We start from the raw sequence: 70,271 nt of genomic DNA, 5'->3' as shown, positions 1-70,271 counted from the left end.
ACTATCATAGCATAGCATTTACTACTACAATGGCAGACATGGCAAGGGTGTCCTATACTACTAGGAAATCATAGCTAGCATAGGTACAATAATATTCCTATCAATGCAACTAATAAAAACTAGCGCATAATAAAATAATGGGATAATGGTCAAAGTGAACTTGCCTTGATAGCAGTTGGTATTCAAACACTCTTCGCAATCACACAGTTCGCTCTCCGAGAAAACTATACGAAACAAACATACACATACATAAACACACAATTCACATCACGACAAAAGACGGTATGCTATGATGCAATGCAAAAATGTGACATGATTTGGTTTAGTTTATTTGGGTGATCAACCAGATCATAAATCTGGTCCAAAGTATTAGCAATTAAAATTATTGCATTAGGTTTAAAAACATAATGCAAAAACATCCTGACACTATGTGTCCAAGAAAGCTAACTTCTGACAACCAAAAGTCGCACTTGGTGAATTTGGCGTACAGCTTCTGCGCTCTCAGCTTCTCCAAAATCATGCGTAGATGCTGCTCATGCTCTTCTTTGCTCTTGGAATACACCAAGATATCAACGATGAATATCACGACAAACTTGTCCAAGAATTCCATGAACACCTTGTTCATCATGTTCATGAAGTATGCAGGTGCATTGGTCAAACCAAATGGCATCACGGTGTACTAATACAATCCATACCTAGTGGTGAAAGCTGTTTTGGGAATATCAGCTTCTCGGATCTTCAGCTGAAAATATCCTGATCTCAGATCGATCTTTGAGAACACTTGAGCTCCCTTCAATTGATCGAAAAGATCATTGATTATGGGCAAAGGATATTTATTCTTTATCGTCACCTCATTTAGTGAACGATAGTCGATGCACATCCGTTGGCTCTTGTCCTTCTTTTCTACAAACAGGACGGGTGCTCGGCAAGCTATTTCTTTAATTCCTTTAACTCATCCACAGCCATCTTATATGGTCTCTTGGCTATAGGTCCACTTCCTGGCATTAACTCCACATCTCAGTCTGGTGGCATGCCTGATAACTCCTCCGGAAAAACATCCGAGTATTCCTTCACTATGGCTACATCCTCCATGCTAACCCCCTTAAGAGAATTGACCTTAGGTCTCTTAAGTTCCATAGTAGACATGAAGCGGATTCGCTTCTTCTCAGGGGTTGTGAGTGTAATTGTTCTCTTGGCACAGTCTACAAGTCCTTCATATAAGGTCATCCAGTCCATTTCCCAGAATTATGTCTAGACCTCGGGAATCCAACACAATAAGGTCGGAGGGAAAAGTGTGTTTCCCAATCTCTTGGGGTAACTGGCAGCATCCTTGAGTCGCTTCCATTTGTCCTCCAGGTGAACTTACTCTCATAGGGTTTCTTAGGGTGTTTGTAGGTATCTTATTCTCATTCACGAACATTCTTGATATGAATGAATGTGATGCACCCGTGTCAAAGAGTACGAGTGCTTGGAAAGAATTCACGCGGAATGTTCCAATTACAATCCCCGGCTCTGTGATTTCTTCCACACTGACCTGGTTCACAGGACGTTCCTGGAATGGGGTGGGCTTGACTCCATTCCCTTCGAACCTCTCCGGGCAATCATTCAAGTAGTGCTCCATCTTGTGGCACTTGAAACATTCCACTTGACTCAGATCAAACTGGGTGAAGCCGTCATTTTGATTCTGCTCGTTGTTGTTTCCACTGCCCTAACCAATGATGTTCCCTTTGCCATGGTCATTGCCTTCGTGCTGGTGTCGGTGTTCATTCCCATGATAGTGCTCATGGTGGCCATTCCCTCCATGGATATGGTGGTGGTGGTGGCTTCTATGTTTGATCCTTGATGAACTACCACTACCCTCATAAGAGGTTCGCGGCTTCTGGTGTGGTCCAATGTTAATGCTTCCATGGCGATGTCTTCTCTTGTGGCCCTCAATCTGGTTTATCTTGTCTTCCAAGATAAAGGCCTTGTCTACCAAGGATTGATAGGTAGGGGTGTAAGAAACTGCCAGCTGAACGGAAAGCTCGTCGTTCAGTCCATCCAAAAACTTCGGCGCTTGGCATCGGTATTGACCTCATCAGGTGCATAGCGAGACAGCTTGTTGAATTCCTCAATATATTCCATCACGGTGCGGGTTCTTTGCTTCAGTTTGTGGAACTCCTTCTTCCTCAGGCTTAGCACTCCCACGGAGATATGGGCGATGCGGAAAGCATACTGAAACATCTTCCAAGTGACATCCTCAATCGGGTTGGTGATCAGGTAGTTCTCCCACCATACTGCGGATGGTCCCTCCAACAAGTGTGCTGCAAACCTCACTTTCTCAGCATTTGTGCAGCCCACAGTCACTAAGTTCTTGTTCACTGAACACAGCCAGTCATCTGCTACCATGGGTTCAGTGGAGCTGGTGAAAGTAGGTGGATGCAACTTCAGAAACCTCGTAAGCATATCTACTTGAGGTGGTGGGTTGGGGTGTTGGTTATTCTGGTCAATGTTCTGGTGGTTGGTCATCTGCTGGGTTATCAACCGGAAAAATTGAGTCTGGGCTGCCAGCAGAGTCTGCACATTAACTGAACTGTTGTTCCCTTCCTCATGGTTGTCACTGTTGTTGGTGGTGTGTGATCTGTTGTTGTTGGGGGTACGTCTTGGAGGCATCTGTTTAGAACAGCATAGATGAGAAATAGATAGATGGGGGTCTAAAAGAACCTTAACCCAATAGCAAGTAAGGCATAACAATCACCAACCAGGTAAGGTCCAAAAAGCAATGACACAGTTCAAGCATCCAAGCCCAAGAAAAGAAGTTTCAAAAGCAAACGAACAAAGTTTTTGTTATCCAAAATAATTTACTATTATTATTTGTGGCCATCAATAAATCCAAAAGTGACAGCTCACAAATTACGTCTACCGTGATTAAGTATGCTGGTTTCGATGTTTGAAAACCTTCAAAACTGGATGAGAGAGTGAAAGAACGGGACAAGGATAGAATATGAGAGTTTTCAAAAATAATTTTAGCTTGGTAAATAGGTACCTAATAAGGTAATTCCAAGCTAAGGGTCACGAATCTATAGGCAACACGATGCTCTGATACCATCTGAAGCGACCGCCCCCGTACAGGGTTCGATCTCTGTGCTTAATGTGCTAGTCCCTGGATCGACTCGCTAGCACACACAGTTTCAAGATGTAATATCAAGATACAAAGGTCAAAAGTATATTACATCGTATTGATCCAGGATTAAATATTACCTTACATATTGCATAACCTCATGGGTTAGCTCAAGAGAAAATAAAATCTTGCAGCGGAAGGCAGAAGATACAGGAGTCCCATAACAACTCCAGAGTTGAAACATGTTGGAATGTAAACTCGCAACCCTAACAATTCGTACCTCACTTTTCACCTGGTTCACCTACAACATTTAAACATTGCAGCCACTAGGGGGTCAATACATTGAATGTATTGGCAAGTTAACCAAGGGTTATAGCAGACCTAACAAGTATATGCATTATTTGGCAAGGTAGGGGTTTTGGCTATTTGCATAAAAGCATCAATATTTCATCCTATCATTTTCAGCAAATAGTTTTATCACTATCGGACACGGGGTAGAAACACCCATGCTCCTATTAACCTAGAGCACATTGAGTAGATACATCAATTGCTCCTATCCTGTTCAAACCATTCATTTTATTTAAAAAATTGGAATGAGTGAGACTTTCCTTACAGCCCCCAAATCTAGTCGGTCATAATTGTCCGTAACCGGGGACACGGCTAAGTACTTAGTTTGACACTCTCGAGAGGTGGTACACTTTACCCACAAGAAACCGACGTGTTAATCCCTTGCTGTCCTCAGGGTAGAGTAGCAACGGCATCGATTACAAGAATTTTCATACCATAATCACCCAGACCACCTGAGGGACCTACGTTCCCACCTACACGGCTACATCTGCACAATCCCTCAGATCCAGGATCATATGTCTTACTCCATCAAGCCAGAGCCCATATTAGCATGTGGTTGTACTGGAAGCTACTAAACAGGAAAACTAGTCCAGTCTCTGGTTACCACCGGTGGCATCCCACATTTGTGACGCAGGCGCTCCCATAGAAATGGCGAGACGACTCATAGAAATGGACCTATAGAAATGGACCTGACGTCGCATACATCTCAAATACTCAAAGCAGCCCACCCAGGACGGTTCATTGAATTACCTGATTTTCCATACACTAGGAAAACCATACTTTAATTCAATAACATCACATTGTAATAATACCACCCACGTATACTATCATAGCATAGCATTTACTACTACGATGGCAATTGGTGGTGAGGACATGGCAAAGGTATCCTATACTACTAGGAAATCATAGCTCGCATAGGTACAATAATATTCCTATTAATGCAACTAATAAAAACTAGTGCATAATAAACTAATAGGATAATGGTCAAAGTGAACTTGCCTTGATAGCAGTTGGTATTCAAACAATCTTCGCAATTGCACAATTCGCTCTCCGAGAAAACTATACGAAACAAACATACACATACATAAACACACAATTCACATCACGACAAAAGAAGGTATGCTATGATGCAATGCAACAATGTGACATGATTTGGTTTCTTTTATTTGGGTGATCAACCAGATCATAAATCTGGTCCAAAGTATAAGCAATTAAAATTATTGCATTAGGTTTAAAAACATAATGCAAAAACTAGGGATTAAACCCTAATACAAGATTTTATTGGCATCAGCCAATTAATTTAATTCTAAATATTTATTTTTCTGTCCCAATGGACAGAGAATAATAAAACAAATTTTTGAGCACTGGTTTCCTTTAAAAAGGATCTCTAATTCAAACAGTGTAAAAAGATTGTACAGGTCAAGAGCTTTCCAGAAAGGTAAAATTTGTCAAATTTGGCCAAAGGGTTTAAAAGTTATAAGCATTTGAAGTTTTAGGGGCTTTTCTGCAAAACTGCCATTTAATTAAACCGGGATTTATGTTTTTCATTTTATTAGAGGACATGTGGTGTGTTTCCATTGGTGCGTACCGGTTCGGGGTTTTAATTAAAAGCGAACCGTCGGATCTACCTTAAAGGAGATCCGACGGTCGGGATCGCGTACCGGTTCGAGGATTAGACGAATTGTGGCCGACGAATGAGATCGGACGGACGAGGGGCATCGGGCATACCTCCGGCGGCCTAGGGTTCCGGCGAGGTCAGCGGCAGCGTCGGGGGGCGGCGGCAGCGGTGTTCCAGTGAGGCTGGAGGCTCGGGGAAGGGCGCGGGCGACGCGGCTTGGGCTGGCGAAGACGATGGCGACGGTGGCGTCCCTCGGGGTCGTCGGAGTCGTCGCCTAGGACGACTGCGGGCGGTGGAGCTTCGGGACCGGGTCGTCGGTGAGCTGCGGTGCACAAAAAACAAAATAACCGCGTGACGGTGTGCGCGAGAATGAGGGGAAGCGAAAAGTAGAGGGGGCGAGGACGATGCCGTACTGGTTTGTCGGCGGCGTCAAAAACAGGCGGCGGCGGCAGGTTCTCTCTGGCAAGCGATTCCGGCAGCGTGGGCGCGTGAGAGAGAGGGCAAGCAAAGGGGAAAGAGAGAGGAGGGCTGCGGCTTTATAAGGACGCGCAAGGCAAGCGGCGGGAGGCACGGGATGGGATGGGCCGGCGTCGCCGGCGTGATGCGCGCGCGCAGCAGTCACGCGCGTGACGCGTGGGGCTTCCCCTGCGGGGAAGACGACCCCGACAGGTGGGGCCCACCCGTCGGTGGCTCGTGCGGGCACGCACGCTACGGCCAGCTCGGTCCGGTTCGGACACGGGCGAAGCTGGGCCGGTTCGGCCCATTTGGCTGGGCCGGTCCAGTTTCCCTTTTTTTTCTTTTCTTTTTTTTCCTTTTCCTGATTTCTTTGATATCTTTTGATTTTGAACTCCAAATTGATCCAAATAAATCCCAGAAAATTTGTTAAATCATATTATAATATGATTCAACTTTTGGGACTAATTTCCCTTCCAAATAAAATATGTAAAAATACATTTGTCCTATAAATGCCTTTAGGGCTTTATAGCTAATTAAATAAAATAGTTTTTCAACTCCAAATAAAATATTAAAAATTATGGGATAGCTCATATATGCAATAAACCCCTTTTACAAATAAACCCTATGGGTTTTAAAGTCAAAACTCAAATGGGTGAAAAATCTAAGGTTTAAAATGAAATAAAACCTTTTTAAAGCCTTTTTGGAATTCAAATTTGATTCAAATATGCAATTGTGGCATGATGCTCATGAATGCAATGCATATGAAAGAGTTTGAATTTTTGGGATGTTACAGCTCCGAGCACACCGCCAAGTGGGAAGAGCACTTGACCTTTGAGACCACCCCTCCAGCTTCTAGTGGCGATGAAGATGAAGAAGCAGAAGATGAGGACAGTAGCGACGAGTGAACCCCACTCTCCGTGCTTTGTTTGCTCCTTGGGATGTTCTTCCCTTTTTGGTGTTTTTGATGCCAAAGGGGGAGAGTAGTTAAGAGATTAGGAGTAGTTGTATGGATTTGCATTGTTTTATCGCACTTTTTCATTCGTACTTGAACTATTTGTGAGTTGGTAAGACTTGATGTGTGTGTAATACCCTTCGTGGTATTTGTGTGAGACATGTTGAACTTTATATGCATGGTTTGTTTTAGCTAGTCACTAATTTGCTTTGCAATGAGTGATTGTGGCTTGCTTTATTCTATATGACTATCACTATGCATTACAACTATATGACTATATCATGTCTTACTAATCTTGTGTGGAGATGTTGTTTATTTGAGCCCTTATAGAATTGCTCCATCACAAGATCTCATTGCAAAGGTATATTGTCAATTTGTGGATTTATCTAACTCATGTTGCTTCTTGGAAGCTTTGTTATGAATTGTGATAGATAAACTCTATGTGTGATTCATCATTACTCTTGTGCCTGAAGGAGGTATGACCTTTATCATACTTGAATGAATCATTCATAACTTTGTGAAGTATTTTTTTTTAAACGGATTGTGAAGTATTAATTGGAATATCCTTGATACTTTGCAATTGAGTATTCACATATAAAATCTAGGGGGAGCGTTGATCCTAGATTATATGTGCACTTTGCATTCCAAAAGCAAAAGCAAAATAGTGCATATAGTTAGAGGGAGCCTGCCTATATTTTTTTTGCTTGTGTTAAGCTTATTGCATATCTTTACAAAACTTTATTGTTATATATTGTTTGCAAATCGTTGTGTTGTCATCAAGCACCAAAAAGGGGGAGATGGAAAGGGCATTTCGATCCCTAATGAGTTTTGGTGTTAACGACAAGATGACATGTGGACTAATCGTATGCTAAGTGTTTTCAGAAGTTATATAAAATCAAGCGAAGCGGTTCGTTGCCCTCAAAAAGGAAAGAAGCATTGAAGGATTTACGACTTTTTATTTTATTAAGTCATACGAAAATCCGTACTATAAAGAGGGAGTCTATTTGGGAAGTTTTGGGTGAATCAATTTCACGTACACACAACCACCAGATTGCCTTCAAACCCATCGCTGAAGATTAGCTAAAACCCATTCTTGAGCAAAAGGGGTTCTGCCTGTTTTCTTCCAGGGCGGCAGTACCGGCCTGCCTAGGCCGGTAGTACCGGTGATGGTAGTACCACCCCGGTACCGCACCAGTGCTTGTGGGGTAGCAAAATGCTACTGGACCACTACGGTACTGAGACGGTACAGGTGCAGTACTACCACCGACAGTAGTACCGCCCCGGTACCGCACCAGTGCTAGTGGGGTAACAACATGATACTGGACCACTACGGTACTGATACGTTACCGGTGCAGTACTACCGCCCGCGGTAGTACCGCCTGGTCTGGCGGTAGTACCGCCCTGTGCTGAAATTGCACATAACGGGCAGATTTTGGGGACTACTATAAAGGGGGTCTTCGTCCCCAACGGCTCTAACCCTGACACTTCCCATTGTTCTTCACCTCCATAAGATTCAAATCTAGAGATCTCTCTCCCTAGTAAATCTCCCTAGCCAATACTTTGAGAAAGGGTTAAGCGCTCGATCTAGCGTTTCACCAGATCAAAAGTTGATTTCCCTCATTTTCCTTGGTGGATTTTGTTACTCTTGGGATTTTGGGATCCCTAGCCGGAAGGTGTCTCTTCAAGGCCTCCAATCTTATGAGGACGTGCTTGAGGATTCTGAAAGGAGCCTCCAATCAAGTTGTGGATTTGTGCCCTTCTCCTTGTTTGTAAAGGTTTGGCGTTTGCCTTCAAGGAAGCCATTAGTGGAGCTCACCTCACCTTTGTAGTGTTGTGAGAGGCGAATAGAATGAGCCTTTGTGACGCCTCTACTTTTGTGGTAGAGCACTCCTCCAAACGGAGACGTATACCTCCCCAAAAGGTGGAACTCCGGAGTAAATCTTCGTCTCCCATATGGTACAATTCTTGCCCCTTTACTTACTTGTTTTACTTCATTGTTTATCCTTTGCTTCAACTAGTGCTTCGGCTATTGCACTTCATACTAGGGTTGCATTCACTTTAGAAAACCTAGTGAACCTTAGGATTAAGTGCTTTGTATCTTTCAACAAACAAAAAGAAAAGGTTAAAATTTGTTGGTCGCATATTCAACCCCCCCCCCCCCCCGGCCCTCTAGCCGACCATACCGATCTTTCATATCTAATGATTCAGAGTTCGAAATACGATGAAAACCAATAATGACCATGATAAGCTTTCATCAAGATACAAAGATCCTTTAATAAATCCACATAATGAAATAGAATTTGTTGAGTTTCCAAACTCCAAACAACATCATAAAATGCAAATGGATTGAAATAGAAATACTATGAAACTGAATAAATCTCTAAACCATGACGTATAATTTGGATAGTGATCTTAATCCAGTCTTTTATTTAAAATTTAGTCATGGCGACAAAAATTCAAACAAGTCATGAAAAATTTAAATTCTTCAGCAAATTCAACCAAATCTCAACAATAAAGCTTTTCAAAAACAAAAAATTTAATTAAGATAATTATTTTTATTTAACATTCCAAAATGGGAAATTTTGGGATGTTACAATATAACCCCTTCCGGCCCTGCGAGCCAATCCTTTCCTGCTCCGAACTTTGGCCACTTCCCGGCTTGGCTTCGGGGCGCGCATCAGGCACGCCTTTACTGCCTTCTTTGATGGCAGGGGTCTTGTGCCGCTGCCCACGGCCGGTGCCACATGGCACCCAGGGGGCCACGGGCACAACAAAGGGGCGGCCGGAGCCACGTGCGCCTAGGCGACATTCCCTTCCGTAGCACCGCAGCTTCAGGCCTGGGAGACCACCAGGTCTTTGTCATGTTTCTTTCTGATCATCATCGTGCCCCGGGGACCTATCCCTGCCTTCGGGGAAGCGCCAGATTTCCCGCCACGGTGACAATGAGGAGGGTGCTCCTGGTAATTGATAGCTGGCTTCCCCTCGCCGCACTGTGGCGGGGAACTCGAGGGTCCCCCGTGGTTTCCTTGAGTGTTGTGTCTCCTTTTCATGGAGGGAGTCGCCGGGGGCACCTCGGCGTCATCACGCCACTGTCTCAGTTGGTGGCCGTGCTGCTGCCAAGGTGCCTCTGGAGAACCCATCGCCTTTGTCTGTGCTTTTCATGCAGCCGAGAAAGGCTTTATATAGCCTCGGCGTGGCACCGTGATTTGGCCCCTTCCCGGCCTTGGGGCGCATATCATGATTGTGCATTCATTTCCCCCATCTCAGAGCCCGGGATTTGTGCCACCGCCCAAGCACCAATGCCAAGTGACACCCTGGGGCCACGGGACCCGAACTGAAGTAGTACGGCACTACGAGGTAACCTATTATGCGCAGGCCAGAGCCGGCATGCGCGATGGACTCGAGGGGCCGCGGATTAATGGCAATTTAGACTAGTCTGCATGCGCATTGGTATTTGAGATAAGTCTAAAACAACAAATAAAATGGAAAGGAGGGAGTATAAAAATGGGGCCGTACGTCAATTTTAAAGAAATTACAAGGATATACCACCGAATAAAAAAATCGCCCAATGGAACGAGGCTTCCGATCTGATACGATCCTCCACTGCCGCCTCTGCATCGGACCAGCTCTTCCCACCGCCGCCAGCCCTGGCCGGACCTCCCGCCGGAGCTTCTGGGCCTCGTGCTCGCGTGCCTCCCGTCCCACGCCGACCGCGTCCGCCTCCCCACCGTCTGCCGTGCCCCCCACGCGGCAGCACCCGCAGCAGCAGCTGCTGGCCAGCGCCATCACAACCGCCGGAGTTGGGGCCATGGAAGCAATAGCCGCTCGACTCCGCATCCACCGGCCACCGCCGGGCGCACCCGGCCATCCCCTCCTCTGCACTTCCACCCCCGCTTCGCCTTCTCCTATTCGACAAGCGACGGTCCGCCCCTACTCTGCCCCTGTGCAGACCCCTGTGCAGCGATGGCTCGTCCGGAGGAGCTGCTCCTCGTGGTCTTGCTCGTCATATCCTTCTCCTCTACAATTGTTCGTTCCTTCGGCAACGTTGCCGCTTCTTCTCCTTCCCTTCCGGCTGCAGCTTCAATGTCGCCAAACACTGGGCTGCAAGCACTGTTTGCACTGAGTTATCCATGGTTGAAGCCTTGAAGGTGTTCAAAGGGACTGGATTTTTTCCAGAGTAAAATGCAGTAACAGTCCTTGTACTTGGGTGCGCAGCTCGCTTTAGTCCCTAAACTCAGGATTTGCATCTTTTGATTCCTAAATTTGGTTTAAGAGTTCACTTTCATCCTTAGTCACGGACGCGTGAGAATTCAACCCTGCCGGCGTGGACAAATATAGGTTTACTTGGACTGAAGACCTTTGGCAATTGAGCAGAGGGATAAGCCACCGCATCATCCAAATCATGATCAGATACTATGATCATGGTCTACATACAGTACTAAGTACCTATGTCCTTTCTTCACCATGTCCATCGTCTCAATTGTATGGTCTTGCAAAATAAACCGAAGTCCATCTCACATTGTTTTTCCAGGCAAACACCAGTACATTTTAACTCTACTAGCAGCCTCATAACCAATCTCTTCAACCAAAGCTTCTATCCACACAAGAGACCATGTGTCTGTTTCACAATAATCAAACCAAACACTCGTGCCACCCACATATCCTTGATTAACCCCACCGCGGACGAAAAAACCGCCATGCCAGATCTCAACCGAGAAAAAGTCGCTGTCTTCACCTATAGAAACATTCAAAATTGACTACTATAAGCAACACCCAAAACCCCAATTTCGCTCACAAAATCTAAACCCCCAAAATCGAGTCTCCATTAGTCAATACCAACAAAGATGCACTCACCGTTGAGGGGTGGCGGGTTGCCTTTGGGTCGCCGGGTTGGCGCCATCGCTCCGGGCGTCGCGAATCGATCTCCGGCAACCGATCGTCGACGATCAAGCCAGCAACCGACGTCGCCTCCCTTCTCCCTTTTACTCCCGTCTCTCTCTATTCTTCTCCGCGTCGGGGGTTTCTAGGTGAAGGATGGGATGGGAGGGGGCAACTGAAAAACACGACCAAGTCTGAGTAAAAAAGTAAGGAGGGGGGTTAATGCAAAATAGTCGGCAAGACGGGCATCTCTTTGTCCACGCTGTCAAGGTTGACCGTCCGACGTGGCGTTGAATTTGCACGCGTCCGTGATTAAGGATGAAAGTGAGCGCTTAAGCCAAGTTTAGGAATTAAAAGATGCAAATCCTGAGCTTAGAGACTAAAGCGAGCTGCGCGCCCAAGTACAAGGACCGTTACTGCATTTTACTCTTTTTCCCTCGCTGAATCGTGCTGATGCTGTACAGCGTGTGAAGATCCTCCTGATTCTCTGGAGAGCCTGGTATGTTCGCAACGAGATTGCCCATAACAAGCCTCCTCCTGCTATTCTAGCGTCCACGAGGTTCCTTGAGAGCTATGCAGATTGCGGAATCTCTCATCACTATCAAGCAATTCCCATTGTCAGATTTAAGCAAAGGGAAGCAGCCGACTGTCCTGTGCTTTCCTCGCCTGGTGCCCAGCCGGTTGACGCCGCAGCCGGTGGCCATTCATCCTCTTGAAGCAGGATGAATCAAGTTGAATACTGATGGGAGCTTCGTGGCCGCGACAGGTGAGGCCGGAGCTAGCAGGTCTTTGCGTGATGAAGCACAAACTACACTGTTCAGTGCACTTCGCTACTTGCCTGATTGCTTTGATGCGTTAGAGGCTGAGCTGGCGACATGCATGGTACGCTTGGCTCTTGCTCTCAAGAGGTCAACCTTGCCAATCCACCTAGAAACTGACAGTGCCGAGCTCTTGGCGGTGGTTAATGGTGTGGGTCGAGATCGCTCTCATTATAGCTCTTTGGTCAAGGAGGTGCAACGGATGAAGGATTCACAAAGGGCGATTAAATTTACTAAAATTTATAGATCACATAATACTGTTAGTCATGATTTGGCAGCTTCTGTTAGATCGAGTCAGCGTATGGCGTGTTGGCTAGGGTGTCATCCGCTTGAGGATGATACCAATGTATCATTTTTGTGATCACTGACATCGATCTCCTTTTCTCGCGGAAAAAAAAATCTGGATTGGAACGAGTTTAGGAAGAGATGGGAGCATGCATCGGGCAGAAGGAACTGAGAGACAGTTTGAAAGAGAGACGAATTGGCCGAGTAGATAGGCTGCTGACTAGCAAACGGCGTCGGCACCAGCACAAAAGAGGAACGATGACGATAATTCCCTACTCAACTACCATCAAAGTTCAATGACGTGATGAACCTTTCAAAGTGGTCGTTACGTCCATCATGCGCATGGGACCTAGTGATCACCTTTCAAAGTGGTCGTTACGGCCATCATGCGCATGGGACTTAGTGATCACCTTTCAAAGTGGTCGTTACGACCATCATGCGCGTGGGACGTGACAACGCACGAGCATTTCCACTAGTATTATCTAAATGATGTGTAACACATAAAAATCAGTCTTATTGCATATGTCCTTACAAGAGAAATAAGTTATCTTTGGATTCCACCGGTTTTTTCCTGTGCCAATTAATTGACCAGTGCAAACGTTTACTGGGCTCGCAAACAAGGCCTTAGGGTTTGATTAGCAAGAGTTCTCAATCTTGTTTCAACGTTGGTGGCATAGCAGCATACTTCCAGCGTAACTTTTTAACATAAAATGTTCAATGAAATGCAAGTTAACCACGGTAAGTACGCTTCTTAACATGCGAACTTCCATTACAACATGCAACTTAGCGACCGTCGTAGCTTACTGGTCTGAAGATGGTTTGTACTCTAGTCTTCATAATCTGAATAATCTCTACAAGGAGATTCTGATGGTGGCATCCATTGCAGCACCTTTAATTTCGCTGATTCAGCAGCAAGCATCTTTTCGTTCAACACATGAGCATCTCCATCCAATGTCATTAGCAGATTAGTTAAAGACTTTGCGGCCTCTTCAAAGAGATCCTTCGGAACTTCATCCTTCCTAGCAGACAAGACATCACTAAGGGTGCTCACAATATATGTTGCTTGACGTATCAAACGAGCACGGAAGTCTATACCATGCATTGTCCAGTCAAGTAAAGCACTTTTGACAGCCTTATCAACGCTTTGTTTACACATCACAATCTCACGCACTGGGAAGACCTTTAATGGTTTCACCAAATCATAGGCAGCTTCGTGCTGATCACCAAAATTTCTGCCGCCTACCTTAACCACATAGTCCTTATCAACCTCAAATGTCAATTCAAAATAAATTGATCCTTGACATGAGCGTTGATTATTGATCAATTCTACCACTCCTAAGAACACATTATGTTGAACGAGGACATGCTCTCCAAGATAAACATTGATTGGTAGGGACTCACCGTACCCACGCCATGCAGGAATCTTTACTGTTTTTTTAGTTGGAATTGTGCTGTGCCTTGGAATTACACGCACAAAAATTCCTTCTGACTCGATTCCAATAGAGAGTGGGATGATGTCTTCACTAATCTGTCGCTGATGTTCTACAATCAGACAAGCTTGTATTGCAGACCCAATAACCACAGCTTCCTCATGGTTCACCTTTGTGGCCTGATGCTTCCCAAAGACATCAAAAATAATTTTTTGTATCATGGGAACTCTTGTCATTCCCCCAGTCAATATAACTTCATCAATATCATTGCTACTAATGTTAGCCTCTGCTAGAAGTGTCTGGCACTTATCTCGAATTTGTTTTACCAAGTTAACACCCAAGTTCTCAAACTCTGCCCGAGAAATGGAAATGTTAGGATCACCAGGACATTTAGCGGATGAAATGATGAAAGGTAGTGAAACTGTGACTTCATGTTGGCTTGATAATGCCACTTTAGCTTGCTCCACTGCTTCAGCAAGTAACATCATACCATATTTATCTCCACAAACATCAACTGAATAAAATTTCCTGATCTGTGCCACAGAATAGTCCAGAAGTATATCGTCAAATTGATCCCCACCCACACAGGGGTTACCAAATTGAGTTTTGATCTGCTTATAAGCAAGTACACCAGAAAAGGCTTTAGCAATAGATATAAGCATAACCGGTATATATGGAAAACATAAGAATGTACCTCAATTTTTGTGCCAGACACACCAAGGATTGAGACATTGTATGATCCTGCACCCATGTCAAAAACAACAATGGTACCTTCTTTTATTGTTGTACTGGAAAGAGCAGCTGCTATTGGTTCATCGATTATTTGCAATATTTCTAACCCTGCTTTATGTCCTGCCAACATTATCTCCTTCCTTTGTTGCTGATTAAAGAAAATTGGTACACTTATCACCACTTTAAATTCATGATGAAATTGGTGCATCAGAATTATATCTTTCAGTCTTGCAAAAATAACACTGGCAATTTCAACAGGAGAAAATTTCATTCTGCAAATTTCGACCCAAGCCTCTCCTCTCTCCCCTTCTACAATGCTAAAATGGACTCGTTTTCTCATTTCTTGGACATTATGGTCATCAAATTGCTTCCCGGCCAATTTTTTAATATTGAAGACAACATCTGAAGGCTGTCTCGACAATCTGCGTTTCGCAAGTTCTCCAACCGCAACACATTTGCCAAGGCGGTCCAATTGTTGCAGAGCCCATCCATATCCATCAGAATCTTTCGGATCTATTGGAGTAACATATGATGGTATTGAACATCCAGTTTCACTAGGAACAACTTCTGGCACCTGAAAAGTGGGTAAAATAAAGGGATTATAACTTAATGGCAAAACCAAATATGACTTTTGTTAGCCGTTCAACAGCTTCTGGTTAAGACCTATTTGCTGCTCGTCAACAGCTTCTAGTGAAGACCTAGTTACACAAAATCTGATTTGGCCCGCTTGTATATTCAAAAAGGGAAAGCATACACATCAACCATCAATACACTTCATGGGATTTACGTAAAAACCTTCACATCACATGAGATGTTAAGACCTATTTGCTGCACTACGAACCTATGCAGCCTGTGTGGACTCCTACTGCGAAGCATTACCAGAGAAGATAGTGGAAGCAAAGAGGCAATGTTTGAATAACTACTCTGCCAGTCCTATTTATTTTGGTCCCACAGCTGTTAGATGGGAGTATTCTGTCAGTACAGAGAACTACACGTCAGTTCAGGAAGTAGCCTATCGAAGGAGTCCATGTAATATTTCTGCAAGCAATAATCTATCTTCCTTTCATGTGCTTCTCTTCTAATACACACAATCCACATGTTATTGGTCTAATAGTTTGCCAAAGTTAAACCTCGAAAAGTGTGAGTACCATTTTTTGAGAAAAGGAGGGAGTATGCTATCAGATATGAAATTGACCATCCAGATCCCGTAGGCAGGCAGAAGCTCTCTTCCTTGTACATTTTGCATCAAGCCCCACCCACAGTTAGAAATTTCAACAACACCGCACCGATCAGTCCTTGCAGTGAAGCCACCCCATGCCCACAATTCACAGTTTCTCCGGCTTTCTGTTCTCTAACCCTACCTGAGCTCTGCCACCGCCCTCCAACGGCTCTACGCCACAGCCCACGTCTATTTTGCTGCATGGCAGGGTCGCAGATCGGCGTCAAGAGGACATCATCGTCACAGAGAACTGCAGGGCATTTTCTACATATGAATATCTAGTTGCAGCCTGGAGCGCGGACGGAACGGAGTAGCTTCACACCATCGTCGAATGTTGCAGCTGCTCCCACAAGTAAAGATAATATTGTATGGTGCTCTTGTACGCATCCGTACCCCTAGTGAAGATAATATGTCTGTCCATGGCTCGTACGTTCATGCTGTGTAAATCGTGCTTGTTGTGTTCTACTACAAATTGGTACGGCAGTACAAACTATTATGTACAAGAACACGATAGCCAGATATCCATTTGTCAGGTTTCACTGAAACATGTATGAAACCACATATAAACTTCAATCGAACATTTGTGATATTTGTCTGTAGAAGATGCCACAAATCATTTGTCAAAAGTCTGTACATACCTTTGAGAGATTTCATTGAGTTTCGCAACTTGCTCACCGAAATTTTATCAGGATACAAAAAATTACAGAACCTGAAACTCTCTGAGCAAGATTATTCTCACTCTGCAATCCTCAAATGGATAGAGGCTGAGAAGAATGAGGTCAGGGTTTTCAAAAAAAATGAAAGGATGTGTGGAGGTAAATCCAAAAGGGTTCTTTTACAAAATGATCAGACCCAGTGGGATGCAGTTGGCCTATGTCAACCTAGGTGGTCGGTACACAATTGGATGCCAGCAATCTCGAAGTACATTATTACATGTCATGGTGTTAGTTCACAGTATATGCCCTTATTATCATGACATGCATTACGACAATCCGTTTACAGAGTTACGCTTAATGGCGAGTTGATGAATCCTTTCTACCCATCCCATGGGCTACGCCTAAGGATATCCTCTAGTTAAGCATATCAAGCTAACTTTATCTTTAAAAAGTTCTAGTATTTTTTTAAGTAGAACTTCAAATTGAGAACTAGTTAATAGCTAAGATTAATAACTAAGATCTCAAGGCGACCCTCTCACCAAATTTGTTTCTGTTCGACTGTTCGTTGCCAAGGGGTTGTCAACCTTGCTTCACCATCAGATTGAAAACGGGCGTTTGAGTGAGCTGGAAGTTAGCAGGAGAGGCCTAGGAATATCACATCTGCTTTTGGCCATTGATAATCTCCTCTTCTTCAAAAGAAATGCTAAGAAGGCAAAAGCTGTGAAGGAGGTGCTAACTCTAAATAAATTGAGCACCGGACAACTCATTACTACGGAAAAATGATCTGATCTACTGGGAAAGAAATGCAAGGCGTTGACCGTTGAGCGCTCAGCGGTGACCAGCACTCTGCGAGTCACTATACTAGGTTCGAAGAGAAGTATCTTGGAGTTCCTATCCCGGAGGGGAGTATGAAGAACGGAAAGTTCCAATCCATGAATGAAAAGGTGACTAAAAGGTTCTGACTGATCTGAAATATATTTATCAAGTGGTGGCGAAGTTCTCATAAAATCAATAGTCCGAGCGACACGTACCTATGCTATGAGTGTGTTTAAGTTCTCACCCAAAGAGGACTAGTGTTTTTTGTGTCGTAGTTCATAGAGACGCAGAGGAAAGTATGATTTGTTGGGACAACGCCAGAGCAATAAACAAGATGCGGGAAGGGGTTTGCCGAAGGCGAGTCCACCCCCAAGTTAGGGTCATTAGTTGGAAACTGGCTAATGAATCGCTGGGAGTTCAACACAATAAATGCAACGCTCGAAACAATTGATGCCTGAGACCGTCCCTAATTTGGAAACTGACTGCCTACTGCTACTGTTTGCACAGGAAGACAAACAGAAGAACCTCTCCCATCATCGACTTGATTACTGAAACCCATCGCCTTCTGCAGGGCCGGCCGATGTCCTAGCTGTCAAAAGTGCTTGCAAGATAGTAAAGTTGCCCTCATCTAGATCAACAAGAGTGAGATTTCTAAGAGTTTTGTTTAGCTCAGCTCTAGCTGTGTTAGGGAGCTGACAACAATGCCTTTGTAAGACAACATCTTTGTTTGAGTAACTAACATGACAGTCAGTCAATGATATTAGGACATCACTCCCCCAATACTCCCCCCACCGTGCCAATGACATTAGGTCTGTGCATGCATTCTACTTTCATTAAGGCCTCTTCTCAATATAAGGCTATAAGCCTCCTACTCCCTGTGAGCTTAGTAAATTGTTATCAATGTTGAGGACATGTGCAGCTTGAGCGAGCAACATAAGGTGGCTTGTAATCAATATGATTGCATAGTCGTGTTGTATGGATGGACAAATAGAAGGGTACGCTACCTGATAGGCCACCTTATCAACAATCCATATGGAACCTACATCGTCAAGTACACTGATGCACCGAAGAATGCATATGGGCTCGTATGCTAGTGATTGTCTAAAGGAGAATTGATACAATTGTAAAATATAATAAGGTTCAAGTTGTTTCAAGTTGTGTGCAACAATAGTGCTAAATACAAGGAATCAAGCAAGCATCTAATGTAGTGGATCCCAACATTCTATTACAGTCCAAATGCAACAGTGTTGGGACTTTATGTAGGAAGAGATGGGGAAGCTGAAGGACTTTAAGTTAGAGATTGCACATGTACGTATCACCTCACTCATGTATGTAGGCACAGGTGGAGAAGTTCTAGTGAGATTCCAATCCAATCACTTCGCAATACATTTTTCATACTCAAGAGTTTGTACAATCATAGAAGGCCTTGACGTGTTTGTACAACATTAACTGTGAGAGCGAGAGATAGCAACCTCGGAGGCTGAAGCGACCGCCCCCGTACAAGGGTTCGATCTCTGTGCTTTAGTGCTAGTCCCTGGATCGACTCACTAGCACACACAGTTTCAAGATGTAATATCATAAAACAAAGATCTCAATATTACAACGAATAATCTAGAATTTAAAGGTACTTACAACTCGCATAACCTCACGGGTTAGCTGGAAATAAAACAACTGTTTAGCAGCAGAAAACGAAAGATACAAGGGCACATCAACACCACGGTGAGAGCGTGTTGGAATGTAAGCCCGTAACCCAAACAAGCAGAACGTACATCTTACTCGTCGTCGGAGCTTCCTGCATCATTAAACGATGCAGCCACTAGGGTCAATACATTGAATGTATTGGCAAGATTCACTATGAGTTATATCAGAGCCTACCAAGTATATGCAGTATTTGGCAAGGTGGAGTTCAGGCTGTTTGCGTGGAAGCAGAACATAAATTACCCTACTACAAAGGAATGTTATAATAATGTTAACTATTGGACACGGGTAGACACACCCACGCTCCTATTAACCTACAGCACATTGAAGTGGATTCATCAAGTGCCCCTACCCTGTTCAACCATTCATTTTATTTAAGAAATTGGAACGAGTGAGACTTTCCTCACAGCTCCACATCTAATCGCTCAAAATGTCCGTTGCCGGGGACACAGCTAAGTACTTAGTTTTGACGCTATCGAGAGTTTGTACACATTCTCCACAAGAAACCGACGTGTTAATCCCTTGTTGTCCTCAGGGTAGAGTAGCAACGGCATCGATTACGAGATTTTCAGAGGTAATTCCCTAAACCACGAGAGAATCACGCTCCCCCTACACGGCTACCTCAGTACAATTCCTCGGGTCTAGGTTCATACAACTTACTTTTGTCTCGCCAGAGCCCATATAGCATTGTGGTTGTACTAGAAGCTTCTAAATAGGAAACTAGTCCAGTCTCGGTTACCCCAGGTGGCATTCCACATTTGCAACGTAGGCGCTCCCCGAATCCACGGGAGAGACGTCCATGGACGATCCATTCCTGAATCCACAGGAACTCGACCCATAGAAATGGACCTGACGCCGCTAATCCTCAAAATCTTCAAAGCAGCCCACCCAGGACGGTTCATTGAATTAATTGTTTTGCCTTACAACTAACAAAAACATTTCATATCGCCAAAGGCATAACAATATCATAATGTAGTTATTTCCCCCACGATACTACCATAGCCTAGCATTCAACTACAATCGATGGCAATTTTGGTAGCAAGGTAATGGCGAGGGTAAACTAGACTACCTGGGATTTATAGCTAGCATAGAAGTACGAGTAATAGTCCTGATGCATCTAATGAAACATCTAGTGCATAGTAAAAATATTTAGGAGAATGATCAAAGTGAACTTGCCTTGTCCAAGGTTGTGGTAGTTCTCGCACTCTTCGCAACAACAATGATTACCCTCCACACAATCTAAAATAAAAGAAACAGACACACAATAAACACAACGTTCAATACAAAAGCCATGCCATGATGCATATGCCATGATGATGCACACCAGGGTTACTTCTAACGTACAAAGTTTCGTTTCTGTTTTGAAAAGTTTTTTCAAAAGATTTGGACAGATTATACAACATCTAATTACTATGCATGATACAAGGCTAGGGTTTAAATTAAAAGATTGTGTGGTTTTTGCAACATAGAACAAGATTTAAACTTGTATGCCATTTTTATTCACAAAACAATTTCTTTTCTGGTCCTAATGGACAGAGAACAAGTTTAAATAATTTTATAGCAAGCTAACATGCTCAAAACTATTTTGAAACAATTCATTTGAAATTTAAACCATAAACCACAATTCTGTAAATAGCTTCTGTCTAAGTTGTTCAAAACTGAAGTTAAACAGTGCCAAAATAATCTACACGTTGTGACGATTCCAGAAAGGTGCGGATCACAATTTTTGGACAAACGGTTTGAAAGATATGAGGCTTTTAAGTTACAGGGGCTTTTCTGCAAAATTGCATTATCTAATTCGGCCGAATTAAAATAAAATAAAAAGGCCTCGCCACGTGACTAAATTGGATTGGCCCAATTCTAGGGTTCCGGCCGGCGCGACGGATGGCGCGGGCAGGCGGCGGCGGGCGGCGCGCGGTGGCGCAGGCGGGCGGCGCAAGCGGCTGCGCGGGCGAGTGGCTGGGGCGGCGCGCGCGGGCTGCGCGTGGGTGGCCGGAGACGGCGCGGGCAGCCGAGCGCAGGCGGCGGCGGCGGGGCAGGCACACGAGCGCGGGCTCGCGGGGCGTGGGGTGGCTTGGGGCGCGGCCGAGCGGCACGGGCGCGGGCGGCGCGCGGGTGGGCGGAGCGCGGGCGGCGGTCGGCGTTGGGGAAGACGGCGACGCGGCGACCAAACACGAATCTGAGCGCGTCACGGCGTTCGCGCTGGAGAGGGGAGAGAGGCTAGGGGGTTGGCGCGGGGAGAGCCTCACCGGAACGGCGAAGAAACGCGAAGAACGCGGCGACCAAACGCGAAGAACGGGGGTTCGGTCCGGTCCGGTTTGGTTGGACCGGTTCGGTCCGGTCCGGTCCGGTCCGGTTGGACCGGTTCGGTCCGTTTGACCGGTTTTCTTCGGTTTTCCTTTTCTTTTATCTATTTTCTGTTTTTGAACCTCAAAATTGATTCGAAGCTCCAAATCACTCCAAATAAAATGCAACAAAATTTGTAAAATCATATTTTCATATGATCTAACTTTTGGAACAAGAATTTCCTTAAAATAAAATATTTAAAAATACATTTGCCTATAAAATGGCTTTTAGGGTCCCTTAGGCTATCAAAACAAATTATTTTTCAAAATAATTTCAAAAGCCAATTTATGGGATAACTCTATATATGCATTAAATCCCTTTTTACCACAATACCCTCATGGGTTAAAATGCAAATACTCAAGAGCAAGATCAAAGCCCAAAATCAAATAAAAGCATTTTTGCAAAAGGGTTTTTTGGGCAAATTTTTAAGGTTTTGAAAGTGATCAAATGCAAAGGTGACATGTTGCTTATGATATGCAATGCATATGAAGAGTTTTGAAAATTGGGATGTTACAGAGGCAGTCCCATGGATGACACGATACTCCCGCTAGATTTTGAAATTCAATTGAAGATTGCCATAAGAGCATCGGCGCAACATTTTATAGTGCACTAGGTGAAGCAGAAGACCATCCACTATATCAGGTTGGTCTATACGAACCAGAGCAAAATTTATGACGAGAGGTGATCATCAATTAGCTGGGGAGCTAGAGGGTTGCTTCAATGATGCGGATGGAAGAATGATAAAACATAATTTGCTTCAAAACAACATTGATCGAAGAGTCTTTCTGTAATGGAAATGCAAGACAATGGACAAGAAAACCATGCAAGTATTTCATAAATTCAGCAAGTAAATTTCATCAAGTTAATCTACAAATCATTTGCCACTCCAATTGATTGGTGGAACACATAGTGGCCAAGCCATGGTCTACAAACATTTGCAAAGCACATTGTTGAAGTTTGTGCTTCATCATGCGCTTGTGAGAAAAGCTGGAGTACTATTTAACTGGTGAGCCAACATAAGTCTAGTTTTGCTTGTCCAGTTTTAATTTTAGAACTATTTGTACAACTTTGAATTGATTGCTTTTTATTTTTAGATCCATAAAAATAAAAAGGAATTAACTTTAACACAAAAGATTGAATGATTTAGACTTTATCGCATGCATTTAGAAGATGATAACAAAGTTCCAAAAGATGTTCGAGGAAGTGGGCTACAAAAGCTTTGGTCCATTTGCCATTGACAAAATTGATTTGGACAATGAATTGAGATTAGTCTATCAATCACACCACCTCAAGGTGTTTGGTAATGAAGCTTTTGGTGCATCAATTTCGCTTGGAGGTCACCCACCTAGGAGAGCACATAGTCATCAAGAGCAAGCAATCTACCATACGAGTGAAAGAAGATCTCTATTGCAATACTGAAGATGGGCAGCAAGAATAAGAGCAGATGAAGACTACATCATTCATGATGAAAACTCGACAAGTGAAGAGGGTGAAGATTAACCCAATAATATGTGAGAGGATGATGGAGGAGATGCGGATGCTTCTAACATCCATAAGTTTGCTGATGGTTAAGAGACCAAAGAGTGTATGCACCTAACGAAACAAGTCATGTGGCAAGAATATGACAAACAGTACTGGAACATAACATTTGGATAAAAGAATCGGATTCAGTTCCAATTGCACCACCCTCAAGCTGCTTCAACAACAGTACAAGCATATGCAAAATTGGTACTCAAGTACTATGCATGGCCCCTTTCAAATTCTTGAAAAGATTGGTCCATTGCATATCAACCGAAGGTGCCAACCATAGTTGCCAAGAACCAAGGTCGTTCGGGTCGAGAACGCGATCGTGGAATGCGGGTTGACACCTCTTCGGATAAGGTACAACAAGGGTATACTTCTTCAAGTCCCTAATGCGAGACGATGTGTCGTGAACCAGGGTCAACGGTATCAGTACAAGCTTTGTGTTGTTACTAGATCCAACCTTGAGTAACCAATTTTAGGTAACAAATAGGTGTAGAGAATGCCAAAAAAACCAAAAACAAAATGATCATTCGTTTACTGGGCAGCCCAGGCAGGCAGCCACGTCTTTGTAGCTAACCATAAATTAACCTATCGTCTTCCAATTATTTGTCCTAGACATCGCCACCTCTGGACATCGCCACCTCTATGCACCAATTACCACATGCATACAAAATGTTCTCCATGTTGTTCTTCACTAGAAGTTCCTTGGTACTCCTTTGTCAGCAACTCCAGCACTTCCTCCTATTACTCATGGCCAAGATATACCACTGTCAGCAAAAGATTGGCCAAGCTCGCTTGCGTCGCGACCAATAGGAACTTTCGGTGCATTGCATCATGATTAGTTAATATGGATGCTCCAGGGAATCAACGGAAGAACTTCAGCAACTCTCACAAAGTTCCAGGCTCATGGACAAGTAGTTTCACACCAAGGTAGAGTAATGTCGTGCACACTATTGGAGCAAAGATTATCATGGCAAATAGAAGGAAAGAAGACAAGTATGAAGCAACACTGCTTCTAGAGTCCTATTTGTTTTGGTCTATATCCATCAACTGCCAACTGGAGTAGTAATGTCGGTTTGGTCCTAGAGTCTGTACAGCCAAGTATTTGTGTCGGATCAGGAAATAGCCTAAAAAAGGGAATTTCATGTAATCTGTAAGCAAACAGTAAACTATCTATTCCCTAAATGTGTTTCTCTCCTCCACCATCTAATTTCTCTAACCTTTCCTCACTACCCCTCTACACTTAACCAAGGCACTATGGACAACCCTTGCGTCCAGGGATTAACACACCCTAGAACCTTCGTAGCCGATGGCAACTACAATAGTAGCACAAAAAGTACCTTTCGTCATTACCCGCATGTATTGTCAAAGTCATCTTTTGCAGACATAACGTTAAAAACTCAAATCTGGAGATATGAGATCAGGTTCATGTAAATCAAGGAGTAAATGTTTAACTGTTTGCATACCAAGGAATCTACGATTGCAACTCTTGAATTTTTGCATCCAAAGTCAATTCCGACTGTAGCAACCTTTGGTTGCACCGTGCTGAAGAAATCAAGAAAACTGTATTGATACACCATGTTAGTGAAAAATACGGAGGTTCAAGGGAGAATACAATGACATGTAGTACCTGAAAGTCATCCATCCCCTCGTGTGGTGCTGAAATAATGTAGGCAATATACAGGTTAATATCAATAAATACATCAAATAAAGAATGCATTTATATTCATAGGAAACAGGAGATTCTTGTAACAAAGAAACTATTCAATCCCATTCTTTTATAACACGGACCAAACTTGACGACAACAACAACAACAACTAAGCCTTTTGTCCCAAGCAAGTTGGGGTAGGCTAAGATAGGAAACCCAAACAGAAATTTGTGGAAAATAACAGTAAACACACAAAACAAATCAAGGTTCAGGCACATGGATTGCAGATTTTCATGCAGCCCTGTCAGAAGCCACACCTTGGACACATTCCAGTCTTTTAGGTCCCTTTTAACTGCCTCCACCCATGTTAACTTAGGTCGCCCTCTACCCCTCTTTGCATCATCAAAGCCCTTTAAAATCCCACTGTTTACTGGTGCTTCAGGTGGCCTCCGTTGGACATGTCCAAACCACCTTAGTCTGTTTTGTACAAGTTTTTCTTCAATTGGTGCCACCCCTACCCTATCACGAACGGACCAAACTTGAGAGATAAGAAAATAGTTTAGGTTGCTCTTTACAATGTGTATGCTATTTCCTTAGAGCTGAGATTGTCGCATGCGCTTGAGATGTGCAGTGACTCTTAGGGATGCCAAACGCTACTCCGTAATAGGGTAGTTATAAAGGTTGATTTCTTATTTGTCATGAAGCACGCTATCAGGCATGGTCAATCGAAATGAGATTTGCCCCTCTCCGCATGAGAGATCTCGAAGGACATTAAGTAATCGGATCAAGAAATGCATGGCCATGCTACTAAGGTTAAAGAGTTAACATAATAAAAGATTCTGAAACACGTGATCGAGAAAGAGCGGTTGAGTTTGAGCTTGACCAATATCGCGAGGCAAAGTGAGTAGCATGTATGTAAATTTGAGTAGTTTTGTCTGATACGATCTATATGTGCATTTGGGAGCTGGCATGAGCTGGTAGAGGCCGTACCAACTAATGAGCGAGTAGGAGTAACTCGGGTCATTTCTAAACATGCATGAACCTATAGGGTCGCACACTTAAGGGGCTAGAGCATAATTCGGATTCCTAATGGGCCTCTAATGTGAAATCCCATTGTGGGGACGTCAATAAAAGGAGAAGAGGGGGTTTGGGTTTAAGGGTCAAGCAAGTTCGTGTACCAGAACCTGGTTGTCACCTTTCACATGCCCAAAGTCACCCATTCCGATCTAGCAATATGGGCGAGTGATGTTTCTCCCCAGACATATGGATACCTTGGGGACGTTAGGACTGTGATGCTTGGGGCAACGAGAGGATAGTAAGGCTATGCGGCATCAATGCGTTGCATCGGCTCTGCTTCCATTACAGGGGTCTTTGCGTCTAGTGGTAATACCGTGATCTATTCCTACAGCAATCCCCTGTCACCGTAATGCCTTTTGCCAGATGGGATTATGAATTACCAGATAGCACATCCATACTAACTCTACAGCATCTATTGATAAACAGGCCTAAAAGGCAGTATTAGTTAGAAATTAGAGATAGATATAAAAAAAATTGTTACATGGGTTCATTTCTTGTACATATACAATTAACTCTTACAAAAGGTATACCATTGTCGTCCTAAGCACGCAAGAATGATGAATTAAGCCCTCTACAGCCCAATTGTTCTAATCATAGTGTGTTAACCTCCTAATGCTCCTCCCCTCCAGCTATATCTGTTGTCTTTCTCTAGTATAGTAATTACCACAATGTGAGCCAAAGGGACATTACATAGGTCGCTTTTTATGTTAGTGTGCTCATAGCAGTACTGACATAACAGCTCATTGTATGTGATGGGTTTCTCGCTATGATTGTGCACATGTCCCACCATAGCCTAGTATGTACTTTACCAGAAAAGTCCAACAACCAAGGCAACCAAAGAAACATGTGCTTGCAACTAATTAGAGGCTGTTTGGGCTCAACTGCATTCAGCTTAAGCTCAAAAAAACCTGAAATAAATGCTAGATAGGGAGCTTATTATGAAGCTTAGACAGGATCAAGCCTCACGCCCAGAGAAGTAAATGTGGATGTATCTATATACTAAAATATGTCTAGATACATGTAATAGAAAGTCACTTAATATGGGACGGAGGGAGTATAAGCTAATGGAGGTGGCTTAGAAAAACTCCAACAGCTTCCCCAAACAGATCCCCATAGTCATATTTGGGGATTTTGCCAAAAATAAACGTCTCTGGCAGATACTCCATCCCATCCCCTGCTTTAGATATGAGAAATGAAGTTTGAGGGAGCTGTTGGAGGTTCTGTTATAAGCATTAGTTTTCTAACAGCTATTGGGAGCTTAGCTTGTAAGAAGGCACAAAAATGTGATAGGATCCCTTTTACTAATAAGCCTCGCTTTATTCTACTCGCCCAACTCTTTTTGTCTTACACATTTCTAGTAGGATTTATTTTGACGGACAGATCATTTGTCTAATAGACAAACACCATCCTCTCAGAAAACAAATAAATCATGACCTTTGTTGCAGAAATTGAATAGCAAACAACTGGCAACAACTGTTGATGTCATGGAAATGCAAAAAAAATGCTGGAAACTACGATTGGATTAGATTAGGAACTAGGTGGGAAAGGTGACAGGTGAATTCTTATTGCTTCACTAATTAATCCTAAACGGTCATTTCTATAGTCATCGAACTAAGTAAAAAGAAATATCTAATATGCAATTGATATCTGCGTAGTTTAAAGGTAAAATTGTTTCCCAACAAGATCATGGTACCATATCCCTAACAAACAAAATAACAGGAATTACATTCCCTAATTGGGTCAAGCTATGGCCAGCTAGCTCTGTTGTCTGGTTTAGAAGATAACACTCATGCATAAGTTCGAATACTTTTTTGCAGTAACCAATAAAATACTCCCTCCGATTCTAAATTCTTGTTGTTGTTTTAGTGCAAATTTTTAACTAAAACAACGACAACAATTTAGGATCAGAGGTAGTACTTGACAATACATCAACAGAGTAAAACTTGCCACACTGAAGCGGAAACAGATTCCTTTTCAGTCCCAACTAAGGTGTACGGTCTTACACCAAACATACTTAGTCCAAAAATTGTGAGACTTACATGTCTGACATCTTCCAATGAGCTACTGTTAGATGATTTGCTTGGCTTTTATTAGGAAAAAGTTGGTGTTTGCCTCAGGGCTTACAAAAACGAAGTATAGATAGCATAAAGTAAAAGATACACCAAATTTGCTCAAAAGAAAAAATCGTATTTAGATCCATACCCGGAAGAGCACTTTTCTCAGTAACAAGCAAATAGGCATTGAGCTGGAGGGTAAACAGAATCTGAGAAACAGAAAATAGCATTAGTCTAATATAAAGTATAACTTTGCACGTATAAATTACAGCAAAAGAAGATAATTTTAGGAACGGAATTAATATCAAGCAAATATAGGCAGCAATGTACAGCCAATCCCTTTGCGGCTTTGTCTCTTCCGGCAGGACTGTAGTCTGGAGCGGCCTCCAGTCCCTATCCGGCGACGACCGAAAGCCGACACTAATCCCAGTACAAATACCGAAACGAGTTCTTGGAGGACCGACGGGGACCCGCAACCAGTGAAATCGGAGAAATTGAAGACAGTGAGGGAGAGGGGCGGAAAACCTTGCGGATTAGCTTAGGGCGGCGGCTTGACTCAGCCTTCCTGACGCCGGCGTCCTGGGAGTGGACGGTTGCAAGCAGGCGGCTGCAGCTCCTCGCCTAATAGCGTTCGATGCGGAGGTGGAAAGGGCGTGCGGCGGCGCAGCTTCCCTGCGGAGGAGGAATAGCGCCTGCGGAGTGGCGACAGGAACGGGCCGCCGGAGTCGTGGGACTTTAGGGTTTTGGTCGTTTTTCTTTTTTTTAAGAATTTTGGTCGTATATATTCTTCTTTTTTAAAAGACGTTAGAGTACTTGCCCCCTCAGAGTTTCCCGATCGATGCACCGTGCAATTGCTGGCCTCGGTCTGCCTGGCGCCAGGGCTGTCGTGTCCAATTCTCGTGCATTTTGTTACCTCCGTTCTTTCGAGTGCTGTCGCTGCGGATGGGCCGTTGCGCTCTGTTGGTCCGTCCTGTCGGTCAATGGGTTTTGTTGTTCCGCTTTGACATGTCTGATCTGAGTGCCGTCGTGATGGGGCACTTTCTGTGACGGAACCGGATTATGATTATCCTAAACTTAATTGTACAGCTGTCCATCTAAGGGCAATTGCACAACCAGCCCTCCAATAATACAATACTAGCAGATATGTCCGTGCGTTGCTACGGAACAACAAATAAATGTTTAGTTAAATTGACCAATGGTAGTTATATATTAAACAAGCGATTAGCATGAAACCGTGTGGTTTAGACATTTCGGTCATCGCAAACTGACCAAACATTTCAGTCATCGTAAACTCCCTCCACCTACTTTACGGCTATAAATTGACTTCGTCTTCCTTACTCGATATTGAAAAATATAGTGGAGTGTCCGTGTGTTGCTATGGATCGACAAAGTTCTTCAAAAAACATTGATGAAAATGTAATAATTTTCACGAATATGTCGATCTTTGTACATATACTCTCTCCATTCTAGAAAACAACGTCGATGGTCAGCGATTTTTGACTGCCTACAACTTGCCACGGGCAAACATAATACTGTCGAGTTCTATGAAATAAAGAGAATTTTCTTCAAAGGTTCTAAAAAATGCCCAATGCCTGTTTATTTCGTAGAACAGGCTACGACCAAAGACATCCCTGGTTTATGGTAAAAAAAAATGGACACCCCTTGTTTCCTAGTTATAGTAAAATAATCCTATCCTGGTACATCTTCTCGAATACTCTAGCACTGAGCCACCCAATTCATCTTCCTCCATTATTTCAGATCTCATCCCGTGATGTTCTCCAAACACCCAAAAAATTCCTCTCATCTCTGCCCATAGATCTGATGCCCTCGTATCTCCTCCCGTCCATTTTCGACCCGAACATTTCGCTGCTTCAGTTGCTGCTGCTGCTCAGCGGTTACCAGGGAGGCGTCAGCAGGTTCAAGATCGGTATGTGGCACAGGAGAAATCGATGGGGATGGCCTGCTACTCGTAGGAACGCTGGCCTCGTTCCGCGTGCTGTCAACTCTAAAGACGACACCGGCGATGGCAGCCCTTCCCTTGTCCTATTGCAGTTGCAGCCGCAGGGCCTCGACCCTGAACGCGCCTAACGACTTGGCGTTGCTCCTCCGAGGAGAAAAGAGGCCGGTGGCGTATCTATCACTTGCCTTTCTCTTGGCCTGGAGAGGACGCAAGTTCTGGAGAGAGGAGGGGGTGTGGTTTTGATCTGGGCGCCTCTCACTCTCCGACATGTTTGCCTCGATCCCTGGTGGAGATGGGCCGATGGAAAGATGGAGTTGCTGGGTTGAGCTGCAGGGGGGCAGCGGCGCTGGAGGGCAGCACGCACGGGGAGCAGAGGCGGGGCGAGCGAGGCAGAGGGGAGGGGAGGTCGACGGAGCGTGAGCAAGGGGAGGCAGCGCCAGCGAGGTGGAGGGGGACACGGAGAGGAAGAAGAGCGGAAGGGGACGAGAGTGGGAGGGATGGGATTCGAGGAAGCACACGGAGAGGGACGAGAGCGAGGGAGCGAAGAGGAAAGGGATACCAGGAAGTAGCGAGAAAAAAGAATAAAGAAAAGGGCGTGGCTATCGTTGGATTAAGATCTACTGGCTAAGTATCGATTGATTTCTAACTACAAAACGGACGACTTATCAATAGCAAAACCATAAAGAAAAATGATTTGGGTCACGGCGCGTACGGGCGTGGGACGCGCGGTGGCACACAGGTGTAATTTCTCCAACTTGACGTACCGCGACCGCGACGCCCGTACCATCGTCACCAACTCCAATTTAATAAATTGTTATAGATAAGTATTTCAGGACCGGGATATGCTCGCGTACTTTCCCAGGAACAAGCAAGTACGTACACATATCCAAACGATACCACATCACAAACATACATACAGAAGTAGTATTACAATCTTTAATGCAACAGAATTAAGGTTATTACAATACAAAGCTTCAATACATACCGAAGAGAACATCAGAAGTAGCAGTGGAATAAGATACAACTTGTCGTAAGATGGCTTGAATAAACTCAGCATGGCGCCTAAGTAAACACACCACACACATGGCTAAGGCCGACGTGGGTAGAACGTCTACTGATCCTCTTCGTCGTAGAACTCGTCAATTCAACTCTCCTGAACAACAATGGGGCAAGGGTGAGTACTTAGGGTACTCAGCAAGACTTATGCCTACAAGTTTTATTGTTCAAGTTCTTAATTAACATCACGTGTTAATACAAGGGATTTGAACAAGGTGAGTTTTGAGTCAAATAGGTGTACTTCTAGTCGAAGTACATCTACGGTAAGCACCTACAACAGTACAGTGGTCATCTCCCAGGTTCTACTACAATCATTGCTACAACAGGAATATAGGCTATCTCTAAGCATACACTGTTGCTAATCAAGTTTTATTTGTTTCTTGCGTTTTCAATTGTAATCATCACCGAACTGCTCAGGTATAACTCGGCTCCCGCAGGTAGACCTCCTGTCAACCCTACGTCCCGCTGTCATGCACAACAACATAGATTCACAAGTCACCTCACAAGTCCACTCATGCCATCTCAGATCCACATCATCATCAAGTCACCGATCCAACTTCAACTTTGACTAGTCTCGCAACACCCAGTTGCCAAGACTATTGACTGACACTCATTTGGTGAATACCTAAATAAGAGCATATAACCAAGCTTGACCATAACCGTGGTCACGGCTATTCGAATAGATTTAACCCTGCAGGGAGGTACAACTTTACCCTCACGACATAGTTCCCAGGGCGCCATCCGTGGCCACAGATTCGCCGCACACCAAAGTGAGTTTACCAGGGACTATGACAAGACTGTTTCGCCCAACTTGACCTAACATGGAAAGCCACTGGCGGATCCATAGGGTGGCTAGGGTGGTCCACCACCCTGGGCAATTCGGCCCATGTATAACTACACCCTATATTCTAAGCCCAAGGAAAAAAGAAAAAACAGGCCGCTGCCACCAGCCCACCAGCGGACTAGCCCATCTCCTCATTAGGTTCGGCCGGCTCAGTCTAATCTAATCGATCGTTCCGCTCAAAAAAAAATCTAATCGATCGATTAATAGAACACCACCGATTTTGCTGGAACACGAATAGACGGAAGTCACGGAACATGGCGGAAGTTACGGAATATTTGGGGTAAAAATTAGCTGGTTATAATATATATTTGGGGTAAAAAATAACTACTTATAATATATATTGGGGTAAAAAAAATGTACATTGGACCACCCTGGCTCACAAACCTAGATCTGCCACTGTGGAAAGCCACCCCTAAGAGCCTCACCCGAATCACACCCCCTAGGCACCTAGGTGGGATCCGGACCCGAAGGTTGCATGACCCAGCTCGCCAGCTATAGGCCATGCTAGTACCTGTCCTGCGGACTCCTCATCCAACTCCAAATCTCAGATCTCAAATCTCCATCTTCTGATCCAACCAAATAAACACCGCAACTAAACACGGCAACTGAAACGCATGTGGCTTCCATGCTAAGACAAGTCAGAGTACTAGGTCAGGATACCGCCCATACAGTACCATGAGGCTGTATGCTCATGGCTTGGATCAACGTCGCACAAATCTCGGTCCTTAACTGACCTAAACGGGATAAAGAACCAAATAACGGTACCCGCTCACGTCTGATTGATTTTAGTTGCAATTTGTTATGACCTAGACCCTCACACTGTCGACTCATCGCTAACCTGTTCTGGCGAGAACAGCCTTCCCCGTTGGGCCGCTCAACGATGCCTTTCGCACTAGAGACCCGGGTCACCCTGTTCCGGACAGAACCGTCTGCAATGCTCGCCCTTTGCTAACGATCTACCCCAGACTGATCAACTCAATCGCACTAGTGGCACGCTACCGACCCCACGGTCCTCCGTGCTGGCCCTGACGTCCACTAGTCGATTGCTCCAAAATCGTATCGCCTCCGTTACCCTGGTGACTCATCGCCGACCTAACCCTAGACACTGAGATCTGATCGTCACCAAACACATTGCATACAGATGATCGCAAGTGAAATATTATCAAGACCAAAATAACTAACAGTAAACGTGAATGACGATAACTGAATCATACACCATGGCATACTAGTAAAACAGTCAACACGAACGATGGTGTTACACCGGAAACTACTCAACGACGGTATCTATTCGTCCACCATGGCATATCAATAGAAACTTATTCATCCCGATCAAGGGTCTTCTCGCTTGCCTGAAAATGTGGCAGGGTAGCGACAGGGTCCACGTGAAAAGAACTCCTCGCAGGGTCGAGGGTCCTGCTGGTCGTCAACTACTCCGATCGACATGGCACACAAGCAAACAAGGCAGATCATACAACCGGGCTCGATGGCCAAAACAATAAACATGACATACAGTGTGTGTATATTAAGAGCATTGATCGACACCTAAAGTATAATAGTCGCGGCTTAGGAGGGGGTTAATCCATTTTTCTTCGGGTAGGACATTTGGATATTTTGGAAACCCTAAAACCAAAACACACAAGTAAACCAACCTATGCATACGTCTAATGGCATTGAGATTGTCCCAAGCCATACATGGAAGTTGTGCCTATTTACTTTCTCACATTTAACTAAACAAGAATTAGCTACTAGAAGTAATTAAGCTTCTAAAGGCATATTACTAAACATGGCAGCAGCATATAACCCTTTTGGAAAATTATCATAATCAAGTGAGCTAATGCCACTGGAATTACATGTTTATGAATTATCAAAATGTTTCTATACCTTTTACAAGTCGGAAAATGCATTATTAATATTATAAAAATCATACCTGGTATTTTTGAACATAAGAGTACCATATTATGGCACTGATCAGTGGAACACACTTAGTATGAGTTTCCAAACCAAGTTTCATATTTTTCCATTATTAAAACATTTACTAGGATTTATACAAGCATTAACACACAATAAATCACATACATAATTATACTAACCCAAAACTCCCAAAAGAAGTGGATTTGGTTCAGGGGCTCAAAACCAAGTTTAACAAAGTTGGTTTAACAATTTTTGAAGCTCTGGATAATTCTCTAGGAATTAACTAAGCATTTTCCTGTTTCCAAAACACTTAGTTCACATTTTGAAGTAGTGTGAAGAAATAATACACTAAGCATTTCATAAAAAGTTTACCAAAATAAACTAGACAAAACTATCTATCTAATGCCACTGGTTTCATATTTTTAGGATTTTTCTACAATTAGTTGTTAACATTTTAATCCAGTGGCAGATTCTCTGTAAATAGAGTTTTCCATGTTTGAATTTAAAAACCAGCTACAGGCACTGACAGGTGGGACCCGGCATCAGAAACTTAATAATCTATTACTATCTATTAAATTGGAGTTGGTGGTGATGGGTGGGTGCCGTACGTCCGTCGTCCCAACTCCCACGCGGCCCTCGCACGCCCGCCCTCTCCTCCCCACACGGCCCGATCCGCCCCTCCTCACAAATCCCGTTCCAAATCCTCCTCACAAATCCGAGACGATCTGCCTCCTCCTCCTCCGAGACGATCCAAGCAGCGGCAGGATCCTAGCGCTGCCCCGCCGCACCGCCTTTTTTGGCCGCTCGCCCCGCCGACACGAGCCCGCATGCACCACGCCGGCAACGCCCGCCCCGACGCACCGCCTGGCTCTGGCCGCCCGCCCGCCCCGCCCCCGTGCGCATCGCCGCCGCGCTGTGCTGCCTGCGCGTCCCGCCCATGGGCGGACCCGAAACATAAAATCCTAATCATCCAATTTGACACACTCAGGACAACCATACACATCAATTGATGAGACCAGGGCATGGAAGAGGCTAAGAAATCAAGAATCATGAAAAGAAAAGATGGAATATGGAAGCTCAGCCTGTCAATTGGGGATTGCCTGACGATGAAGGGCAAGTGACCAGCGATGGTGGGGAATTGGGGATTGAGGACAGGCTTTGGCTGTGCGGCCAACGATGGAGGGCAAGTGACCAGCGAGGGCGTGCGGCTTCGAGGGACCACGGCAACCGCCGGAGGCCAGCGGCGAGCCTGCGAGGGCCGATGGCGACAGGCGCTGCAGATGGACGGGATGCTTCCGTGCATGGGAGTCTCGTGCTCGGTGCTCCCTCGATCACTCCGTTTCGGTTTAACGTAGGTCCGCCCATGCTCTTGCCCGCGGCGCCTGGACCCCCTCGCCGGCGTAGGACGACACGCTGCCAGTTGCGGAGCGCCCACGTCCTGTTGACGGCCAGATCCCAGTGACGAGGATCCGCATGGGGAAGACAACAGTGCCGCTCCTTCGTCCGGCCTCCGTCTGGCCTGCGTCGTCAAGATCCTTCGCGGCGCCTCCTTAGCTGGTCGTCGGCGCCGATGCGCGATGGCGGAGATGGGCATGTCGATAGCGTGGGAGCCTTCCTCCAGCGACGCCGCAGCACTAGCTGCTCCTGAGCGGGCGTTCTGGCGCTACTACTACCGACGCTTTTCTCTATTTTTTCTTTATTTTTGCTGAACTCTTGGCCTAATTGATGGTACATGCAGACCATGCTTTCAAAATTTAATTAGGACATGGATCTGCTCTGAAAATTCCATTGATTTAATTCCCCTCCGTATATAATTTTAGTTTTACCATTTTCCTGGATCTATTTTTTGACCCGATTGGACTTGATCATATGACTAATCGATGATGTGTTGGATTCTTAATTTTCCTTAAAGATCATGGTTGAAACAAGCCCAATATATGTGGCATGGCATCGCAGAGATGCGTGATGGAGCGAAGGGAGAGCAGCATCTTGTCGGGGCTAACATAATTTTCGTATGGGCTAAAAATTATAAAATATGAAATTATATCGGAAAAGACGTTTTCGGTAGACTGAATTAACGTTTTTTCGATCAGAAATTTTGGTAACTGTTAGAGTTGCTCTCAATACGTAGCTACGTGCAAAAGACACCACTTTTGAAAACTTAAGCTAACATGTTTTTCAATTTTTTTCTTCCGTAGCAACGCACGGGCTTTTTGCCAGTAATAATAAAAGGAGAGAGGGAACTCGGGATCCAGTGGGCTTGGCCTGCTAGCACAGTAGCGGGCTTAGGGCCTTTTGTTTTTCCTTTTTCCATTTCTTCTTTTCTTAGGTGGGCCGGGAACTGTGGGCTGGCTCGGGTGGGCTGCCGAGATGGGCCGGCTCGGATGCGGTCCACCAAGGATGGAGCAGAGGCTAGGGAATGCTGGCGGCATTCGGTTCACGGCCATGCCGTTCGCGACGCGCTCTGGACGCGGCCAGTGCGACGCGGAGCGGCATGGGCGGCCGGCGGCGGCGGTCCTAGCTACGGTGGCTATGCGGGGAAGAGGAAGAGGAAAAGGTCGCGCTCACGGGGAGGTGCTCAATGTCGTCGATCGGCACGCGCAGGAGAAGAAGCGGACCGGCGAGGAAGACGCGATGGCGGCGGAGTTCGACGATCGCCGGACTTGGGGAAGATGGCAGTGGGTCCAGCGTCTCGGGGCACGGCGGGGTGCTTCGCGGAACTCTCTTAGTGCGCCAGCGCAGGGAGGCGGCTGGCGGCAGCGGCAGGGCGAATCCGGCACAGGAGAAGGCCAGCGACGGCGAGGCGGCGGCGGTCGGAGACGAGGTCGACGCGGGAGCGCTCCGGGACGCGCGGCTTCGGTGCGACGGCGGCAGGGGCTTCACGAGGTCGGCGCGGTGGTCCCCGAGCAGGGCGGCGGGGCGCGGGAGGGCGTGGTCGCGTGGATCGGCGATGGGCGGCACTTCCGTCGGAGCTCGGGAAGAAGGGCAAGGACGGACGGGGGCAAGGGGGCATGGACGAGGACGGGCGGCGCTGTGCGGGGTTGGTCGATGGGACAGGGAGCAGTGCAAGGAGGCGACGCACACAGGAAGAAGAGGACGCTGCTGAGGTGGGCTGCAGTGCTAATCGGGGCCCACGAGTTGATCTACAGGGTAAAAGGTTCGGTCAAGGGCTGGGCCAAAAGTCCATAGGTCAGGAGTGGGGTGTTGGATAGAGGAGATTTCTTTTCTTTCCTTAATCATTTCTGTCCCAGTTTTGTTTAATTCGTTTGAAGGTCTGAAACAACTCCAAAAATCCTGCAATTTTGCAGGGACTCATATTTTAATTATTTGAGATGGTGCAAAATTTCTCTGGGTCATTGATAATTATTTATGTGGGTTGTTTTAACAGGGTACAAAGTTAGTGTTCACGACACCTTATTAAAAATTTGAGTTCTTAGTCAAATTCATTAATGCATAAATGCAACATGCTTAACCTTAATTAGTCTTACGTAGAATTAATCAAGCTTAATTAAATATACCAAGCTTCATTAATTCTACGGTCGTTACACTTTCCTTTGGCTTCCCTTCCTTTACCTTTCTTGGTTTGCCTGCGAGCCATTCTCTCTCTGCGCGTGGATCCCTTTGCCGTTGGGGCCCGTGCGTCGGTGAATTGGTGTTGCGTAAGAATTGGGTGGGGGATTTCTCTGTCCTGCGATCGATCTGGCGTACTGTTGAGGCTCTGTTTGACCTGCAGCCCCAGTTCCTTCCGTGTATTCCGATCCCGCCGTTGCCCGCATGGCTCTGGCCCTCTGCCACTGGCCTGCGTGTTGTGTGGGGTATGGTTGTCAGTCTCTGTATGGGTTGCTGTGTTGGGCTAGCCTTTTTCCCCATTGCGGTCCGCGTCTTTCCTCCCTCTCTTCCCCCTCCGGTTCTTCCGCGGCTGCCCTGCGGTGCGCTGTTCCGCGTCTTATCTTTGCCGTCCTCCTACTTTTCGACTTCTTTGACTTCTGCATTGGCCGGCGAAGAAGGACGCTCGGCTTACCTGCTCGGAGTGGCTCATGGCCCCTGTGTCGTCACTCATCTTCGGGAAGGACGTCCGTCGCACAGGGTCGCTGTATCCATGTCGTCACTGTGCCGCCTTGGGCGCCGAGGGCGGGCGCGTTTCTTCGACCGGGGGTAGGGGGGTTGCTGCCGCTGGGGCTTCTGGTCTTATCCCTTTCCCTGTTCCTCTCTCCTGTTTTGGCGATTTGCTCGATTTCTTTTCTGTGCAGGCACGGGCGGCCCATGCCATCGCCGGAAGCCATGTCATCATGCGTGCTCAGGCTCCACTGTTGCTGCCGTGTGTTGATTCGACGGCCACATTGTGCTTCGCTTGGCCTATAAAAACCAGGTCCGTCGTTCGGTTCGGGTACCCTGATCCTCCTTCCTCCCCCGGCTCCCGTCCCTTGCCCCGCTCATTGTGGTTGTTCTTTGATCTTCGTTGGGCCTGCGTGGCGGTTTCGCGCCGGCTCCGGCTCGGAGATCTTTGTGCGGTGGCCGTTCCTGGTTACTGCCTTCGTTTCTCAGTCATGCATGTTGCTTTCCTTTGTGGCTTTTGCATCTAATTACTGTCCTATTTTCCTTGTTTGTGCAGGTCATCGTTGTTGTGAAGCTCGTGTCTTCTGGCTGCAGCCTCTACCGGGTGCCTGGATCTGTTTGGTACGTTCTTGTCTCTGTTTGTTCCGCCAGTTTTTCCTTCTTTGTCGGTCGGTCGGTTGCTGGTTTCCTTGTCTGCGCTTATTCTTCGCCTCTGCTCCGTTCGTTGCTGCGGTTTCTCTTTGGTTCTCCTCTGTTGCGCCACCGCGTCCGTCCTTGCCATGGATTAACAATTCCTGGCCTGTAGGAAGGTTATCTGGTCTGAGTGTTCCAGGATTTGCTTCGGTGGGGGTTCATGCTCAAGGTATAAAGCTTACTGTGTACTATCAAGTTTTCTTTGTTATCTCTCGCAAAAAAAAGTTTTCTTTGTTATTATTGTACTCGTTGCTAATTACTTTCTGCTTCTTTGTCATGTGGTCCTGTGCGTGTGTGTGGTTTTTGTCTTTTGGTGTTGTACTCGATAGAAGCCTGTTTGTGGCCGTGTGTCTGCTACCAATTAGTTATGATGTTTGTGCTTGTGCCTTCGTATATTCCTCTGTTGCAAGACGTAGCTGCTCGTTGTGGCCTTAGTTATTTTTTGTACACGTGAGGTTCTAGAAGATGGCACGAACTTGGCTGGTGTGGAACTCGGTTTGCCAGTTTTAGACGAGGGCCATGTGCCTCGGGCTGAGTTTTTTTTTGGGGATGCGGCCTGCTTGGGTTGTCAGCAGCGTACGAGCATGCTACTATGTAGGCCGTCCGGTTTTACAGTCTGTCTACGGTTTTGTTGTCTGTGACTACAACTACTAGTCTATGGTGGCGTATAGAGATGGTATCTGTTCTGCGGTTTCGTTGACTGCTGCTTCATTCCATCGTTCATTTTGTCCACAGGCTTGTTGCAGCTCACTGGGTTTAGAACCTGATGCTGCTGATGTTCGGTACGAATGGTTGGGTTGTCTTTGTCGTCCACTCTCTCGTCACTCCAATTTTTTATTTAATTTTTTGGCAATTTCAGTCGTCGCCGACGGTCCTGAGTAGTGATACTTCGTTGTCATTCCTAATCTATGGTTGTATATTTAGTTGATTTTCAGAGATGTTTGTTCATTGGATTCTATTGACCATCCAGAGACAGCCCTGTTGTAATTCTATGATTATATTTCAGCTGCGTCTTAGTCTCCACATGCAGAGTTCTATTTTTAGTGCATCTTTAGTTGTTGTAGTCACTTTTAGTCGCTATTGTCATGGATATACCATGGATAAAAATGAATTTGCATTCTCGGTTGTCCTAAACATATGAGTTTTTAGTCTTATTGTCTTATGAGTTATGTTTGTTTCTGCGTCTAGGCTCTGTGGCATGTTAGACTTTGTTAACTCGGGTGGAAAATTAATGATTTGTCAGAGTGGTCATCGATGTTCCATGGATAAAGAAATTGATTTAACGGTCTCTGTAGTCATTAATAAATGAATTTAGAAAATTGTGTTTCTAAGACTTGGTGCTGTATTCTACTCCCCATGTGTGGCAGTCCTCCTATGATTATGTTTGTTGCTGTGGCTGGATTCTATGATTTGTCCATGATTACTGTCATAGGTAGAGAAAGGGTAGTCTATGGCTCCATGTACCGTGATTAGGTAAATTAAAAAACTGAGCTTCATGCTGCATTTTGTTCTTCGTGATTGTTGCAATTGTTGTATTTCATCGGGAGATTGTGTGGTTGTCTTGTGGTTATGTTTCTTGCTGCGGCTAGGTTATATGGTTCCTCCATCTCTACTGTCGTGGATAGAAAAATAATACTTTGTGACCCTCTGTAATTGTGAATAATAATCGATTCTACTGGCTATTCAGAGGGTGGTGTGTTCGTCTTTATTAACACGGTGGAAAATTAATGATTTGTCAGTCTACGTGGTTATCGATGTTCCATGGATCAAGAAATTGATTTAAAGGTCTCTGTAGACATTTGTAGATGAATTTAAAAAAATTGTGTGGCAATCCTCTTATGAATGTGTTTGTTGTTGCGGCTGAATTCTATGGTTTGTCCATGACTACTGTTGTAGATAGAAAAAGGGTGTTTGTAGCTCTTTGTATCACCATTAGGTAAATTAAAAAACTGAGACTACTGTATCATGATTGTCCCAACTGTTGATCCTCTGATTCGTAAGCATAGCTGCAGGTCTTAAATTATCCATTCATTCACTTAAAAAGATTGTGGGTAGTTCTCTTATGATTATGTTTCTTGCTGTGGCTAGGTTATATGATTCCTCCATTGTCGGAGCCCGAAACTCCGGATCGGGGATGACGGGCACCCCTTTTATAGTTCGGTGGTAGGCAGTGGGGATCGCTCTGGCGATCGCCGGCGTGACCAAAAACACGAAGTGTGGCACCGAGGATTTTACCAACGTTCGGGCCACCCGGAGGTGTAAAACCCAAGTCCTGCTTTGTGTCTGCATTCCTTGGAATTATGCGTTCTTACAAGTTGCCGGGATGGTTCCCGAGCCTAGCTACTTGTACTTCTACGAGCCTATTGAACTCAAATGGAGCCGAACCCTTTGAACAGTGGCATTGGTCCTACTGTTATACACAAGGGGATACCACAGGTGCCAATATTTACCACGCGACACGTTAGCCAAGTGCGTGTCGAGGGAACAGGTGAGGTGGCTCGCGAGCCAGGTTGTGCTTCATGCAGCGATCGACCTACTGTTTACCGAGGGAAAACGTGTTCTGGGTTCACCGTCGTAGGCTTGCTGTGCAATACTAGACCTATAGTCCTAGCTCTGCCGGAGCATTAAATGCCCTGTCTTCACTATGCTTCGCCTTTTCACCTGTCCAGCCAAGCGGGAGCTTGCCGGGGATGAGCCCCTAGTTGAGGGGCTGTCCTGGCTGCGGGGGAGCGCGATCCCCCCTTGCCGGGTGAAGCTTCCCGGGCTGCGCCTGCCCGGGTAGCTTTCCTTGCGGGGAATTGTCGTTGCGACCCAGGCGTCTTAGCAGCAATAGGGACCCCGTGGTCCACTGGTGCGACAGTAGCCCTCGGTCGTGACGCATTGGTCCTAGGGGAGCCCGGGACCCGGCCACGTAGGCCGCCAACTCGGTTCCACCCTTGTGGGTAGAACGGTCAGGAGTGTGATTCGCGCCTCCACTCCCCACGGTTAACTGGAGAGTTCAGGCCACGTCGCACACCCTGTCTTGACTCACCCACGAGTTTAGGGCTCTTTACTGTAGATCGTGGGGGTGAACGTTGCAGCCTTCCAACCCTCGATAAAAACCCAGGGCCGGCTGCACAAAGCCTCCCCTACGGTTCCCCCTCTGCTTCCTCTTCAAGTTTTCCTTGCAATCTTGCCTTAGCCAAGTTCTCTCCTCGCATCCCCATGCAGTTGAAAGCTCCCAAGCGCTCCAAAGCCGCCGCCAACAGCAAGGCCGAGAAGTCCGGCAAGAAAGAGCTGTCGGAGAAGGAGAGGGAGATGAGGGCCAAGTTCGCCTTCTTCAGGCCTGGCTACAACGGCGAGGGCGTGGAGAAGTTGACTCTGGCGCTCGCCACTGGGCTCAACAAGATCAGGCCGACGCGGGTCCTGCCCTTTTGCACGGATCATGACGACCACTACTTCCGGGTGTTCGGACACTTCGTCCTTGCCGGGTTTGTGCTGCCACACTCCTTTTTTCTTCACGGAATCATGGAGTTATATGGGCTCCAGCTTGCGCAGCTTCACCCCAGCTCTTTTTTCAAATTGGCGGTCTTCCAACACCTCTGCGAAGCATTCGTAGGGGTGATGCCATCGGTGGCGCTGTTCCGCCACTACTATTACTCCCAGACCGAGAAGGGGGCACCGATGTCCTCTAGGGTGGTAATTCCGCTTCCGCGATGAGCTGCGGTCGGAGTTCATCGAATTGGGGAAGAAGAAGATCGACACGGAATGGCGCCGGGACTGGTGCTGGATGCGCACAGATGAGTTCTACCAGGAGTGCACCGCGCCACCCGAGGGCTCTAGGGACTGGACGTTCCGAGATGCTAGGGACGCCGAGCTGGCCCCCATTTGTGACAAAATCATGGCGCTCGACTCGAGTATACCCGGTACAACCCAGCCGGGGACCCACAAGGAAGCCTATTACGACTCCAGGAGTCTACATGCCAAATCTTGCGACTCAAGATAAGGAAGATTAATTAGAGTGTATCTCCTCCTTGTAACCGACTTGGACTCTACCTTAGACCTGAGTTCCTGCATATATTAAGGACCAGGAGGGGGAGCCAAGAGGACGCCCCTAACTTAGATAGAAGTCGCCTAGAAGCACTCATCAACTCTATGCATCTAGATTCTGCGGCACCCCATTGTAATCGACTCATCAATATAGGTCCGACAAGCAGGACGGAGGGGTATTACCTCATTGAGGGCCCTGAACCTGGGTAAATCGTGTCCCCTGTGTCCTTGTTAGCCGACGAGTTCGCCAACACACACTCGAAATCTTTCCTAGATACAAGTCCATCAATATGGACATTGTCAAAGTCACATCTTCATCAGCAGGCCTCTCGGATATGGACGTGGCACGCAACTACATTGGGAGGTGCATAGAGCCCCTACAACGGCGCTCACGCCCAACGTGGTTGTACACCGAGTCGGATGACCACACCCGGCTGCAGCGCCAAGGACTGACGCCGTTGGAGATCCGAACCTGGGTGAAGGGAATCACCGGTGAGGACGCTCCCTTCACGGAGGTGCCGGCGGGAGCTGTGGCGCTCCATGCCAGGGTTCCAAACCCTGGGGCGCTCAACTACCCACTCTGCAACGAGTGGGGAATTGAGTCAGACCCGCTGTCTGGCAGTCCTCCCCCGCAACCTAGGACACGTACTAGCAAGGAGCCAGCATCGGAGAGTGAGGGGGAAGACGACTCGGAGTGGGACTCTGAGGGAACGGAAGGTGCCGACGCCGGCGACGATCCCCACCATTGTGCCGACGAATCCTCCGGAGGCGAAAAACACCGGGAGGTCGAAGGCGGCAAGGCGGAGGACAACGATGACGACGACGACGTCCCTCTGTTGAGGCTGGCGGTGGCACATGGGGCGAGCCAGCATGGGGCTGGTTCGTCCACCCAAGCCCCACCTCCAGACGCGGGAGCGGAAGGATCTGCCGGCAGCAGAGGGGCTTCAGAAGCCGCCTCTATCGCGTCGACGGCGCCTCAGGCGCCACGAGTGGGGAAGTGTCCTCAAGTAGGCGGCATCTTCGCTGATCGGGTGCTTGTGCTCAACCCGCCAAGGTAACCCACCTCCAACCGAATTCTCAAGTTTTTTGTTCTTCCATTTTCTTTGCTAACTCACGCCTCCGTACTTGTAATGCTACAGGTCTTCGGTGAAGAGGGGGCAATCCGGTATGCCACTAGCATCTCCTCCGCTTGCGCTGGTTGCCGTGCATGGTTTCTTGGCTGGGGCTGCCCACCGGCGATGTGGACATTCCTGTCCACACTCCACAGGATACAGGCCCGGGATCAGGTAACCCCCGCACCCACATACCCTGTGGGTACAATTAACTTGGTAACCTTTCTGATTTCCTGCGCATGTCATGACACTTGCAGGGGCCGACGTAGTTGCCAGGGGACCCCAGCAACGGGACCTGGTGTGGGTGAAGGATCACCGCATACGGAAGGGGAGGGAGCCCAGCAAAGGTACTCGCCCTTCGCCTGCTGTCTAATATACAAACTCTGTTTTACAGTGCATGCGGGAACTGCATTTGCACCCGAGGTTGTAGTGGAGCGCGCGGCTGACTCCAGCTCTAAGGCCGGAGCCCTCCGCAGGGACGCTGCACCTGCAAAGCACCTTCACGTGACTCCACCGGAGGGGGTGAGGATATGGTGGGGGAGCCGGCGATGCCCTGGGAAGCGCTAAACAAACAGCACAACCCGAGGTAGCTGGTGAAGGCACGCTGCAGCCCGACGCGACAGGAAGATGCGGCCAGTACAAGCCACAGAGCCCCCAGCCTGACCCTGTGAGCGGGCCAGGAACCGAGGAGTCCAGAGAGCTGCGAGCGGTGTCGCCGGGTATCGAGGAGGTCACAGACGGTCGCGACAGGAGCCTCAACCTTTGCCGGGGCCGCCTCTAGCTTCAGGGCGGTGCAATCGCCGGGCGCGCATGGAACCCAATCTCCTAGGATCCTAGCGTCTTCTAGCAAGGCCACCAAGTGATCGACTCCATCCAGCGGCAACAGCTGGCATTCGTCAACCTCTACAACGACGCGCAGCATCACCAAGCCCTCGTCTTGGCAGAGCTGGACGCTGTGCGGAAAGAAGCAGAGGAGCAGCGCTTGGAGCTGCAGCAGCTCTGGGAGGTGGTCCAGTGGGCCCAGCAAACTCAGGCTGCGGTCACCGAGCCCTCGGTCCCAGAAGCCGAACTCCAGCGCCAGCTGCGGGAGCAGCAGCCAGAGCACCATCGGGCACTCGAGCTGCTGGAATCAACGCACGCCAAGGCTGAAGACGAGCACATGGCGGCGTTGGATACCTTCCAGGAGTGGCTCAAGGAGAAGAAGAACCTGCTCACTGGCTACTCCATGGAGATCCAACGGCTACGCTGGGAAATCGAGGAGCGGGAAATGGCTGCGGAGGCAGCAGCAGAAGCCTCTGCACAGCGGGAGAATGAGCTGCAGAAGCCTCGAGGGGCAACTCAAAGCTGCCTAGGAAGCCAACTCCTCCCTCCAGGGCGAGCTGACCAGGGCGCGGTCAGAAGTTCAGCAGATCGACGAGTACAACCAGGAGAAGGTGTCCAAGATCGGCAAGCTGAAGGACGAGTGCCGCGGCCACAAGTTCGAGGCTGAGCTGGCTTGGCTAAAATTCACCGAACCGGTTACTCAGGAGCAGAAGGAGTCGGCCGGGCTGAAGATGCTGGCGGACTCGGCGACAGAGGCGCTGTGGGAGTTCAACACCCCGACGACGTTGTTCAACGGAGCTGACTTCAGCAGCTTCACCACCTTCTCCGCCGACTTCACTGGACGACTGCGTGGGCTCGGCGACTGCATCCGAGCCTTTGGTGGCCGGCAAGTGGGCATTCATGCCCAACAGGTTGCTGGACAGATCCTTCCTCGAGTCCACCTCACGCACCCTGACTTCCCCTTCGAGTCCGTCTTCGATGCCTGGTCGGACGAGGATGAAGCACAGACCCACAGCGAGGCTGTCAAGGGCGTTGTGGACGAGGAGGAGGACGCAGGAGAATCGCGTGCCCTCGATGCCCCTCCTGCTTTGTGTTCTTGTTTTCATTCTACTTTTGCTGCGAGTGGCACGTAGCGCCTTTTTAAACAATTGTAATTTCGCTTATTAGTTCGTGACCTCATTTGCTATTTAAGAACTTCTTCTCTTAGTCAAGTTCGACTACTATGTTTATAACTGGCTTGCCGGGCAGGTTACTCAATTTTTGTGTGTCATGCCTTGTGTTGCCAGGAACTCGCCCATCACTTACTCAGCCAGACCAAGGACCCGGGACGAACCCGTAGTGCCAACCTGGGCCGAGCAGCAGTGGCGAGCCAATCCACTTGCGGGTTAACTACTCCCAAGCATGCGTTCTGGGACGGATCCGCGAAACCCACATGGGGAGTGTACTCCCCCCCCCCCAGGCGTCCTTTCTACACAATGGCTAAACAAAGAACTGAGCCCATCCCAGCAAGCAAACGCTATGGAGAGAAAACCAAGAACTCTGAGCGAGGTACTTAGATCTGTTTTGTTGAGTGTGAAATCCTCGCACTCGGGCACCCGTGTGAGGGATACAGCAAGGGCGCGGTGGGGAGAGCACCCCTGGTGTCACACCAAGGCATGCACTCACCACCACATCTTTGGAGCATCCCTCGCCTTCGTTCTTCTTGCACTTGGATAGAACCGCGCTCACCACGGCCTTTATATAACCGCAGCGACGCATCTTGCCTCCGTGCATGTCCATCCACCAAGGCACACGTGGGGACCCGCACTGCCCTTTCCTGCAACAAGCCTCGAAACGATCGCCATACATATGCAACTTGCTCACAAGGTGACACAATCCGTGGGAGCACCACGGGCACCACAGTGTGTCTGAACGGTTTTTTGCCTGCACGTTAGATGCTCGCGGCGACCAAGGCGCACAATGATAAAATTTTGAAATGCACGAAAAACAACATACTATCAAGAGATAGGCACACGACATACAATAGACAACCTCCTGCCTCCCAGCCCCCGGGCACAGAAGCGTCGAACTCAAACTTGGATGTGAGCATACTTTACTTTCCAAATGTGCTTTGCCAGCACGATACACGTTACGGGCTGGCCCGGCAAAGGTATGGCTTCGTTCTAGGTGGTCTGACAAAAAGCTTGGTTATCGGGGTTCCGACAGCCCCTTGCTCACAGCCAAGAATGAGGAGACAATTCTGTGCACCTAGAGCAGGAGACAGAAGCAGATACTTAGTGACAAGATAACATCGAGTTAAGGAAACACTTATCTTTATTCACATTTCACTAGCGGTTTACAAACAGGCCTCGCCCGGCTACACTAGCTTCAAGAGGCACGATGCAGCAGTATCACCTGTGGGCAGAGCACCGCCACTTCACGGGTAGAACCTGTGCATGTGCTCAATATTCCAGTCTGGTCACTTGCACTACCCAGAAGGGGCCCTCCCAGTTTGGAGTCAACTTGTTCCTGGCCTTCGTTCCTTGTATCCGATGCAAGACGAGTTCTCCAACCTCGAGCCCCCGTGTCGGAGCACGGAACTCCGGCACCGGGGATGCTGGACAACCCCTTTTTGTAGTTCGGTGGTGGGCAGTGGGGATCGCTCTAATGATCGCCAGCGTGGCCAAACACACGAGGTGTGAGACAGTTGATTTACCCAGGTTCGGGCCACCCGGAGGTGTAATACCCTCGTTTTTGTGTTTGGATTCCACTGGTTTAACTGTGCATACAAGTTGTTGGGGGTAGCTCCCAGGCTAGCTACTTGGACTGGTAAGAGCCTCAGGACTCTGCCTATCTTACAGCTATGCCTCTTCGAGAGAGTAGACTACTAGAATGTTGAACTAAGAGAGAATCGAACCAAGTAAGTTTCGAACACTTTGCTCGATGGCCTTGGTCCTCCTTTTATACACAAGGGGATACCACAGGTGCCAACGCTCACAGAACGACACGCTAGCCAGGTACGTGTTGGGGTAACTGGCAAGGTGGCTCAGGCGAGCCACGCTGTGCTTCATGCAACGGTCGATCCACTGTTTATACAGAGTAAAACGTGTTCTAGCTTCACCGCAGTAGGCTTGATGTGCAAGACTAGACAGGCCGCTCTAGCCCTGTCGGAACTTTTAATGAGCTGTTTCCTCGGTGCTTCGCCTTTCCACCTGTCCAGCCAAGCGGGGGCTTGCCGGGTAGGAGCCCCGACTGCGAGGCTCCTCTGCTTGCGGGGAGCTCTTTTCCCTTTCTGGGTGAAGCTTCCCGAGGTTGCGCCTTCCCGGGTTGCTTGCCTTTCCAGGAACCGCCACTGCGACCCACGCGTCCAGTAACACTGGGGACCCCGTAGGCCACTGGTGCGACAACAGCCCCCGGGCGTGGGCCGGCAAGGGTTGTTCCCGGGGTAGAGCCATCCTTGGTCGGTTGCCGGGCTACGCCCTCACCGACGCGTGGGTTCCAGTGTAACCCGGAACCCGGCTGCGTAGGCTGCTGATTCAGTTCCACCCTTTCGGGTGAAACGGTCAGCAGCGTGAATTGCGCCCCTGCTCCTCACGTCTTGACGGGGAGTTTGAGCCATGTCGCATGTCCTGTTCTGCCTTACTGCAGCTTTAAGGACTCTTTACTGCTGATCGTGGGAGAGACCGTTCAACCCTCCGTCCTCTCATAACTATTCAAGGCCGGCGGCGCAAAGCCTTGCCCATTACTTCACCTATGTTTCCACTTTGAGCTCTCTTGCCACCTTGTCCCAGCCAAACCTTCCCCTCGCATCCCCATGGCTCCGAAAGCTCCCAAACGCCCCAAGGCCCCCGCCGGCAGCAAGGGCGAAAAGGCTGGCAAGAAGGAGCTGACGGAGAAGGAGAAGAGGGAGAAGGAAGAGAGGGCCAAGTACGCCTTCTTCAAGCCCGGCTACAATGGCGAGGGCGTGGAGAAGTTGACCCTAGCGCTCGCCACGAAGCACAGCGAGTTTGGGCCGACCCAGATCTTGCCCGTCAGCGCGGACCGCGACGATCACTACTTCCGGGTCCGCTTCATCCTTACCGAGTTCGTGCCGTCGCATTTGTTCTTTCTTCACAAGTTCACCCCACCTCCTTCACATTGGCGGTCTTCCAACACCTCTGTGAAGCATTCATGGGGGTGATGCTGTCAGTGGCGCTGTTCCGCCACTACTACTGCCCTAGGACGGAGAAGGGTGCTCCGCTGTCCTCGAGGGTGGTATTTTGCTTCCGCGACAAATTGCGGGCCGAGTTCATCGAGTTGGGGAAGAAGAAGATTGAGAGTGAGTGGCGTCGAGACTGGTGCTGGAAGCGCGCCGATGATCTCATGGAGTTCTACGAGGAGCCCATTGCGCCATCGAAGGGCGCTATGGACTGGACGTATCGCGATGCCAGGACGCCGAGCTGGCTCCCATCTGCGATAAGATCTTCGCGCTCCGGCAGGTAGGTCTCTTGGATATGGATGTGGCACACAACTACATTGGGAGGCGCGTAGCCCCCCTGGAGCGACACACACACCTAGCGTGGATGTACAACGGGCAGGGTGACCGTACCCGGCTGCATCGCACGGATCTGACTCCGGCTGAGGTCCAACTCTGGGTGAAGGGCATCACCAGTGAGGATGAAGCTTTCAAGCCGCTGCCGGCGGGGGCCGTGGCAATCCACGCCTGGATCCCGAACCCTGGGGCTCGGAATTATCCACTCTGCGACGAATGGGAAATCTTGGAGGATCCCACATCCGGCAGCCCTCCCCCGCAACCCAGAATCCGTACTGGAAAGGAGCCAGCGACGGAAGGACAGGAGGAGGAAGACTCGGACTGGGACTCTGCCACCTCGGAGGATCCAAGTGTCCGCGACGAACCTTCCATTGGCGCCAGCAAAGGCTCCGGGGACGGCGAGTCCCAAGAGGTCGGTGATGGCGCGGTAGAAGAGGATGATGACGATGACAACGATGACGTGCCTCTGTTGAGGCGGACGGCGGCGCAAAGGGCGAGCCAACACGGGGCCGGCTCGTTGTCCCAAGCCCCATCGTCAGGAGCAGTAGCGGCAGATCCTGCCGGCAGCGGAGGGGCTGCAGGAGCCAGCTCCGCCGCACCAATGGCGCCACAAGTGCCACCCGCGCTGTTGTCGCTCGGTGCTCCGACACCGGGGGCGTGCGGCCACGTCCCCCTCTTAGGTTCAGTAGGGGCGTCCCCCCTCTTAGGTTCGGCAGGGGCATCTGGGGCAGAGACCCGGCGATCGCCGGCACGGCTGGTGAGGGCCAGCGGGCCCGGCGAGACGGAGTGCTAGGGGTGCGCGCTAATCCAAGAACAGATGCACGCACGTTTTTACCCAGGTTCGGGCCACCCGGAGGTGTAAAACCCTACGTCCTGCTTGTCTGAGCTGATATTGATTGCGGATCAAATGTTTACCAGTTGCCGGGCAAGCTCCCGGGTTTTCTCTCAATGGCTAGGTACTCCTCACTGCTCTCTGCTGGCTGTCTACTAGAGCCAACTAAGCTTCTGCCGAGCGAGCTGAGCGCACTTGCTAAACTGAGCCAAAAAAATGCGGAACCCCCTGACCGTTGGCATGGGTTCTCCTTTTATACTAAGGGGATGCCAGAGGTGCCACGGTGCCGGGCTACAAGTGTCCAGCGGGGAGGCACACAACTCCCCCGGGTGAGCTGGTGGCGTGCATGGGTGCCACCTCCGCTGCTAGGGCCCTAAAACCCTAGGGTAGGATTGGACAACCACTGTTCCTTTGATCGGACGGGTAACTACCCGTCGGTTGGCTCATTTACTGAGCCATGCGCCTCACTCCTTGCCTTGGTGGGACCGCGTGTCCCACGCCCGCCACGCGCCCGCGTGGCGCTGTCCACTAGGCCCCACGCTCGAGGCAGGGGCACGCGCCTGGGAACCCCCAGTCCAGCAAGTCGACCCTGGGAAGCACCCGGGCCCAACGCACCCGGGAACCCCCTCCGGGGAAGCAGCTTCCCGGGAGGTGCCGAGGCGGGAATATTCCCCGAAGCCCCGCTAGCCCCTTCCGGGCTGGTAGCTTGCCGGGGAGCTCATAGACGCTCCCCTGGATGAGACCTTCCCGGGAACTCGGGAACGGGGCCCACGCGTCGCGCAGCGGTGGTACCCCGGGTGCCACTGGTGCGACACATGGTAAAACATGATTTTACAAAGTTTCTGAAATTTATTTGGACCAATTTGGAGTTCAAAATCAAAATTTATCAAAGAAATAAGAAAAACAGAAAAGAAAAGGGTTAAAAGAAAAAAAAAAGAGAAAAGCGGACCGGCCCGGCCAAAATGGGCCGCACCGGCCTAGTTCCGCGCGCCCGAGCCGAACCGACCGGCGCGGTCCACGCGCGCGCCCGCACCGAGCCGCTGACTGGCGGGGCCCGCCTGTCAGGGTCGTCTTCCTCGTTTGGAAGGCGCCTGCGTGCACCGCACTGCCTGCCGTTTTCGCCGCCGCGCGCTCACCGCCGCAATCTCCTCGTCCCGTCCTTCGTTTTGCAGCCCCGAGCGCGTCCATTTAAACCCCACGACCTCCTCTCTTCATCCCCCTTGCTTCCCCAGTCAATTACGAGCCCACGCCGAAGAAATTTCTCGCCAGAGTTCGCCCGCGCCGCCGCCGCTTTCTCTCTCGCCGACGAAGTCTCGGTGAGCCATCCTCGTCGCCGTTTGCTCCTTCGTTTCCCTCGCTCTCGCGCATCTCCTGACGCGCGCCGCCTTTGTTTTTGTGCCCTGCAGCACCCCCGACGACCCGTCCCGAAGCTCGCCGGAGTCCGGTGACCGCGCCGCCGTCTTCGCGCCGTCCTAGGCAAGCCCTCCGACCTCCCGAAGCCGCGTCGACCCCGTCCCCGTCTCCGCCGTGCCACGCCGCAACGTCCCCGGCCATCCCCGCGTTGCCAGCCTCGCCGGAGCACCCCGCGCCGCCGCCGCCGGAGCCCGCACCGCCGCCGGAAGCCTAGAACTCGCCGGTGAGCTCCATCTCCAATCTCGGCCGTTGGATCTGGATCAACGGTCGAGATTAGAACATTTTATTCCTTATTAAAGGAACCGGTATGCGCCTATTAGATGCTGACATGTGGCGCTTTAAATAAAATGAAAAATGTAATTTTAATCCCCCGGGATTAATTAAATGGCACTTTTGCAGAAAAACCCCTGTAACTTCAAATGATCATATCTTTTGATCTGTTTGGCCAAATTTAATGAACCACACCTTTTTGGAATCCTTAGGAAATGTAGAATCTTTTGGCAGTGTCCAATTTCAAATTTTAAATTTTGAATCACATTCAAATTACATAATAGAGTTTAATACCTTTTAAATAATAACTAATTATTTATAAGTCTTTTTTGAATGAAACCAGTGCCCAATTTTTTTTTATTATCCCCTGTCCAATGGGACAGGGAAATAAATATTTTGAATTAAATTATTTGGCAGATGCCATTAGAACCTTATTTATGGTTTTAATAGTTTGTTTTTGCCTTTGTCTAAAAATCCTAATGCAATTCTTTTAATTGCTAATGCTTAAGATCAGTAGATTACCCGAATAAAATAAACCCAATCATGTCACATGTTTGCATCGCATCATAGCATACATTCTTTTGTCATGTTTGAATTGTGTGTTTATGTATGTGTATGTTTGTTTGATTGTATAGTATTCTCAGAGAGCGAACCTTGCGATTGTGACGAGTGTTTGAACTCCAACTACTACCAAGGCAAGTTCACTTTGATCATATCCTATTACTATTTTAATATTAAAATACTTATGCATTAGAGTTGTTTGTATAAATGCATTGATAGGACTGTTACTCGTACTTATGCTAGCTATGATTGACCTACTAGCTATAGGGTTACCTTTGCCCTTAATCCTCCACCAAGAGCCATCGTGATTAGTATTGCTTAGCCATGCTATGTTAGTAAACGTGGGAGGGAATCTCAATCACTATGAAATGAAGATGTGGAGTGATTTTGGAAACTTGGCAAAACAACCCTAATGAACCATTCCTAGGTGGACTGCTTTGAGATTTTGAGATGTTATGCGACGTCAGGTCCATTTCTATGGGTCCCTCTGAGTCGAGTCTCCATGGATTCAGAGATGGATCGTCCATGGACGTCTCTTCCGTGGATTCGGGGAGCGCTTGCGTCGCAAATGTGGAATGCCACCTGGGGTATCTGAGACTGGACTAGTTTCCTGTTTAGTAGGTTCCAGTACAACCACAAGCTAAATGGGCTCTGGCTGGATGGAGTAAGAAATGTGAACCCAGATCCGAGGGATTGTACTTAGGTAGTTGTGTAGGTGGGAGCGCGGGTTCCTCAGGTGGTCTGGGCAAACATGTTCTGCAAATTCTAGAAGTCGATGCCGTTGCTACTCCCCCGGGAGGACAACAAGAGATTAACACGTCGATTCCTTGTGGGGAATGTGTACAACCTCTCTCGAGTGTCAAACTAAGTACTTAGCCGTGTTTCCGGTTAATGACAATTATGAGCAACTAGATATTGGGGCTGTAAGGAAGGTCTCACTCATTCCAACTTCTTAAATAAAATGAATGGTTTGAAAAGGGTAGGGGCAATTGATGTTTCTACTCAATGTGCTCTAGGTTAATAGGAGCATGGGTGTTTCTACCCCGTGTCCATTGCTTAACAATAATGCATCATTCTTTGTAGTTAGATAAACTATGTTTTGCTACCACGCCATAAAACCTGAACCCCACTATACCTCAATTGCATATACTTGGTAGGATCTGTTATAACTTCCAGGTGAACTTGCCAATACATTCGAATGTATTGACCACGTAGTGGCTGCAATTAATATTGCAGGTGAAACTGACGAAGAGTGAGGTTCGTCGATGTTATTTGGGTCATGTGCTTACATTCCATCATGCTCTCTCCTCTGAGAGTAGATGAGGCCATTTTGCTCTACCTTTCCGTTGCAGTTTTGTGATAAAATGTTATCATGGTTTTGAAACAATATTTGCTTATGCTGGCCTAGGAGGTCATGCAAGTTTGTAAGTATAATTTAAGTTCCGGATGATACGATGTCATAAAGTACTTTTGACCTTTGTATCTTGGTATTACATGTTGAACTGTATGTGCTAGTGAGTCGATCCAGGGACTAGCACAAATAAGCACAGAGATCGAACCCTGGAAAGGGGGCGGTCGCTTCATCGAGGCGAGGCGGGGTCCAGGCGGCGGAGCTCCGGGCGGCGACAGCAACGGCCTGCGGTGGATGAAACACGAAGGGGAAGCGCATCAAAAGGAGCGCACGGAGATGAAGAAGAAGAGGGGGCGGAAGATGGCGGAGCTTACCCTTAGGGTTCATTGGCGGCGACCAAAACAAGCGGCGGTGCGGGCGAACTCCGGCGAGCAATTCGGCGGCGTGGTCGCGAAGAGACGAGGGGGCAAGAGAGGGGAAAGAGAGAGGGGCGCGCTGGCTTTATAGGGACGCGAGCGGCGAGGCGCGGGAGGCACGGGAGGTGGAGATCTCGGCGGAGACGGCGCGGCGGCGAAAACGGCAGGCGGCGCGGACATGGCGGAGCTTTCCTTCGGCGAGACGAAGCAGCTGACAGGTGGGCCCCACCTGTGAGTGACTGCGGGCGCGCGCGCGCGGACCGGTTCGGCTAGGGCGGTTCTGGGCCGGTTCGGCCCAAGCGGTCGGACCGGTCCGGTTTTCCCTTTTTTTTTCTTTTCTTTTTCCCTTTTTCTAATTTCTTTGATAACTTTTGATTTTGAACTCCAAATTGGACCAAATAAATTGCAGAAAATTTGTAAAATCATGTTCTATCATGATACAACTTTTGGGAGTAATTTGCCCTCAAAATAAAATATAAAAAAAATACATTTGCCCTATAAATGCCTTTAGGGCTAGATAACTATTTAAATAAAATAGTTTTCCAACTCCAAAAAATATCCAAAAAATATGGGATAGCTTATATATGCAATAAACCCCTTTTATAAATAAACCTTATTGGTGTGAAGATCCGAAGCTCAAATGGGTGAAAACCCTAGGGTTTAAATTGAAATAAAATCTTTTAAAGCCTTTTGAGATTCAAATTTGAATTCAAACATGCAATTGTGGCATGATGCTTATGGATGCAATGCATATGTATGTAACATCCCAATTTTCAAAACCCTTCATATGCATTGCGTATCATAAGCATCATGTCACCTTTGCATTTGATCACTTTCAAAACCGTAATTTTTTTTTGCCAGAAAACCCTTTTGCAAAAATGCCTTTATTTGATTTTGGGCTTTAATCTTGCTTTTGAGTTTTTGCAATTTAACCCATGAGGGTATTAGGTTAAAAAAGGGACTTAATCCATATATAAAGCTATCCCATAAATTAGCTTTTGAAAGTATTTCGAAAAATAATTTGTTTCGATAGCGTAAGGGCCCTAAAAGCCATTTTATAGGCAAATGTATTTTTAAATATTTTATTTTGAGGAAATTCTTGTTCCAAAAGTTAGATCATATGAAAAATATGATTATACAAATTTTGCTGGATTTTATTTGGAGGGACTTGGAGCTTCGAATCAATTTTGAGGTTCAAAAACAGAAAATAGATAAAAGAAAAGGAAAAACCGAAGAAAACCAGACCGGACCGACCGGCTCAGCGGACCGCCCGCAGCCCCTGACAGGTGGACCCAGCCACCCTTCTTCAACCTCCGTCCGATTTCTCCACTCGCGCCCGAGTCCACGACGCCCACGGCTCCACTCCGAGTTCCACTCGCCCACGACCTCAATCTTCAAAAGTGTCGTCGCTCCGTGCTCCGACACCGGGGGCGTGCAGCCACGTCCCCCTTTTAGGTTCGGTAGGGGCGTCTGGGGCGGAGACCCGGTTATCGCCGGCACGGCCGATGAGGCCCTATGGGGCCGGTGAGACCAAGTGCCAAGTGGGCTTGCTAGTACCAAAACAAATGCACACCCGTTTTTTACCCAGGTTCTGGCCACCCGGAGGTGTAAAACCCTATGTCCTGCCTGTCTGAACTGATATTGATTGCGGATCAAGCATTTACAAGTTTTTGCCGAGCCAGTTCCCGGGCTTTCTCTCAATGGCTATGTACTGCTTACTATTCTCTGCTTGCTGTCCACCGGAACCAATTAACCAACTCACTACCCTCCCAACTGTCTGACCCGTCAACCGTCTAACCCCCTTGACCGTTGGCATGGGTCCTCCTTTTATACACAAGGGGATGCCACAGGTGCCACGGTGCATGGGCTACAAGTGTCCAACGGGGAGACACGCAACTCCTCCCGGTGAGCTGGTGGCATGCATGGGTGCCACCTCCGCTACAAGGGGCCTAAGACCCTAGGGCAAGATTGGACAACCACTGTTCCTTCGATCGGACGGGTAACTACCCGTCGGTCGGCTCATTTACTGAGCCGCGCGCCTTACTCCTTGCCTTGGTGGGACCACGCGTTCCGTGCCCGCCACGCGCCCGTGCGGCGCTGTTCAGTGGGCCCCACGACCCGAGGCGGGGGCACGCGTCCGGGAACCCCCAGTCCCCGCAAGTCGGCCCGGGAAGCACCCGGGCCCAGCGCACTCGGGAACCTCCTCCCGGGAAGCAGCTTCCCGGGAGGTGCCTAAGCGGGAATATTCCCCGAAGCCCCGCTAGCCCCTGTCGGGCTGGTAGCTTGCTGGGAAGCTCGTCAGCGCTTCCCAGGATGAGACCTTCCCGGGAACCCGGGGGAGGGGCCCACGCGTCGCGCAGCGGTGGTACCCCGGGTGCCACTGGTGCGACAGTAGCCCCCGGGCGTGGGCCGGCATCACCTGTTCCCGGAAGGGTCTCCCCCTAGTCGGTTGCTGGGCTATGCCCTTAACCGACGCGTGGGCCCCCGATCAGTTGCGGGCCCGCGTCCCTTCGCTGCCCCATGTACGGCGCCGCTAAAAGCGCCCGAAAAAGGCTCTCTCAAAGGGAATGCGGCCAGGTCCCCATGATAGTGCACCCGTCGGCACAAGGCCGGATGGCATGCACTACCATAGTGTCTCCGCGGCAGCCCCTGCTCCTTGCGGAGGTGTCCTACGGAGGGGGGCGACAAGGGCACTGTGGCAATGCACCCCGTCGACGCCGGACGCTGATGGGATGCACCACCACAGTGCCTCTGCGGCGACCCTCGCCCAGGAACCGCCCCTTTGAGGAAGCGCAGCAGGGGCACAACGGCAGTGCACCCGTCGGCGCGGGACGCCGATGGCATGCACTACCATCGTGCCTCTGTGGCGCCCCTCGGGGTGGGCTCGATGGGGTGATGCACCACCCCCCGAACCCGGCTTCGCTCTAAGCCATTCCATAGCTGGGGCGCGCCTTTTATAGACGCGGGAGGTAGGCTTGCCACCGCGCCATGCTTACCGGGTAACCGCGGCACACGTGGCGGCAAGCCGTCAACTCAGAAGCCTCGGAGTGCGATGAACCCCTTGTGTTGTGGACCTCCCTCACCACAAGGCACCGGCGTATGGTGCGACCCGTGGGCAGCTCACGGGCACCACAGTGTACAAGATTCCTCCCTTTCCTGCAGGTTAGACTCTTACCAGGTCCGAGGTCCTGCAAAAATCTTCGAAACTTACGAAAACAAGTAACACAGGTAAAACAGATAAATCTCTCCTGCTTCCCAGCCCCCGGCACAAAGGGGTCGATGCCAAACTTGGATGCGAGCATTTCCTTTCCTAGGCGCAGCGACTGCGCGGTGCATGCTGCGGGGGCCGAGCAACTGCACGCCTAGTGATGCACGTTGCGGGAAGCCCGCCAATGGCACGACCAGTGATGCACGTCGCAGGAAGCCCGGCAACGGCATGCCCGGTGATGCACGTTGCGGGAAACCCGCCAACGGCATGCCCCGTGATGCACCTTGCGGGAAACCCGCCAACGGCATGTCCAGTGATGCACGTCGCAGGCAACCCGCCAACGGCATGGCCCGTGCCGGAACGATCCGGCAACGGGTTTTTGTTTCAGGGGCACGGCAGCCCCTTGGTCACAAGCAAGTATGGAAAGACATCTTTGTGCACTTAAAGTAGGAGGCAAGAGGGGGAAAACACGCGAATGAACAAGGCAAAAACAAAGCTCAGGGGTGAAACACTTATCTTTATTCACAATCAACTAGCGGTTTACACACGGGGGCTGCCCAGTTACACTAGTTCGAGAGGTATGCATCGGAGGCATCACCTGAGGGTCGGGCTCCGCCGCTTCACGGGTAGAACTTGCGCAAGTGTTCAATATTCCAGCTATTGGGCGCCGGCAAGCCGTCTTCGGTTTCCAGGCGGACAGCCCCCGGCCTGGTCACCTGCACTACCCGGAAGGGGCCTTTCCATTTTGGAGTCAACTTGTTCCCGGCCTTCGTTCCTTGTATCCGGCGAAAGACAAGGTCTCCATTCTCGAGCCCCCGGGGACGGACTCGTCTGTCGTGATAACGACGGAATGCCTGCTGGTAGCGCGCGGCTCGCATAGCAGCCCGGCATTGAAGCTCTTCGATGAAGTTTAGATCGTCAACCCTTTGCTCGTGTTGGCTGGTGTCGCCGTACGCGCGTACTCGGAGAGATCCGTACTTGAGCTCGAGGGGCAGCACCGCTTCTGCCCCGTAGACAAGGGCGAAAGGAGTTTCGCCCGTTGCCCGACTAGGTGTGGTCCGGATGGACCACAGCACGGGCTGGAGTTCTTCGATCCAGTGCTTCCCGTGGCCTTTGAGCTTGTCAAAGGTTCTCGTCTTGAGCCCCGCCAGAACCTCTGCGTTGGCTCGCTCCGTCTGTCCGTTGCTCCTCGGGTGAGCGACGGACGCGAACCGCAGCTTAGTGCCCATGTCTTCGCAGTAGGCGTGAAACGCCGCGCTCGTGAATTGCGTGTTGTTGTCGGTGATGATGCTGTTAGGAACACAAAACCGGCACCCAATGCCCTTAAAAAACTTGATGGCCGCCTGGGCGGTCACTTTGCGCACTGGTTCTACCTCCACTCATTTGGAGAACTTGTCGATGGCCACAAACAAGTATTCGTAACCGCCAACCGCCCTTGAGCTTGCCGACGATGTCCAGCCCCCAGACCGCGAACGGCCATGACGACGGGATGACATGCAGGGCCTGGGCTGGTTGGTTGCTCTTCTTCGAGTGGAACTGGCACGCTTCGCACGTCCTCACCAGCCGCTCTGCGTCGGCCAGGGCCGTGGGCCAGTAGAAGCCATGCCGGAAAACCTTGCCGGCCAAAGCCCGGGAGGCCACATGGTGTGAACATGTGCCTCGATGTATGTCCTCCAACGGTGCACACCCTTCTTCCTGCGGCACGCAGATGAGTTTGACACCATTCACGCGCCTGCGGTAGATGCTGCCATCTATCACAGTGTACATCTTGGCTTGCCGTGCTACACGCTCCGCGGCGAAGTCATCCTCCGAGAGAGCCTCCAGTTTCAAATAGCGGGCCATCTCTTCCGCCCAGGGAGGAATCTCCCCGCCAACGCATGCCGTCACATCAGCGGCATGTACCCCTGCTGCTGCAGGGGTTCCTTCGGTTGCCGGAGGGGCGTCCCTGGCAGCCAGCTGGGGGGCGACTGAAGGAGCCAGTTGCTTCTGGCAGAACACCCCCGATGGAGGCTTCCGGCGCTCTGCTGCCATCTTGGCCAGCTCGTCAGCAGCGAAGTTGTCCTTCCGCTTGACGTGCTCGAAGTGCAAAACCCTTGAACTTCCGTTCTAGCTTGCGGACCTCTTCCACGTACGACGCCATTTGAGGGCAATCGTAGTCCTTGTTCACCTGGTGGATCACAAGCTGGGAATCGCCGCGAACAACCAGGCGCTTAATGTCGAGGGCGATCACTGCCCGCAACCCGGTAAGCAGACCTTCGTACTCCGCCGTGTTGTTGGTGGAGTTAGCGAAGTCGAGTTGAACGGCGAACCGCAGCTGGTCCCCTGTCGGCGACTCGATGACGACCCCGGCCCCCGCTCCCTGGAGACTGAACGCACCGTCGAAGTAGAGGACCCAGTGGCCCTGGTCCAGCTTGCCGGGAAGGCCGGTCTCCGACTCACTTTCTTCTACGCCCGTGGACGTCCACTCCGCGACGAAGTCCGCCAAGGCCGTGCTCTTGATGCTTTTGGAGTTGGCGAAGTGGAGGTCAAAATCCGACAGCTCCATCCTCCATTCGGCCACCCTCCCGGTGGCTTCACGGTTGGTGAGGGTCCGCTCGAGGCAGAACCCGGACACCACCGTGACGCGGTGCGCCTGGAAGTAGTGGCGCAGCGTGCGGGACGCAAGGAGAATCCCCAGAAGGAGCTTTTGTACTTGCGGGTACCTTGCCCGCGCGTCGCGCAGCACCGTACTAACGAAGTATACCGGGCGTTGCACCAACCGCTTCCGCGGCGCCGGGGTTGCCGTCTCGGGGGTGGTCCCCGGGTTTGAGGTGGTTGCCGGAGGCTGCTCAGCCCCTTGCCCCGCAGCCCCAATCCCCGGGACGTCTTCCTCCCTCTCGGCAACCAGCACTGAGCTGACCACCTGGTCATTTGCCGCTAGGTAGAGTAGCAGCGGCTCGCCCAACTTGCGGGCGACTTGGATGGGCGGTGACCTCAGGTATCGTTGAGTTCCTGGGCGCCGCCTCGGCCTCGGGAGTCCAGTCGACTGGACCCTTCTTCTTCATTACCCAGAAGAAAGGCAGGGCACGCTCGCCCAGCCTGGAGATGAAGCATCCCAGTGCGGGAACGCAGCCGTTGAGGCGTTGGCCATCTTTCACCTTGCGGGGGGCCTCCATCGTCTCGATGGCTTCTATTTTGGTCGGGTTGGCCTGTATCCCCCGGTGTGAAACCAAGAAACCCAGAAGCTGCCCAGAGTTGACACCGAAGGTGCACTTATCCAGGTTCAGCTTGAGCTTGATCCTACGGAGGTTCTCAAATGTCTCAAGCAGGTCATCAATCAGCGAGTCCCTACGCTTCGATTTGATGATGATGTCATCCATGTAGGCCTCCGCGTTGCGGCCTAGCTGGGCCCCCAAACATTCTCACAGGGCGCGCTGGAATGTGGAGCCCGCGTTCTTCAACCCGAAAGGCATGCATGTATAGCAGTAGCAGCCAACCGGGGTGATAAACGCTGTCTTTTCCTGATCCTCGACCACCATCTTGATTTGATGGTAGTCGGAGAAAGCATCCAGAAAACTCAACAGGTCACAACCAGCGGTAGAATCAACTATCTGGTCGATACGGGGTACAGGGAAGGGATCCTTGGGGCATGCACGATTAAGATCGGTAAAATCTACGCACATGCGAAGCTTATTCCCCGCTTTGGGCACTACTACAGGGTTAGCCAGCCAAGTGGGGTACAAAACTTCCTTGATCGCCCCGGCAGCCCTGAGCTTGCCCACCTCTTGCTTGATGAAATCTTTCCGCTCTTGTGCCTGCCGCCAGATCTTCTGCTTGACGGGGTGCGCATCCAGGCGCACCGCGAGCCGATACTCAATCACCTCCCTGGGGACTCCGGGAAGGTCTGACGGTTCCCAGGCGAACACGTCGGCGTTTTCCCGGAGGAAGGTGATGAGGGCGCTTTCCTATTCGGCGGTCAGGTTCGCACCGACGGTAACGGTGCGCTCCTTGTCGCCGGCTTGGAGGGGCAGCTTCTTCACTTTGGCGGCCTCCTCCCGGAGTCCCTGCCCCTTGCCGGGGCGCGAGCTCGAGCCTGCGCCTCCCCCGGCTCCGGCTAGCCCTTGCGGGGTGGCGCGGGCCTTCTTCGTTGCTGGGGCGTCACCCGGCAAGGCGTCGTCTTCGACAACACCTTCGTCGCCGGCGTCAGTTGCAGCAGCGGCCCGGACGACCTCGCCAAGGCAACAAGCTGCGTCTTTGAGATCGCACCCGATGGAAAGGACTCCGTAGACAGACGGCATCTTCATCACGCCGTAGGCGCAATGCGTAGCCGCCATAAACTTGATCAGCGCCGGCCGACCAAGGATCCCGTTGTAGGCAACGGGGTATGTGCCACGTCGAACACTATGTGCTCGGTCCTGAACGCTTCCCGGGACCCGAAGGTGACCGGCAGCGTGATGCGTCCCAGCGGGCGCACGATCCCGGGGTTCACCCCTCGGAACCGTTCGGTGGGCTTCAGCCGCTCCATCGGCCGCTGGAGCTTTTCCACTAGCCTGGCGGACAGGAGGTTAAGCCCCGCTCCGTTGTCCACCAGCACCTTGGTCACCGTCATATTGCTAATGATCGGCGAGACGACGAAGGGTATTACCCCCGAACCCAACTGTCGCACCGGGTGATCATCAGCGCTGAAGGTGATCGGCACATGCGACCACCTCAACGGCTGCTGCGGTTCTGCATCCGGCAACAGCGCGCACATGTCGCGGGTGAGGCGCTTCACCGCGGCGTGGGATGGGAGTGCGTAAGCTCCCCCATGGATGCAGGCGACGCCACGAGGCTCCTGGAAGCTCGGCTCGTCGCCGCCGGTATAGTCGGGCTCGCGCTGCTCCTCGGCGCGCGCCCTGTCACGCCCCCGAGGAGGGCGTTCCCGCGCAGCGAGGGGCTGGCTGCGCCCCCCTTGGGGTTCAACCCCGCTAGCACCACCGCCGGCCAGCCTCGGACCCGCTCTGGGGTCTTTCGGGCAATCTCGGGAGAGATGCCCGATGTCGCCACAATTGAAGCAGGCGCCGGCGGCGCTGCACTCCTCGTGGCGCTGCTCCCCCCGCTGCTTGATCCCTTGCAGGACGCGGCAACTCTGCGCGTCGTGGGGGGAGTTGTTGTGGATAGGGCAGCGGGGCGCGTCGCCCTGCTTCCCGCCAGACTCTCCCCCGACGAGGCCTTCTTCGCAGGCCTCGCCGCAGGAGCCCCCGAGTCCGCAGCGAGGAGTTGTTTCCCGCTGCGCTTACGCGGTGCAGCCGTCGTCTGGGCCCATGGGAGCGTCTTTTTGCTCCAGTGGGCGCGGGCTCCACCTCGCGCTTGCGTCGGCGCTCCAAGAGCGGGCGCAGATCCTCCTGTTGTCGGGCATTCAAGATGCCACGCGAATCGCCCCCCGGGACGTTGGGCGATGAATTCGAGGACCCCTCCGGGCCCCCGTCTACCAGGCCTCGCTGAGCAGGGGGAGGGTTCTCCCCCTGTCGCGAGGCGGGCGGCGCGCCTTCGCGCTCTAAGTTCGGCCCGTGGCCGGAGCCTACCGGGGCGCCCTCGCCTTGCGGCTGCTGGGCGGCCAGGGCGAGAAGCGCTTCCAACTCCTCGCCCCACGTCTCGTGCACCGGGGTGCCCTGCTGCGGCTCGTACCGCCCCATGACGCGCGCGGCGACGATGGCTTCAGCCAGGGTTCGCACGGGGGGCAACCGGTTTCCTGAACGGCTGCTTCCCGCCCTGGCCCCGGACGCCTCCGGGTGCGCAGGGTGCGAACCTCTAGGTTTGGACAACCACTGTTCCTTGGATCGGACGGGTAACTACCCGTCAGTCGGCTCGTTTACTGAGCCGCGCGCCTTACTCCTTGCCTTGGTGGGACCGGGGGCGTGCGGCGCTGTCCAGTGGGCCCCACGACCTGAGGCGGGGGCACGCGTCCGGGAACCCCCAGTCCCCGCAAGTCGGCCCGGGAAGCACCCGGGCCCAGCGCACCCGGGAACCTCCTCCCGGGAAGCAGCTTCCCGGGAGGTGCTTAAGCTGGAATATTCCCTGAAGCCATGCGAGCCCCTTTCGGGCTGGTAGCTTGCCGGGAAGCTCGTCGGCGCTCTCCGGGATGAGACTTTCCCGGGAACCCGGGGGAGGGGCCCACGCGTCGCGCAGCGGTGGTACCCCGGGTGCCACTGGTGCGACAAAAATTGTGCGCGTCACCCCGAAGCTCTTCCTTTTCTCCTCCTATTCCCCCACTTTCCCCGCTCGATTACGCGCCGGTTACCCTCCGATTTCTCGCCGGAGAAAGCTTCGGTCGCCGCCGATTCTCGCGCCGCCGACGCTGTTCCGGTGAGTCCCGCGCACTGCCGATCCTCTCCCCTTCTTCCTCTTTCCCGAGCGAACCCTGTGACGCGCTAGCCCTCGAGTTTGGACGACCGAGCCGTCCCCGCGTCAGCCATCTTCCTCAACGCCGTCCGCCGGAGAGCCGCGCCGCGCGCGCCACCTCTGCCTCCCGCGCCCCAACCCGCGCCGCTCCGCGTCCGCACCGCGCCGCCGCCGCTCTCCACGCGCCGCCGCCGTCACCCCCGTGCCCCGCCGCCCGTGCCGCACCGCCCCTCGCCGCCGCTCCACTGCGCGCCCCCGCCCCGGCGGCGCTGCCCCCGCCGCACCGCTCCGCACCGCCCCTCGCCGCCGCTCCACCGCGCGCCGCCGCCCCGCCTGCGCCGCCCTGCCGCCGTTCTGCCTGCCCGCGCCAACGCCGGCGAGCCACCCCGCAGCCGGCGAAAACCATAGAACCGGGCCAGTCAGATTTTGCCACGTGGCAGAGTTTTTTTAATTTTATTTCGGCCGAATTAGATAATGCAATTTTGCAGAAAGGCCCCTACAACTTCAAAGCCTCATATCTTTCAAACCGTTTGTCCAAAAGTTGTGATCCGCACCTTTCTGGAATCGTCACAACGTGTAGAATATTTTGGCACTTTCTAATTTCAGTTTTGAACAAATTAGACAGAAGCTATTTACAGAATGGTTGAATATGGTTTCACATTCAAACGATTTGTTTCAAAATAGTTTTGAGTATGTTATCTTGCTGTAAAATTAGTTAAACTTGTTCTCTGTCCATTAGGACCAGAAAAGAAATTATTTTGTGAACAATCATGGCATACAGGTTTAAATCTTGCTCTTTGTTGAAAAACCACACAATCTTTTAATTTAAACCCTACCCTTGTTTCGTGCATATTAATTACCTCTTTGGTGTTGTATAATCCGTCCAAATCATTTGAAAGACTTTTCAAAACAGAAACAAAACTTTTACTTTAGAGGTAACCTTTGTATGCATCATGGCATGGTTTTTGTATTGAATGTTGTGTTTATTGTGTCTATGTTTCTTTTATTTTAGATTGTGTGGAGTGTATTCCTTGTTGTTGCGAAGAGTGCGAGAACTACCACAACCTTGAACAAGGCAAGTTCACTTTGATCATTCTCCTAAATATTTTTATTATGCACTAGATGTTTTATTAGATGCATTACGAATATTACTCGTACTTCTATTCTAGCTATAAATCCCAGGTAGTCTAGTTTACCCTCGCCATTACTTTGCTACCAAAATTGCCATCGATTGTAGTTGAATGCTAGGCTATGGTAGTATCGTGGGGGAAATAACTACATTATGATATTGTTATGCCTTTGGATATGAAATGTTTTGTTAGATGTAAGGCAAAACAATTAATTCAATGAACCGTGCTGAGTGGGCTGCTTTGAAGATTTAGAGGATTAGCGGCGTCAGGTCCATTTCTATGGGTCCCTCTGAGTCGAGTTCCTGTGGATTCAGGAATGGATCGTCCATGGACGTCTCTCCCGTGGATTCGCGGAGCGCCTACGTTGCAAATGTGAAATGCCACCTAGGGTAACCGAGACTGGACTAGTTTCCTATTTAGAAGCTTCCAGTACAACCACAATGCTATATGGGCTCTGGCGAGACAAGAGTAAGTTGTATGAACCTAGACCCGAGGAATTGTACTGAGGTAGCCGTGTAGGGGGAGCGTGATTCTCTCGTGGTTTAGGAAATTACCTCTGAAAATCTCGTAATCGATGCCGTTGCTACTCTACCCTGAGGACAACAAGGGACTAACACGTCGGTTTCTTGTGGGGAATGTGTACAAACTCTCGAGAGCGTCAAAACTAAGTACTTAGCCGTGTCCCCGGCAACGGACAATTTGAGCAACTAGATGTGGGGCTGTAAGGAAAGTCTCACTCATTCCAATTTCTTAAATAAAATGAATGGTTGAACAGGGTCGGAGCACTTGATGAATCCACTTCAATGTGCTCTAGGATAATTGGAGCATGGGTGTGTCTACCCCATGTCCAATAGTGATAAAATTCTATTTGATTAAAAGATAGGATTCAATAACTAAGCTTTTATGCAAATATCCTTGAACCCACTTTGCCACATTGTGCATATACTTGGTAGGCTCTGATATAACTCCTAGTGAATCTTGCCAATACATTCAATGTATTGACCCTAGTGGCTGCATCGTTTAATGATGCAGCAAGCTCCGACGACGAGTAAGATGTGCGTTCTGCATGTTTGGGTTACGGGCTTACATTCTAACTTGCTCTCACCGTGGTGTTGATGAGCCCTTGTATCTTTCGTTTTCCACTGCTAAACAGTTGTTTTATTTCCAGCTAACCGGTGAGGTTATGCGAGTTGTAAGTACCTTTTTAATTCTGGATGATACGTTTTAATATTGAGACCTTTGTTCTATGATATTACATCTTGAACCTGTGTGTGCTAGTGAGTCGATCCAGGTATTAGCACTAAAGCATAGAGATCGAATCCGTATACGGGAGCGGTCGCTTCAGATGGTATCAGAGCATTGTGTTGCCTGTAGGAACGTGACCCTAGCATGGATTAGACCAAAAGAGACCATATGATTGTTCTATGCATTTCATCCCACTCTAAATTTGCATATTGAGATACATGCATATTCATATACACTTGCAATCATACCAATGTCCAATGCATATGTACTACTTGTGTTTTACTTCATCCACTTGCATCTTCAGATTTTATATGCATTTATATACACCTCATACTACAATGTCATGCTTTCGACTGTTACAATTATTTGTCATGTTTGCATAACATACACCTTATATTGTCATTATTACATTTATGCATCAACCTACTTGTCCACCAAATTTCGGAGATGAGCCACCTTTCACGCACGTCCATTACCCGACAATTGACGATGACATCCCGTTTGGGAGACAGCTTGCTACTTTGTGCACGACACTACACCTGGCAACACCCTGTTTCCGAGGATGTGCTGAGCCAGTGGGATCCCAGGGAGGCGCACGCCGCTGGGAGATCGACACGGAGATCAGAGGACAGACTGTTGTTCCATTGACGCCCGACATCACCTACTCCGTGCGCTACCCCGACTTCATGCTGGGACTCCAGTTCGCCATGCAACATGCGATAGCTCGTGTGTGCGAGGCGTACCACGATGAACTGCCTCCGGACTCTGTCTTCCTTAGCTTCGGAAGGCGAGTTGTTGGCAGGAATGCCGTGGGACCGGAGATCCTAGGCGAGGATCCGCACATGGAGGATGTTCAATTTCAAGCTCTGCAGCAGAACATGGTGGACATGGGGAAGAGTCTGTACAACGAGATGACCCGAGCGGACATAGCTGAAGACCAGGTGGGGATACTCCAAGGTCAACTGGCGCTGAAGACAAACGAGGTGAACCGCAGGGGAGACGTTATCCTGAACATGCACGCGATCATGGAGCAGATTATGTATGAGAAGGATCTCCTGCAACTTCAGTATGATCAGCTCCAAGTTCAGGTCAACAACGCCAACCCTGCACCAGCACAAGCTCCACCACCCCCTCAAGATGAGGAGATGGAGCCACAGGAGGAGAAACCTCCGGAGGCGTAGGAGATGGACACACCTGCCACCCGCACCCGTTCCAGGGCGAAGAACTCCGGGAACACCAACTTCCTCTCACTTCCTTAGTTTCAGCTTAGAGCCGCCAGACTATTTACTATATTATATTCGTTGTCGTGTTAGTCATTGACCATGCCGTCGTTGTGGTATGGCAATGTAGATTCGTGTGTTTACTTGCAACTCTTTACTTGTGTTTAGGCTGGTATGCCTGGTGAACTATTTGTTTTGGATGTTAAAATCTTAGTGAATGCTTTTGCTTGCTTTATAGTGGACTTGTTTCATGATTGAATTGTCATGCTTGTGTTATAATTGTGTTTGAACTGTTGTATTGCCTGTGTTGTGGGGCTTAGTTTCCCTTAGACCCTGTCTATCTATTTTCTCATCTATGCTGTCCCAAAACAGATGCCGCCGAGACGCGATACTCGCCGCGATGCTGACAACAATGAGGAGGGTCAGGACAACAACAACGCCACCATGCAGCAACTGCTAGCTGCACAGACCCAGATTCTGCAGGCTTTGACCCAGCAGATGAACAACAACAACAACAACAACCAGAACCCCAATCCACCACCTCGAGTGGACATGCTAACTAGGTTTCTGAGGCTGTGAACACCAACATTCACCAGCTCCCCGGAACTGATTCTAGCTGATGATTGGCTCCGTTCTGTGAGCAAATGCCTAGTGACAGTTGGCTGCAATGAAGCTGACAAGGTGAGATTTGCCGCTCACTTGCTTGAAGGACCTGCCGCAGCTTGGTGGGAGACTTATCAGATCACTACACCCATGGAGGAGGTCACATGGGAAATGTTCCAAGATGCCTTCCGCACCGCCCACTTCTCTGCAGGCGTACTGAGCTTGAAGAAGAGGGAATTCCACAAGCTAAAGGCAAGGGAACAGGACCGTGTCAGAGTACATCGAGACCTTCAACAAGTTGTCACGCTATGCCCCGGATGACGTCAACACAGATGCAAAACGCCGGAAAGTTTTTGGATGGCTTGAACGACGAACTCGCCGTTCAACTGGCAGTCGTTTACTGATATGGACATGCTAACCATGGATACAACCATTAGAACCCTAATTGTTGGTGTATCTAATAACAATTATAATCAGGTGAATTCAATTACAAAATGTTTTCAATATGTTACTTGCAAAGAGGCGGAGCTACTATCTTGTGTAATCTTATTATGTAGACATCTTATTGAACTTTACAAGTCCAAAGTGAAGATGAAGAGTGATAGCCTGCAAAGGGAGATTCAAAGTGAAGCCTATCAAGTCTACTTTCTAACAAATCAAACGGCACTTGATTCGGAGCTTGCTAGAGAAAGGTATCACGAATTAAAGTTGAATCCGATTCGGGTCCGAGCTGTCAGGAGACCCGAATTTGTTTTAATCACCCAGGCCGCATCCGGAGTCCAAATCAAGCAAACAAGTACTTGTTGGAAAGGTAATTACAAGACCTTTCCAACGGATCTGGCCCCATCAATAGATTCGACTCGTGCTGACCGTGGCAGACAAAACAAGCTGACGGATCTGTTTTTCTGTTTCCTAAAGAGTTGTAGTTTGTTAGGAAAGTTAGAGATAGCGTTGGATTTCGGACTCCTTATTCCAGATGGACGAAAATATCTCTCCCTCCTCCTTTATATACCCCATGAGCCCCCTAAGAAGCCTTGGGTTTTGATTAGATAAAGTTTAGCCTTTGCTACTTTCGTGTAATCGCGTGTGTCGGTTAGACCACCTGTTTTACCGTCATCAAGACTCCAACTATATTGAGTATTCAGATTCGTGAACCTTCATATCTCCTATTCGCAATTTCAGATTGCTTTTCATCTTGTTCTTGCTTGTTCTTCGATTGCTTGCAGGAACAAAGACCTTCGTGGTCAGGTTGATCGTGCCCCCGCGGGATCAATAACCTTCTGGAGTTGGTGTATCGATCGCTAAGGCGCTGCCTCCTAGGTTGTAGTCGGATCGTCAACGTCACCTCCTACCAAATCGATAATTAGGTATCTCATCGAAAGATCGGGACACCCTCGAGGCTATCATTTACATCCCTACATACCAGTCCCTCATGGACAAAGCCATCATTCTGGAGAACAAACAGAATCAGATAGAAAACAGGAGGAAGAGGCCTCACCATGGCAATAACCACGCTGGTCCACACCAGAAGCCGCGCACCTCGTACGAGGGTAGTGGCAGCTCTTCGATGGTTAAGCATGGAGGAAATCATCAGAATAACCATGGTGGGAGTGGACACCATCACCGCCATGGAAATCAAGGACACCACCACCACCAGGGAGGAAATGGCAGCCGGAACCACCAATAGAAGCACCAGCACCCAAGGATCAACAACAACAAGGGCAGTGGCCATAACAATGGAGGCAACCCAGGGCAGAACCGCACCACTGGCAGGGATATGAGCCAAGTGCAATGCTTCAAGTGTCACAAGATGGGGCACTACTCCAATGATTGTTCGGAGAAGTTCAATGAGGCTGGAGCAAAGCCCAACCCATTTCAGAAGGGCAATGTGAACCACGTCAACATGGAAGAAATCACGGAGGAGCAAGGTATCGTAATTGGCACCTTCCGTCTAAATTCTTTTGAAGCACTCGTACTGTTTGATACCGGTGCATCGCATTCTTTTATCTCAAGGAGTTTTGTGCATGAGAATGGATTAAACACTAGTACCTTAGTGAACCCTATGAAGGTGAAGTCACCTGGGGGAGAGATGATAACGGCTTGTGAATGCCGAATGCTGACACTAGAAATTGGAAAACACATTTTCCCCACATACCTGATAGTGTTAGGATCAAAAGACTTGGATGTGATCCTAGGAATGGAATGGTTAGCCAAGTATGAAGGACTTATAGATTGTGTCAAGAGGACTATCACACTCACAACCTCGGAGAAGAAGCGAATCCGCTTCAAGTCAACCTATGAGCTTAAATTACCCAAGGTAAATTCTCTTAAGGGGGTTAGCCTAGAGGATGTACCAATAGTGAAAAAATATCCGGATGTGTTTCTAGAGGAATTACCAGGCATGCCACCGGACCGAGATGTGGAATTTCTCATTGAGTTATTGCCCGGAAGTGGACCTATAGCCAAGAGACTGTATAATCAATGATCTATTCGATCAATTGAAAGGAGCCTGTGTTTTCTCAAAGATCAATCTTCGATCAGGTTATTTCCAGTTAAAGATCCGAGAAGTGGATATACCCAAGACAGCATTTACCACTAGGTATGGCCTGTTTGAGTACACAGTGATGCCTTTTGGATTAACCAATGCCCCGGCATACTTCATGAATATGATGAACAAGGTATTCATGGAATATTTGGATAAGTTTGTCGTAGTATTCATCGATGACATTTTGATCTACTCGAAGAGCAAAGAAGAACATGAAGAACATTTGCGTCTGATCATGGAAAAGCTTAGAGAGCACAAGCTTTACGGAAAATTCAGCAAGTGTGAATTTTGGTTGTCCGAAGTTGGTTTCTTGGGACACATTGTGTCAGGAAATGGAATTGCCGTCGACCCCGCTAAAGTAGCAGCGGTGACTGAATGGGAAGTCCCTAAGAACGTCGGAGATGTCCGCAGCTTTTTAGGACTTGCTGGATATTACAGGAGGTTCATAGAGAATTTCTCCAAGATTGC

At 49.2% G+C, this 70,271-nt stretch overlaps 2 protein-coding genes across 9 annotated transcripts; one reads left to right on the top strand and one right to left on the bottom strand.

The window, feature by feature from the left end:
- Positions 1 to 13,055: 13,055 nt before the first annotated feature.
- Positions 13,056 to 28,436, bottom strand: LOC100823431 (chaperone protein DnaK). 4 transcript variants are annotated; one of them, XM_014896188.2, is made up of 7 exons: positions 28,182 to 28,436; positions 27,805 to 27,865; positions 24,507 to 24,535; positions 24,343 to 24,439; positions 20,183 to 20,245; positions 14,580 to 15,191; positions 13,056 to 14,496 (listed from the first exon to the last, which is right to left on the bottom strand). In XM_014896188.2, exons 2-7 carry the CDS (start codon positions 27,841 to 27,843, stop codon positions 13,282 to 13,284), a joined length of 2,055 nt encoding a protein of 684 aa, XP_014751674.1. In that variant the 5' UTR covers positions 27,844 to 27,865; positions 28,182 to 28,436; the 3' UTR covers positions 13,056 to 13,281. The 4 variants fall into 4 exon arrangements, with proteins under 4 accessions (XP_014751674.1, XP_014751675.1, XP_010239765.1 ...); XM_014896189.2 differs by having other exon boundaries at positions 24,343 to 24,421; XM_010241463.3 differs by lacking the exon at positions 20,183 to 20,245.
- Positions 28,437 to 37,280: 8,844 nt separating this feature from the next.
- LOC106865572 lies at positions 37,281 to 67,774 on the top strand. Of its 5 annotated transcripts, none has more exons than XM_024455449.1 (7): positions 37,281 to 37,582; positions 37,678 to 37,796; positions 38,040 to 43,259; positions 43,345 to 43,491; positions 43,575 to 43,664; positions 64,073 to 64,135; positions 67,028 to 67,774. In XM_024455449.1, the coding sequence occupies exons 3-6, from the start codon at positions 42,496 to 42,498 to the stop codon at positions 64,128 to 64,130; spliced, it is 1,059 nt and encodes a 352-aa protein (XP_024311217.1). In that variant the 5' UTR covers positions 37,281 to 37,582; positions 37,678 to 37,796; positions 38,040 to 42,495; the 3' UTR covers positions 64,131 to 64,135; positions 67,028 to 67,774. The 5 variants fall into 5 exon arrangements, with proteins under 5 accessions (XP_024311217.1, XP_024311214.1, XP_024311215.1 ...); XM_024455446.1 differs by lacking the exons at positions 64,073 to 64,135; positions 67,028 to 67,774 and adding an exon at positions 45,426 to 45,804 and having other exon boundaries at positions 38,040 to 38,104; positions 38,912 to 43,259; XM_024455447.1 differs by lacking the exons at positions 64,073 to 64,135; positions 67,028 to 67,774 and adding an exon at positions 45,426 to 45,804 and having other exon boundaries at positions 38,040 to 38,345; positions 40,265 to 43,259.
- The last annotated feature ends 2,497 nt before the right edge of the window (positions 67,775 to 70,271 follow it).

This window comes from Brachypodium distachyon, chromosome 5 (genome assembly GCF_000005505.3).
Source record: "Brachypodium distachyon strain Bd21 chromosome 5, Brachypodium_distachyon_v3.0, whole genome shotgun sequence".
Taxonomy (NCBI): domain Eukaryota; kingdom Viridiplantae; phylum Streptophyta; class Magnoliopsida; order Poales; family Poaceae; genus Brachypodium; species Brachypodium distachyon.
The sequence above is the reverse complement of the archived record's forward strand: the minus strand, read 5'-3'. Positions and strand labels throughout refer to the sequence as shown.

What these genes read in the sequence shown, in the direction of transcription:
- LOC106865572 (XM_024455446.1), top strand. Translation starts at nt 42,496, where the DNA reads ATGGACATTGTCAAAGTCACATCTTCATCAGCAGGCCTCTCGGATATG. An exon ending in GGATACAGGCCCGGGATCAG is followed by an intron (nt 43,492 to 43,574) that starts GTAACCCCCGCA and finishes TGACACTTGCAG; the next exon opens with GGGCCGACGTAGTTGCCAGG. An exon ending in GGGGAGGGAGCCCAGCAAAG is followed by an intron (nt 43,665 to 45,425) that starts GTACTCGCCCTT and finishes TTGTGTTGCCAG; the next exon opens with GAACTCGCCCATCACTTACT.
- LOC100823431 (XM_014896188.2), bottom strand. Translation starts at nt 27,843, where the DNA reads ATGCCTATTTGCTTGTTACTGAGAAAAGTGCTCTTCCGG. An exon ending in TGAGAAAAGTGCTCTTCCGG is followed by an intron (nt 24,536 to 27,804) that starts GTATGGATCTAA and finishes ACATTATTTCAG; the next exon opens with CACCACACGAGGGGATGGAT. An exon ending in AGGGGATGGATGACTTTCAG is followed by an intron (nt 24,440 to 24,506) that starts GTACTACATGTC and finishes GTATCAATACAG; the next exon opens with TTTTCTTGATTTCTTCAGCA.